Consider the following 57,924-nt stretch of genomic DNA (forward strand, 5'->3'; position numbering starts at 1 on the left):
AATTCAGGTTCTCATGTCAAAAATAATTTTAAATTTGAGAGATTAAAAATAAATTTATATTAAATTTAAAATAAAAAAAAATATTTAAACCTAATATATAATATCAACAGCTAATATAATAGCTTCTAGATTTGTACGTTTCATGCTCATGTAATAAGGGTTGAAGTATTTATAGTACTCCATTTAATAATATTTGTTTGATAATAATAATAATAAGATATTTATGTATGTATAAGAATTAATTAAGACTTATAATCTTCTTTTATATATATAGATAATTATAAAGAACATGTGAATTGTTTAACTTCAAATTTTTATTGTCAAGATACATGAACTCCAGCCTTCCCCATACACGAATTTCGTCCTATGATAACACTGTTTGGAATAGAATAGTTTTTCTCTCTGTGATCTAATGGTTGAGCTATTTTCTATTCAATTATTCCTAAACGGTTTTACACATTTAATCATTTCACAATCTAGTGTAATACAAACCCCCCTCCCTCTCCTCCCTTTACTTTTTCTACCTTAATACTAACTCTTTAACTGTAAGACTTATTCATCGATTTAAATTATCCGATAAATCCAACCATTTTAAACAAATTATTTAAATTTGTTTACATTTCTTCTTCATAAGATTAAATTCTATTCAAATCAAGAAATTCGACCTTTATTTATTCGAAGGATTTGCATTTTTATACATTCGTTAATCGTTAATCTAATAACTGAACTAAATATTTACCAAATTATTTTTTATATATATTTGTTTTATTACTAATTAATAATTACAAATTGTAAAAGTGTAAGACAAAATTTAATTAATTAATTAGTTTATGTTGATCATTTGTTTTATTTTGAACAAATTGATTTATCTCATAGAAGTTAGTTTAAGTTGAATAGTTTGGTTTATATATTGAACAATTTAGTTTATATTAAATAATTTGGTTTTTTTTAGACAATTTCGATAGTTTTGGATTAATATTTGTTTATAAATGTTGGTTTATAGTTATACAAAATATTTATTCCAAATTCCTATGTTACTCTTTTATATATACACTCTTTTAATATCAAATTTATATTTAAATTTCGGAACAAAATTATATATTTTTTATTTTAAAAGGTAAAAATTATATTTTTTTCTCAAGAACTCCAATTAATCTAAATTGAACTAATTTATAATTGATCAGGTTAGTTTTGTTTAGAATAATTGAAATTTTTTTATAAATAAAACCCAAATCAAATTGGTTAATTTGAAATTTATTTGATCCAAAATTCAAATCAAACCAATCTACTAACACTCATGCTTAAAACTAGACAAGAAAAACTCTCAAAATCTTATTCACAACTTTTTCATTTTGCTGGACAAAGAAAACTTCATAAATTAATGAACCAACATTTTTAACAAGGTAGGTTAGAATCCCGCTTTTCCATCAACTTCACCTTTATGTGTGAAGTGTTTAGCTCTCCTCTTGAGGCCATGAAATGTTCCAACACATATATGAGTGAACAGAGACAGAATTTGGGGAGTGTGTGGAGATTCTTCCTTGTCTTGTCTACATCCATTTTCTTTCTTTGTCATTTGGCAACAAATAAATATTGTTTTCTTTACTTTTCTCACTAATAGTTTCTTCTACCATCCTTGTGTTGTCTACATCCATTTTCTTTCTTTGGCATTTGGCAACAAATAAATATTGTTTTCTTTACCTTTCTCTCTAATAGTTTCTTCTACCATCTTTCCTTTTGGATTCTGAACCAAACTAAAAGGATAATAAAAACAAAGTAGAGTTAGTGATGCCAGGCTAAAAGGAAATGGTATCATGAGTATTGTACACCTTTTGTATTACAGGACATAATCATCCATGCAAGTAAGGGTTTTACACCCAACCTTTTCAAGAGTACTCTTTTGAATGTTTCTCGTGTTTTCAGCCGATTGTTTTTAGACCCTTGAATCCCTCCCTTTTCGACTTCCATGGTTCCCACATAACACTTTTTCATTATTAATGTTCTTTTGTCCAATCACAAATCTCACATCGACACCTGTATCATATATCATTGGTCTTTATTCAAAAACATTTTTTTAATCAATTTGGTTGAGCCAATACCTTGATGGACGTTTCAAGAACATTTTGCATTGTAAAATAAACAAAATACTTATATATATTTTAACATCTAGAATATATCACTTTAAGTATACAGTTGTATATTTTAAATTTATTCCTCTAACTTACATATGAAAATACTCTCTCTCCCACTGTAAATGTGTTTACATAGGAAATACATTGAGAAATTTATATATATATATATATATATATATATATATATATATATATATATATATATATATATATGAATGAAAGTGAGAGAAAAGATATTGATTATTACATCTTATAATAGAAAGATAAGATTGCAACACAAGTTATATTTAAGTCACGTGGTTTTTTTTAATATAATCATTTGACTTTAAATCTTCATCTTCCATATATTTACTATATATATAATATAATTTTACTTATTTCATTCAGTTCAAATATAAAAATGGCCTAATGTACCAAAAAATATAAAAATGACTCACATTCATTTAAAAAATAAAATAAATTTGTCATATAGTGATATATGTTATGTAATGACACAATATTTATGCTATATAATGACACAATACTTGTTATTAAAAAATATTTTTACATATATTTTAAATATGATCTATGTTGGTATATTGTTAAAAAAATGCTAGTATAAATTATAATACATAATATATGTTATTAAATCTTATTCAAAATCAACACTAAAATTATATGTTATTATATGTCAATAAATATATATATATATATATATATATGTGTGTGTGTGTATATTATTTAATATCTATATGTTAGAAATTTTATTTCTAATAACTATAGTGGACTACATATATTATTTGTAGTATTTATATTAATTATTTACATTTAGTTAGACTCAATAAAAATGATCTAATTTTAATGAGTCTTTAGACTGACAACAGAAAAAGCTGATATAAGCTCAAATAAGTGAAAATAGATTTGGTCCGTTAGGGGTTAATGAAAATTCTAACAGGTTTAAAATCGTAAAGATGGTCATGGTCCCTAATATGGCAAATCAAAAACACACGGCTCTTTTGTGATAGGGGAAACAACAACAGAATAATCAAGAGTACCCAAAGTACGCAGCGGAAATAATTTCCCTAACTTGCAAAAACTAACGAAGAGCAACAAAACAAATAAATGGCGAAAAATAATCATAAAGAGACACAAATATTTTTAACGTGAGAAAACATTCTTAATGTGAGAAGTAAAAACTCACGGGCACAAGCCAGTCAATCAAGTTTCACTATGATCAAATTAGGGTACAAGAGAGTCTAATCAAATACATAAATAAATGCTTACAACCAACTGATATATTAAAGCAACAAGGCTTTCCAACTGAAAAATAAAAAAGAAGAAATCTTAAAATTAAGCAACTGTACGAAATTGATTTCTCTAACCAAAGACCTACAATCCACAATCCCAACATTCAAAACGAAGATCACCGTGTTAAGAACCTGCTGTCAAATTTCCAGCCCGATCCAACGGTAAACGAAGTGGGGATCACAATTTTACTGAAACTGTCATGTGTGTGGGAACCAAATTTTTTGCTCTATTTCTCTCCGCGACGGCTATGTAATTTTCTCTCTCTCTTATTCTACGCTAAGAGACCCCTCTTCACTTGATTTTTAAGTGAGACAAAATTGGGCTTCTCAATTTTTTGGGCATTTTCTCCACATAAGAAAGGAGACAATGAATACAGGTACTTAATAATGATTCTTAATATTGATTAATGAAAAATTTTATTTAGCTTAAAAAATTTATCCCAACACTATAATGATATTTTTTTTTTGTATATTATTGTATTTAACATTTATAATAGTGATCAAATTTTTCTCATATATACAAGGGATATATCTAATCATAAATGTCTTTTTATATTTGAGAATGAGATAAATAGATATTAATCATTAAATTTAATGATGAACAATTAAGATTAAACACACATAAGTCATTAGATTTAAAAAAAATAAAGTTACTTGTTTTTAAAACTTGACCTAGATCTTAATCATCTATATGTAATTGTATCTATATTTACTTAACTCACTCCCATTAGATGCGTTTTCTAATATAAGTAGATATATCTATAATCTATTCCATGAGTGTGAGAATAAGTATGGAGCATTAAATCTTTTTGATCAAAATGAAAACACACAAACGCCACTTTGTTAAATGGTCACTTGACATTTGATCTTGATTTATGACGGTAGCAATCCTAAACACGTATAGGTGGTCGACCGCCCATACCCTCGTTTTTAGTGGAACACCATAAAAATAAAAATAAAATAAATAATAATAATAATAATTATTATTATTATATTAAATATAATTAAAAAATACAAAATTAAATTATAAAAATTATTGTCAAAATAAACTAATCACCAATAATTAATCAACTGCATAAGTGATATTTTTACTTCTCAACAAAGTGAAAACAATGATGTTAAATATAAAGAGAAATATATGATATATCATTGATTTATTCTCTTATTTTTTCTTGACGTAAACTTTTTTCAATGTTAACATATAGTTATAAATAAGGGTCGATTTGAATTTTTTTTTCTTTATCTATAATAATTTATTTGATTCTCTTTGTAATCGTTTTTCTTCCATTGAAATATCAAAATCAAGCCACAAAAGTTGTTAGTGTATTATAGTTTAATTTGCCTGGTAGAAGCTTAGTGTGTGTATATATATATTAATAGTTTTTATTTATTTATTTATTTTGAAAAGCCAAGTATATGACCATCTTTTTCAAGCATCATCGATCCTGTGTTCAAAATGCTAATTAAAGGCTTTACCCTTTAGCCTTTGATGGATATATCAGTCAAAACTGATATTTGTAATCAGAAGTAGAGAACATTCTCTTTTGAATCATTCAATTAATTGTATATTTTACCACAACGAACAAAATAATCAGCTTTCTCTTTTTCCTTATACTAATCTATATCACTATTTTACTACTTAAGAATCATATTCTGACTGAACCCATGCGACCAACTTTTGCATTGTATTGAAGTCTGCCAAAAATACTTCAATTTTTTTATTGAAAAAGAATCATATAGTCAAATTGCTTCTAAGACACATATTTTGAACTTCTAGAAAATGAAATATATAGACAACATTCACATAATATGGCTAGCTAGTAAAAAACAGATTATATGTCTCTAGTTGACATTGAACTTAAATTCGCAGCATCCATACATTCATCGATCCATCCTCTTATTTTGAGTGTGTTCATTGCATGTCTTGAATCTTGGTTTTTTTTGTTTTGTTTTGTAAAACAGGTATTTAGAGTGTTTAACATTGGGCTAACATTCGGAGAAATCAATTTTGCGGAAGTTAAGGTCATCTTATGGATTATGGAGTCCAAAGAAAAGGTTATCTTAATAAAAATATAAAGCTACCAAAAAACTATCTCTATCTGAAGCTGATCAAGTGGTTGCATTGCATGGTTCAGCAAGTTTTAGATTTTGGGTCTTCAAATAATAAACTAGAAAGAGAGTCTTTTAAGTTTAACTTCCAAATTGGGCTGATGATGGAAGTTAAAGCACTTGGCCCATTATAGAGCTCCAAGTGACGGATACTGATAATTAATAATTTTGGGATGAATAAATAATACAATTTGATTGGCTAATAATTTAGCACTTTAGCTACATCGTAGATATTTCAATTTTAAAGGATATAGTAAGACAAAGAATTACACAAAAAAATTGAACAGAAAGAGCAAGACAAAATTGAATGGGGGGACGGTGAACAAATGACAACGAAAAAAAAAAACGCGATAGAGAGTATGTATCCAATGGTTTATGAAATTAAAAAGGTAACAAAGGAATTATAATTAATGAGATAGTAAATATAAAATGAAAAACAAAGTAGGAGCTTATAAGTTCAAACACTATATGAAGTAATATTTTAAAAAATATATGGTATTAAGATAATTTTTTTTATTAAATAGGCAATAAAGGAGGACCATGTAATATTAAAAAAATTTATTGGATGTTAAAGAATATTTTAATAATATTATATATATATATATAACAGAAATTAACAGAACTTTAATAAAATATTTTTTAAAAATAGAAAAAGTGTTATATATTAAAATCTGTTAAAAAAAATATTGTAATTTTTAATTAAGAAAGACAAATAATGTAATATTGATATTTTTAAGAGAATTAAAGTATAGTTTACTAAACTTTTAAACTAGTCAAATACATTAAAAGAATATTTACTTCACCAAGTGGGTATCTCAAATCTCATATCACGAAGTGAAAAAGAAAAAAAAAATTACTTTAAAAAAAATGAGCATTCAAATTTATTAAATGAAGATAAATAATAAATTGTTAACTAAATATTTACTATCAGTCTATCACACAAAATAAAAAGCGTTAATGTTTACAAACACTTAAGAAAATAATTATTAAATAGAAAGGGAAAATTACTTTGTGGATGTATACATGGACAGAACTAAGAGCTCCTGGCTCTCTCTCAATATATATATCAAATATAAAAAAAAATATTTTAATAATTGCATCTTGCATATTATCTTATAATTGTGTTTGCAATTAATGATAAAATTATTGTAAATAAAATATATACTATTTATGTAGTTTTGGAGGGCTCTTTGTAAATTAAAATTTTTAGTGATTTTTTGAATTCTATTAAACAATTAGAATATTAGATGGTGAATAGACTAATTAATAATTATTTTGATTCAATTTAGTCTGACAAAAATTATAGAAGTTCAAAATCAGGCGTGTTGCAACTCCCTTAATTATCTTTATTCTCTTAATTGGGCTGTCTGATTTTTTTGGCCAATATTTCATTAGCTTTGTGTAATATAGGCTTAGCCATAGTAATATCGTCCCGATACTCGCTGAAGATAAAATTAGGATACTCATTCCTATTTTTGGTGGGATTTGGGTTTCTCCGCCTCGCTCTCACCTTTGCTCCTATCTTTTCTTCTTTTTTTTTTCTCTTTTTTTTAAATAAATATGAACAAGTTATAAAAAAAATAAAATAAAGTAAAATAATACAAATTTTTACATGTAAATATTTATAATTTTAGTTTATATATATAAATAAATTTTTAATTATATTATTAAGCGGGACGAGGACGGGACGGGTATTAACATCTCCGTCCCCGATTTTATCAATCAAGGAAAACTTGATTCCGATAAACACAAATTTTTCCCGTCTAAATCGGGACAGGTTCAGATAGGTACCCACCACGAGAACGGGTTAAGTTGTCATGCCTAAATATAACTGTAATATATGTTCCAAGAATTCCAACACCCATGACCAAGAATGGAACTTGGCAAGGGATTGTGTTTAGGTATGACAATTAAATCTAAATTAACATGTCTTCATTTTACTGGAATAGTTAGAAACATCTTCCCTAACACAATTCTTTTAATATATTTATTATTATTGGTTAGATTTTTTTTAAAACCATCAAATCATGAGAAAAAATTAATAAAAAAAATGTGAAACTTAATAAATTTTATATTTTTAATAAAATTTAACCAATAAAAATGAATATACTTAAAAGAACATGGTAAGAAGTTGGTAGTATTTCTTTTCATTTCATAGAAATGCAACTTGATAGGAAAAATTCGTTTTCATCGAATTTAGATTCAAATTTGAAATAAAAAATAATTAGTTTTAAATAATATAATTTACAATTTAATTATAAATTACAAAATAATTATTTCACACATTTATTTAATAGAAAATTATTTCAATAATTTAATTTATAAAAAAATTAACTATATAAAATATAATCTTATAATTATAAATTTCACAATATTCTCACATAATTTCATTCTATTAATCAATTACAAATCTCACTACATTTTATTACATTTTTTTACCTATTTCTTATCTAATTAATTATGATATATTTTCTTCCAGTCTCTTTGATTCGTTCCTCTTTATTAAGCATAAATTGAAGGAAGAGAGCTTCAGTAAATAACCTAAATCCAGATAATAAAGAAATTTGGGCTAAAGCCCATTCTTTCACATACAAAACAAACACACACATTTGTATCCTTTGTAAGAATCAAATTATATTGGAATTTGGAACTATGTAAAATTACGGCGAATGATAAGTTGATTTTAATTTATTAAAAAAGTTATTTTCATTTATGAAAATAGAATTTAGTACTTATAATAGTCATTTACTTTCCTCAATCAAGCAAACTAAATCTCCTCAATAATTTGAAAGAATTTTATTTTATTTTTTCTTCTAATTTTTTTTATTAGTTGTGTTTTTAAATTTTTTTAACTTAACATACTTAATATCACTTCCTATTAAATGAAATGTCAATTATTAGTATTTGTGATATTATATTAAGGTTTGGGATTTTGAGTTTAATTTATATTTTATAATACTTTTAATTTTTTAAGTTGTCTAAAATAAGTTAAAGAAGAAAAATAATGATTTCACATATTAAAGGAGTAAAAAAAGAGTATTTTATAAATACTAAAAATGAAAATTTTTTATTTTACATAAAAAAATTTAAAATAACAAAAATCAAAATTAAAACTAAAGGATTAAAAGTATTTTAAGTATTTTTACCCCATTAATTATTCACCACTGTCCGTTGCTAATTTCTCAATACAGCTGACACATTGTCGCCAATCGGAAAAACTTGGAAAGTGTTATAATCCAATTAATCTCAGCTATTCATTTATTTTAACATTAATAATAAATATTAAAACAATTATTTACGGATTTAATTATTTGAAAGTATTATTGTTCTTTTTTTTTATTACAATTTTTGAAAGTATATATTATTGTTCTCTACGAAATAATGAATAGAGATAAAACATTTTAAAAATATATTTTAATGGCAAACTATTTTAAAAGTAATTTGACAATAAAATTCTTACAACATTAAATTTGTAATAAAAAAATGAAAAAATAATTTAAAGAGCAAAATTTTGAAATGATTAAAGTAAGAATATATGTGATTTGAAGGATGAATAAAAAGTTAGTTCATTAATAAAAAAATGGAAATCCAAGTTTGATACGCAATTACGACATTTGGTTGCCATCCCAGGCAACAGAAGCAGGTGTCTCGTGGCCGTATTTCATTAATATAAAATTTTGACCATTTTCACTTTCTTCTGCCAACTGCACTCCACATTCACATTGCATCTGGACGCTTACTTTTTTAAGAAAGTGACTTCATTTTTATTTTAATTTTTTATTCCACTTTCTTTAGTGAGCAGGGAAATAATATATATATACATGAAATAAGATAGATTGCAGAGTAAATTACCTGATTTCATAAAATTATATTAAAACTATGCTTTTTTAACGTTACTCCATATATAAGACAGGATCCGAACACCTAATTTTACTTAAGCGTGAATCAATCCTATTATTGAACCACACGTTTGAGATTTAAGGAGTCATAGTATAATATTTCTTGAATAATTAAGGAGATTAATATAATATCTAAAGAGTGTTAATGTGATTTTTAAAATAATTAAAAGTGGTTATTGAAGGTTGAAAAAAAGTAAGTGTCATTTGTGCAATTTCATGCATCAAAACCTCAAGCAGTACCGATATATTTCACTCTAAATTGTATAAATAAAAAAATTACTCTTTTTAAATGAAATAATATTACTCTTTGAGGAAAGGCTTCACAGAGAAACTTATAAAATAGCCCATTTTTAATGTATAGATCGATTTTATACTATCACTTATGCATAATTCACTATATATAATATATCAATATAATTTTAAATTAGTTCATAGTATAAAAAAAAAAAAAAAAACTACAGTCACAATATATATAGAAATTAAACTAAAATTTTATTCACCAAACAATAATTAGTTTAAAGCGAAAATATACATGTGGGCCCCATTGACAAGAGGTAATTACCTATTTAGGGCAGATTAAATGTTTTGAAACGTCAAACCAAACAAGCATACTGTGAACATGACCTATATATAAATTTATTGAATAATTAATTTTTTATTTAATTTAATTTGTTGATGGTGTAAAACTATTATATTATTAATAGTTTATGTTGTCATAATAGATTTTCCTTTAAAATATTTAGTATATTTAATTTGACAAAACATTATCAATCATTTTCATAATACAAGACCTTTTTACCAATTGTACACGTACATTATGCGTAACTAACTTAAATGTTCCGTTGTAAGTTGTCGTGGCAGTCCATTTTGCATGGTCCAACTAATCCATATGTTAATCTTATTAATTAAGTAATGCTCTTAGCAAGATAAGAAAGAATCTGTGGAAAGCGATATGATGAACGAAGCCCGTATATACAAGATCTCTATCGTTGCTTAATTAGCGAAAACACGTGCTCTAAGTTACTAATTTGAAATTAATTAAGAAATAGATTGTTAACACGCGTCACTAAAGAAAAATGAAAATATGAAGGTCTAAGAAATATGAAAAAGATAAGTAATATATACTAACCAAGTAGTATATATATTTGAATTTGATGATTACCATAAATTAAGACATGAATACATTTTGGTTTCCACACAAGACAATAACAGTGACTAAAAGCAAAAACACAAGAATGAAAAGGAATATCGACAGTGATAATTAAACAGAAAAGAATAAGTTTTGTCGATCTGGGATCAAACGATCATAGAAGAAGAGTTGAGAAACATGCATAACCATTAACCACCATCGTCCTTTGACAAATTATTCATTGTCCATCTGTCAACAAAACAAAAGCAATGATTTTCAGTAGTGAGTAGAATTAGGTCCACCACCTCATTGGCATAAAACAAAAAGGAGGTCCACCTTATTACTGAATGGAAAAGCAAAGTAATTAGTGTCCTAACCACACCTCAAATTTGTACGAATGAAATGAAAACACGCAAAAAAATTGTGGCAAGATATGTTCTACTGAGTCTGAGATTGTGAATTTCGTTTTTTGGCTGGTAAAGAATAGAAATAAATCTGTGGTCTGGGAGTGGATAAGGCATATATATATATTGGATACCTTACAAGCCACAGGCGTTGAGATAATTAATTACCAAGAGGAAACACCTCCCAAAATCCCGTCTTACAAAAATAAAATCTTACATAAATAAGAAATTAATAAAACCATGTACTAGGATCTGAATAACAAATTAATAAATATCTGCAGATGCATGACATAAGTAGTAATATATAGTAGTAGTTTAGTTTAATAAATTTGAAGTGAAGGGGTACTTACAAAAGATGATGATCACTTGGTGATAGCATAGACAGCATAGATAATTCCAGGAAGGTAACCAAAAAGGGTAAGCACCAAACAGATCCAGAACTCTACCTGTGTATATATATATATATATATATATGGAGAATTAATGAATAATTACAGACACATAGCTAGAGAGAGGAAAGAAAATAAAAAGGGAAAGTATAATTAAGGCAACAATGAATATATATATATATATATACCTTGCAACCATACTTAAGGAAGACACCAAGAGGAGGGAGGATGATGGCAAGGAGGATGTCGATGCAGGTGGCTGTGCTATCGTCGGCCATGTTCGATCTCTCACAGTACTTATCAAATACAAGAAAGAATTTGCTACTGTTGGGACTGCATAATATGATGACTTTGGGGGTGGGTGAAGACTGCTTATTTATAGGCCTTCAATTCAACATCTAATAATTGAGGTGATTTTCTTCTCTTAACAAAAGACACTTTTCCTTTAACTGCTCTCGCTGCAAATTTATTATGGCTATTAATTATTTAATTTTTATTCAGTTATTTAATGCACCTCCATATTTATACTTCAAACGTTTTAGTGTCAACTCATTCATGCACTTCCTAATGCATTAAAGTATCATTTATTGTTAAATTAATTTTATTTATACAAATAATTATTTTTTCTACGTTTGGATTCTATTGCTCTATATTAGTGTAATTTTTTAAATAAAAAATACATTTTCCAACATCATATTTAAATTAGTATTTTAGTTTTTAAATATTTATTATATATAAGTATTCTATTTAAATATCTAAATTATATTTTTAATTTGTATAAATAAATATTTTTAAATATATAAATTATATTTTGAATTTATGATAAATAATTTATATTATAACATAATTTTTTTATTTATTGATAAATATTTTAAAATATTAAAATTTAATTTATAAATAATTATGATAAATAAAATCAAACTTTATAAAAAGTTAAGAATCTCTAAAAATTACAAAATAAAATGTTCAATTTTAATATATAAGAATTGATATTAGATATATATAAGGGGTAAAATAATGAGATTGAAGATTAAAATTTTTAAATCTTGTATGAATTATTGAAAAATATAATAAATGTAAAGTTTTAATAATGTTAATAAAATAATATTACTTTGAAAGAAAAATATGAACTTAAAAATTATGACACTTTTTATTATTATTTAATGATGATGCATGTATATTTATTTTAACTTTATGTCTCTTACGTACTTTATCTAGAACTCACGTCGTATTTTATTACTATTTTTTAATAAATATTCAATTATGTTATGTCAACATGTTCAATTGACAGATTAGACGAGATAAGTCGGTAGGATGAATCATTTAACATACCCTATCGTTTTTTATATTTATAAATTAGACACATTCAACCCATTTTATTGTCCTATAATTTTTTATTTTATTTTTTACAAATTAGACACACTCAATCCATTTTATCACTTTTGAAGAGTATTTTTTTAAAAGTATTTTTTTTATAAATATTTTAATTTTTTTAATCTCTGTTGATATATATTTTCTCTTTATTTTAATATTATCTAAATAAATTTATTAATAGTTAATAATAATTTTATATCATAATATAAATAATAATAATTATTATAAATAAATAATATAATTAATATTTTAAAATATCTATCATACTTTTTTTGAAAACATCTATTATAATTTTTTATTATGATATAATTTATATATTCAAAAGAACTTATTTATTATAATTTATATTATATAAAATAAATATTTATCATATACATAGTATAACTAAAATAGTAGTATTTAATAATAAAAAAATTAGATTCAAAATATAAAAACATTGCATGATAAAAAAATAATTAGAAAACATTTGATAAATGCTTAATTTTTTTAGCAATCAAAATATTTAATGTTTAAGTATAATAAAAGTTTTGAATTACTGCTTCCATTCCTTTTCAATAGTTATTTAAAAGTTTCGACATAAATCAAGAAATGTATAATAAAAAAATTGTTTTGTATAAAATAATTTTAATATTTTTTATTTTAACTTCTTTTATTTTTATTTCATAATAAATAAAATGTAAATTAAATAAAATTTAAGTAAGATATAAAGATGTAATTGATAAAAATATAATTATTATTGTCTTAAACTTTAAAAATAACATATAATAAAAATAAAATTCTACTTAAATTTAAAAAATAAAAAATAAAGACAGTAATAATTTCTACTATGATGATGATGAAGGTGATAATAAATAATAGTAATGATAATAATAATAATAATTCTATATATATAAAGTCAAACCTCATAATAAATATCTCTTAATATGTTATAAATATAATCGAATACTTAAAGAGTAAATAAACACTTAAATAAATAATCAGGATTAAATTCAACTTAATTGATGAAGACATGTAAGTTATTGTAAACTCTCTCATATTAAATTCAATTTTAATACATAAAAAATACTTAAAATAAATATATGCATGTTTTAGTTCTTTATTATTTTATATAAACTACTACTACTACTACTATTATTATTATTATTATTATTATTATTATTATTATTATTATTATTATTATTATTTACTTTCTTTTACATGTGACTATAAAAAAAATGAGACGTGTTACTAAATATACAAGAATATAATGTCGCTGACTTAAATTAGATTAAAAAATATCACATCATTTAATTTTAAAATTTAAAGAATCAAATTAAACCTTTTAATATTAAAGGAGCCAAACTGGACAATTAAATAAAAAAAATATATCAAAAGAGTAATCTAGACTTAATCTTAATATAAAATTTAAAATACATATAATAATTTATTTATAATGCATACATGCATACATACAATCTATCAAATGAAAGCATTTATTAAATTTTATTTGAATGATCAATATTGAAAAAAAAATAATGCACATGATTGTTTTAAACAGTCACGCGATCGTTAAATAATTTTTATTTTTTAAGCATTTATGTACGATTATACAAATTGAAAGTTGTATCACGTACATATATAATAGATTTTGTATTAAATTTTATTAAATACGTGAGAATTTTTTCTTGTTTAGTACATTTTATTATTTTTTTAGTGAAAAATATATTAATTTAAATCAGTAAATAATATTTAAAAATGTTAAAGAATGACTTAACACTTTTATAATGCTCTATCGCATCGCATGTGTAGCAACAAGCACGCGATTCCCTAACCGCGTGCCACGTAAATTTGCCTAGATTGTGATGATCATTTCATTTCGTTCCAACATGTCACAATCTTTATTTTCGAAACATAATGAAAACAAGGGACATCTAATTAAAAACATGGGATGTTAGCATTTGCAACAGATTCATCTAGGGACAGCTCACGTTTGATTCGTGTGATCAAAAGTTAAAGATCGATCAAATGAAAAGTGAGATACAAGCATGTGACAACTACGTCATTTTTTTTTAAAATCTCCTTTTAGTTAATAGATAAACTTTCTCGTTAATTATTTACTGTTATCTATATTATTCTATAAATAAAATAATCATATTATAAATTAAAATATAAAACTTAAAGAGTAAGACTTTATAACTTTTTAGTATAAATAAAAGGGTGTACTTACTTAGGTTTAGCTATTTCAAATATGAATTTAACAAATATTTTTTTATTCCTATTCATATGTTAGTCTGTGGAAAACATATTTATTTAAGTTAGAAATAATTTATCTAGTATTTTTATTTGTTTTTTAAATAAAAGTCTATGAAATTTACAAGAGAGAAAAATCATTATTTTTTTTTGAAAATGAGATATATATATATATATATATTTTTATTATTGATCGGTCTCTAATGATATTTTTAGTCACAATCATATGTTTAAAATAAAATAGAATCCTAATCTTTGGTTAAATAAAATAAATGTAGAGTAAGTATTTATAAGTAGAAGAAAAGCATTTTGTGGAAGCGTTTTGTTGTCTTGTAATATAGCATCGTAATCATGTCCTTTCTTTACAAGGTATGATGATATTTTATAAGCATGTAATTTTCTCTTTAGGTTTTGTGGTTGAGCTAACCACACATTCCATTGCATGTTAGAAACTGGCCCATCACGTGTGCCAGCCCAGCTACCTCATACTTATATTTTTCTCAGCATGCACCACAATGGTATGGAGTAATCAAGGGAATTGTCCTCACATCACATGTGAACGTGGATTGACCCTTTTTTTTGCTTCTTTTTTTTCTTTTTAGTTTGTTAATACTTTAAGGAATAATCTAAATTCTAAAATATTTTTATAGATATGTTCGGCTGTAGAATTGCAGAGAAAATCGCTTTATGCTTAATTCGATTCCAAGAAAAAAGGCAATACACATGGTTGATATCAGATTATGAAAAACAAAGGCATTCGAATAATTTATGTAATTTATGATATATTATAAGATCTCATAAATATAAATTCAAATTCTTAAAAACTTAATTATTTTATTTCATAAACATGCATTACCTATCTTTCTATCTATCATTGAGAATTTTTTTTAAACACAGTCACGTTACTGGCAATTACAAAAGTCTATATTACTTTACAGATAGCCATAGCTTTTATTATGAAAGCGAACCCAGATTGGGTAATTGGTAATTAACAATGTAACATTTTGAAGGCCCGGCCCAATGTTTTCATTACTGAAGTAAGTAGAAAATACAAAGAGTGGGAAATAGTGATGGAGTGATGATTATTATGAAAGCTGGCTCGTGGCTAATCAAAAGAATGAGCAACAGTAACCAAAACCTCGTCCCAAAACCCGACAAATTATGCAGAGTTCCAAGGGTGAAGTACCTCCTGAAGAACGCCGCAAAATCCAAGAGCCTACGACACGCGACACAAATCCACTCCCAAATCGTAACCACCAACGACGCTTCCGTCAGCAACATCAACAGCCTCCTCTTGGTGTATGCAAAATGCGGCTCCATCGACCACACTCTCCTCTTGTTCGCCACAACCCCTCACGCCTCATCCAACGTCGTCACGTGGACCACGCTCATATCCCAACTCTCCCACTCCAACAACCCCTCACGCGCCCTAGCTTGTTTCAACCGCATGCGAAGCACCACGCTCATATACCCAAACCAGTTCACCTTCTCCGCTATCCTACCCGCCTGCGCACACGCGCCGCTCCTCTCCCACGGCCAACAAATCCACGCCTTGCTCCTCAAACATGGCTTCCAAACCGACACCTTCATAGCCACCGCGTTGGTCGACATGTACGCTAAATGTGGCTCCATGTCGCTGGCGCAGAATGTGTTCGACCAAATGCCCCACAGAAACCTCGTTTCCTGGAACTCCATCATTGTTGGCTTTCTTAAAAACAAGCTCTACGGTTGCGCCATTGGGGTTTTCAAAGAGTTTATTCAAAAAACTTCGCTTTTTCCCGACCAAGTTACTTTCTCGAGCGTGTTGAGTGCTTGTGCCGGGTTGGTTGCGTTAGGGCTTGGGAAGCAGGTGCATGGGAGCGTTGTTAAGCGTGGTTTGGTGGGTTTGGTTTACGTTAAGAACTCGCTCGTGGACATGTATTGTAAGTGTGGGGTGTTTCAAGATGCAACAAAGTTGTTCTGTGATGGTGGAGATAGGGATGTTGTTACGTGGAATGTAATTATCATGGGGTGCGTTCATAGCCAGAACTTTGAACAAGCTTGCAACTTTTTCAAAGATATGATAAGGGAAGGCGTGGAACCGGATGAGACTTCGTACTCCTCTCTTCTTCAAGCTTCTGCAAGTATTGCAGTGTTGGCACAAGGCACCTTGATCCATAGTCGTGTATTTAAAACTGGGCATCTGAAAAACGCTTGTGTTTTGAGCTCTTTGGTGACTATGTATGGCAAATGTGGGAGCTTGTTCGATGCTTATCGTGTTTTTGGAGAGGTTAAGGACCGTAATGTGGTTTGTTGGACGGCTATGATAGCAGTTTGCCATCAACATGGTTGTGGAAATGAGGCCATTGAGTTGTTTGAGGAGATGCTGAGAGAAGGGGTTGTGCCGGAATACATTACTTTTGTTTCCGTGTTGTCGGCTTGCAGCCATACGGGGAAGGTTGATGATGGTTTCAAGTACTTCAATTCCATGGCTAATGTGCATCACATTGAACCTGGGCTTGAGCATTATGCTTGCATGGCTGACCTGCTTGGTAGGGTTGGTCGGTTGGAGGAAGCATGGAGGTTTATTGAATCGATGCCGATCGAGCCTGATTCGTCGGTTTGGGGGGCTTTGCTTGGGGCATGTGGAAAGCATGGGAATGTTGAAATGGGAAGAGAGGTTGCTGAGAAGCTTTTCAAGTTGGAGCCGGATAATCCAGGAAACTATGTGCTGCTTTCAAATATTTATACTCGACACGGGATGTTGGAAGAAGCTGATGAGGTTAGAAGATTGATGGGGATCAATGGGGTGAGGAAAGAGACTGGGTGTAGCTGGATTGATGTTAAGAACAGGACCTTTGTGTTCAATGTGAATGATAGGTCACATTCAAGGACACAAGAGATTTATGAAATGTTGCAGAAGTTGAAGGAGTTGATAAAGAGGAGAGGGTATGTGGCTGAGACCCAGTTTGCAACTAACAGTGTGGAAGGCTCTGAAGAGCAGAGTTTGTGGTGTCACAGTGAGAAATTAGCCCTTGCATTTGGTCTTCTGGTCCTCCCACCTGGCTCCCCGGTGAGGATAAAGAAGAATTTGAGGACCTGTGGTGATTGTCACACTGTTATGAAGTTTGCTTCAGAGATTTTTGAGAGAGAAATTATTGTAAGAGATATCAATAGGTTTCATCGATTCACAAATGGGTCGTGCTCTTGTAGAGATTATTGGTGATTGAATTTGAAACACATGCTATAAAATGAACACTGGTGGAGGCAGCTGCTACTGAGCTCCCTTTTCACTCGTGTCAAGAATCAAGTGGGACCACCACCTTTTTAATTCTTTCCAACTTATTTAGTGGCTACCATGCTACCCGTCTCCTTCAAATTTCCTCGCTTTCTCCTCTGTTTTTCTGCTGTTTCGTCACAACCAAACAGACAATTGATGTTAGATAAGTAATAAAGAGAGACAACATAGATATGTGTATAATAGAAAAGGAAAAGGAAAATATGGAAGTTAAATATTAAAAGAATATAAGAGAAAAAATTGATATAAATTTGTTTACACGGATTACATATCTTTTAGTCATGTAAGCAAAGAATGATGTGTCAGAGCTTTAGAATGATAAATAAATTAAAGGAAGAACGAGTGCAGGAAACTTTCCTTGTGGAACTAATCAAAGAATCTGTGCACACATAAACCCTTTTATTTGCACTAATGCAAGTTTAAAAAAAATACACACGTTCAGCACTCTGGCTATAGCTAGCATGTGCATGAGTGGGTACATAAATTGTTGCAATGGAGAAAGAGAAAGAGAAAGAGAGGGAAGAAATGACAATTGCTGAAGGAACAGTGGGAGAAGTGTCTATGTTTGATGATACAACGATACGTGCTCAAAGAGCTGCAAGGAGTGGAAACTGGAGACAGTTCAAGAAAATCTTGGAGAAAGACACGAAACGTTTGCTTGAGCCTTTTGACTTGTTTGGGAACACTGCCATTCATATTGCAACTCGTTCCAACAATCCACGGCTCCTTCGGGAGTTGTTGGAAGTGCTGAGTGTGAAGGACAGGTGGCATGCGCTGAGGAAGGGGAATTGCGTCAACAACACCCTTCTGCATGAGATCATCTTTTGCACGGCGGTGGAGATGGCGAGTGTTGTATTCAAGTTTGAGAAGGAAGCACCGCCACCAGAGGTAGCAGAGGAAAAGAAAGGGTTGCCACTGGTAGAGATTGTGAATGACTCGGGTGAGACCCCTCTCTTCAGAGCTGCTAAACTAGGCAAGCTTAAGATGCTCAAGTTTCTGGCCAAACATGCTGAGGGTCACATACCAAGGCTTTTTGTTAGATTTGATAACCATTCCATTCTTCACGCTAGCATTCTTGGACAATTCTTTGGTACGAACCTCCATGTCTCAATTCATCCCCCCTCCCTCCCCCCCTCTTTCTATATATATGACACACTAATAAGTAGTTTGTCCAAATAAAAATTGAACGTAATCTTCTTAAATAAAGTCTTATGTTTATGTTTAAGTTTTGTGGATGAAAAAAAATATAATTATGAGTAGGAACTTTATTAAAAGAAGTCACTTAAGTTTGCAACATACCGAAGTTAATGAATACTTCACAAATAATTAAAAGAAAAGTTATGAAAAGAACAAGTGTTTAATTTTTCTTCCCCTTTCTTTTTATACTATAAAATGTCACTGCCACCTTATATACTATATAAGTAGGTAGATAGTTGTTGGTTGTTGCTTTATTTCTTGTGTCCGGATCACAAGAATCAATGAGTATTGAATATTAAGTGTCTCTTTCTGGTACAGATGTCGCTATTTGGTTATTGAATATGGATGAAAAACTAGCTCAACACAAGGATATGAATGGAATGACATGTCTTCAACTTCTATCCAATATGCCGCTTGTATTTCGAAGCCAAGCCCCTTCCATGGGAACAATGAAGAATCTTGTATATTACTGTATGTCTCTCAACATTTCATTTTCCCATATTCACATACATTATGTAATGGTATACAACATGCATTGGTGCATTGATTGAAATCCGACTGACACAGTGCTTCCTGAGAAAGGATATGAAATTCATGATGAGGATGAGGATGAGGATGAGGATGATGATGATGTGGTTGGCTTCAGACAGAGGAGTGATATAGAAAGTGGCCAACAAGACAAGGCCAATGTCCCCAGTTCAGGTAATTCTAGTTTTAGAGAAGAGCTTGTTAATGTGCAGATATAATCACACTCATTCAAACACACCAATCAATTGAGCACATGAAATTCATAATGGTAAATACAAATTCCAAATATATGTCTCTGTTAACTAAACAAAATTTCACAAATTTGCAGTTCTTTCAAGGATCAACTATGCTATTTGGAGAACCCTGGCTAAAGGTGATGACAACTTACATATTTAATTATTAACGAATGTTTTATTCTATTTTTTTTCCTGCCATCTGATTTAACATGGGTAAGGCAAGACACTGTTTCATTCTCAAGGAACAGTTTAATTTCTTACAGAACTAACTAGAGCGTGTCTTATAATTGGTTTCTGTTTGATCAATTTTATACATGATCGTTGCAGAGTTCGATGGGATTGGACGCATTTGGCAAAGAAAGAAGCAGCACAAGTTAGCAGAGCATCTGGCTGAGTTGTTAGTGCAGAGGGACTTCTCTTGGCAGATTTCTTTTCACGAGAACTTTCAACCCTTGATTGTATTGCCAATTCTTTCCTCCAAATCAGACAGGATAAAACACATTCAGCACATGAAGGAGATGCATAAGACCAACAGTGAAATGTTCCGTTCCAGAAGTTACAGACCTATAACCACCGCAACAAGCATTCACTGTTCTAAAAACTACACGCCACTTCTCATGGCAGCTGGCTCAGGAATTGTGGAAATCGTCGAGAAAATTATTGACAAGTATCCGGAGGCCATTTGTCACGTTAGCCAGGACGAGCACAACGTTCTGCACATGGCTGTGAAGCACCGTCAGCTCAAAATCTTTAACATGTTAAAGAAACATTCAGCATTTAAATCACTGATATTTCGGATAACTGCGGAAGGTCGCACTCTCTTGCACCAAGTTTCGAGAATGGAATTTTACGTAGAGCAGCACCTTCCTGGTGTCGCATTCCAACTCCAAGATGAGTTGCGCTGGTACGAGGTAAGCACCCACGTACCTCACCCTAATTAGAAGAAATTTTTATATGATCTCGTATCACTATATATAATCCTAGCCAATTTCTACCAAAAACAGATAATAAAACTCTAACTACTTTGACGCTTGTAAGTGGAGATTGACTCGAACTATACACACATGAGTAGTGTTGTTTTTATCATTTGAACTTAGGCCATGTGCGTACTACTCCAACCCCTCCACTAGGCTGATCCCAATGATTCACACACACGAGTAATATACGATTATGCAATAATTTTTTTATACATGTTACCCTCTTAATTTAAAAAAAAAAACCATCATAGTCTTCCCTAATCCCTGTGTGATACTAGTTGAATGCATGAAAAGCTTTCTAAATATGTGTTACATAAATCAAGTCTCTTAATCCAGTGATTGTAAGTCTTACCTTAAGACATAAGAGGTCGATCTGATGTTTTCCGGATTGATTTTCATCAGTATTAAAATAATACCTGAATAGTAAAAATCATGTTTTGCAAGCATAGATTAGTTCTTGACTTGCCCATTTTAGAATATTGTATGAATCAAAACATAAATATTGATCTAGACTATAAAGTGGTAATAGTGAGACCCTAATGATTTATTTTATTTGTAACTGGCGATGACTATAGATAAGTCTTTTGTGCATGCAATGCAACATTGAAGCTAGAAAAGAAACTAATAGTTGAATTTGTTGTGTTATGAGTATGGGAGCAGCGAGTGAGAAACATTGTTCCTCCTCACTACCTGATGCACTGTGACAAAGACGGGCTAACAGCGGAGGATGTTTTGGAAATGGAGCATGAAAGGGTGGATAAAGGAAACGGCTCAGTCATGTTCAGTCGGTTGGAGAATCACCAGAAATGGGCTTCGTTTTTGTTTTGCTCTGCTGTGTTCTTTCCTGTGGCCATATTCTGGAGGATGCACAAAAATAACTATCACATCCTCATTCACTAGCTAGTAGCTACACTTTACTCTTCATTTATCCAATAAAATCTCACCGCTTTAATTCAGAAAATGATTTAATCCCTATTTTAATTAGACAGTAAATTAATACTTTTTTTTTCTTGATAAGAGGAAAATAAATACTTATTCAAATATATAATTATATAGTGAGTTTGAAATAAGTCGAAGTCAAATATTTTAAATAAAGTCTTACATATTTTTGTAAAAAAGAAAAAGAATACGATTAAAAAATATAATTACTAAAAATAATTAACTAAAATTTCAAATATAATGTAGTTATTAACAAAGGGAATAAATAGAATAAAATTGGAATATAATAACCTAAAAAACTGTAATTATTTAACCCGTACTTCTCCTTTCAGAAGTAATTTTTGAAATAGTGGCTAAATTTGAATGCAGAAAGCGATTTGGCAGGAGGAAAACAATGTGGGGCATCCTTTTATTTGTGGACCATAGATTAGAGGACGTGATGAGTGATGGGTGAAGAATGAAGATGAAGTCTCTGAGGCTCTGAGCAGTGGGATTTCACGTGCCTGAGTGAAATTCACGTGACACATTTTGTTTCATTTCCTAATTCCAAATTCCTATGTTTCACACTCATGTTCAATCCACTTCAGTTGACGTCCCCGTATCAGCACTCCACTTCTAAATTCCAAACCGATTAAAATCTTTTTTTGGGAACTTCAGTTCATCCTATTAGATAAAACAATTCAAACATTCACTACAAATAAACGGTTTCATTAACCAATCAATTTTTATAAAATTGTTAAGTTTGATTTATTTTTTTTAAAAATTGATTCATATATAAATATAAAGTAGATAATCAACTTACATCGAATTGATTTAATTTAAAAAAATTCTATTCATTTTTTAAGAAAATTGAATCAAATTATTTTATAAAAATTAGTTTGATTAACCAAAATATTTTTTGTAAAATAGATTGAATTCAGTTTGAATTTTTTAAAACATTTAATTCATAAATAATCCCTATGAGCATTATCCACACTACCTTTGTCACTTCATCCATTATTTATATTTTTATGTTATAAATGTTTATATATAAGAACTTATATATCATTTTACTTAAAATTTAGAAAATGTCAAATTTAATTCTACAAAGATAATAATGGTAATGATAACAACTATAATAATAATAATGATTTTTTGACATTATCACCATCATAATGGTTATATCAAAAAATCCTTAACAATACAATGCTAGAAGAACTTAACTTGAATATTTGATGAGTATAACCTAATTTCTTAGACCTAATCGTCCGTATATATAATGGTATGATATTACATATATAATTCCTATGTTTCTTATTATGATTTCATAAATCACATTTTATTATGAACTTGTAAATCTTGACGTTTGTAGGCAAGTGAATAAACCCATATTTGAGTCTCCATTCATATAAAATAAATTGAGGCATTCTCTATATATAACGCTCATCATTTTTCCCAGAGATATTTTGGTCAATGAACTCAGTATTTTGTCGAAATGGGTCAGTCAACAAAAGATCAAGAGTCCTTCAGACTCGAGCACTGTGATGCAAATGCTGACTCGACATTTTGCCAAGATGCTTTTCAGGTCAATTAATAGGAAATCATCATGATACATAACCTCCAGATCCAAACACGAGAGTGTAAGGAGTCTATGTTGGATTCACATTTTGATGATGTGATTCGAGCACCACGGTACAATCTCAATGAATTTCTTGCTCACCCTTGCATTAAAACACCTTGGTACTGAAAAAATCCTAGTTGTCTAAGCGAGGACCACACCAAATTTGCCACCTTGATTTCAAGGACTAGGCAACGATGTGACCTTGAATCAAATAATTAATACCGAGATATGGAACACTTTGGGAGTGGGGACAACATGGTATCTATTCAAAATGATACGTGTCAAAAAAGTATCAGTTAAGAAGTCTGATTGGCTATAAAGATTAAAGACCTCAGAACACTCCATTCAATAAAAAACATGCAAAGGCATAAACTGATAAGACGTGCAAATTACTAATTACACCATTGCCATGCCCTCACTGTAATGACAGTGTCAGGTTTCCGTGTTTGGGCTCTCCAAGGTGATTGTGGTTCGCAGTTAACATTGTATTTTTGTCGGATGCAACGCCAACAGTGACTAAAAGTTTATTACTGTATAAGAGTGCTTCTTTACATTATTTCTATTTCATTCATCATGCCCCTTGCATGAGTTATACTACGTGGCTAAAGGAAAACTTGATTCTAAAGAGATGAACAACAACACATGTGGTACAGTTGATCAATCTTCCACGTAAGTGCAATAGCATGTCTTTGTTATTCTCATTTCATTTGATCTTTGTTGTGCTTCTCTGACTATTAACTCTTTTTTTTTTCTTTTTTTTTAAATTTTTATGGCAGACTCAACAATGATTTGTTTGAGCTGGTTTGGGAAAAGGGTCAGATTTCAGTGCAGGGTCAGTCCAGCAGAGCTAGAAAGAACCCAAATTGTAAAAGTTTTCCATCTCACAGTCCAAGGAGGGAAGTAGGATATATTAATGCTAATGCTAATAATGTTACCAATACAAGGATAGGGAAGTATGAGAATTTAGGTGGTGAATTGGATGTAAGTGAAAAAGAGGAAGACATGGTGATGCCTTGGTGGAATTATGGAGTGGATGACTCTTTGCAACATGGATATAATTCTGATTTATTCCATCAACTATCTGGGGTCACCATGAATGGCCTCTCATCCTCAGATAATTTTTCTTTGCTAGATAGAAGAAATAATTGTAACAAGGTATCTAGGGACACTCATAAACACTCTTCATTTGCATCTGTATCCAGGGTAGAAAATATAGCTGAAAACAACACAAAAGGGGAAGACACTCAGATTCCATCTTTCTCAAGTGGTTTTTCCAGCTTAAAGATGGAGAGGCAAGGTTTAACTATGTGTAGCAATAGTTCCACCGTGATGAATTTTTCCCATTTTGCAAAACCCGCTGCTATGGTCAGAGCGAACCTTGAGTACTTGACATCAAGATCAGCAAGTGTTGGAATAAAGAATAGAGGTGCTGCTGCAACTGCAACCAATCCAGATGAACCAAAGAAATTAGGCACACATAGTTATCGTCATCAAGTTATAGAGCCAAAATCTGTTGAACATGATGGTGTTGTTTCTACAAAGTGTGACCCTTCTTGGAAAGATATATCCAAGATTGGTCAAACTTCAAACCTAGTTGTTGGTGAAAGTGAGAATAAAGGAGAAGAAGCTGCTGCAAAAAATGTGGAGCCAACTATAGTCTCTTCCTCTGTTTGTTCTGGCAATGGTGCAGAGAGGGGTTCGGGTGACCCAAATCAAAATTTGAAGCAAAAAAGTAGAGACACTGAGGACTTTGAGTGGCAAAGTGAAGTTAGTATCTTAGAATTAGCCTTTTTTTTAATAGAAGTTTTGTGTTATATTATTTTTCTTATTTCTTTTATAGTGTTTCATTATAAACTTTTTTCTTTTGATTGCAGGATTTAGAGGAAGAATCAGTTGGTGTTAAAAAGGATGTTCCTGCACCACGTGTTGGCTCCAAGAGAAACCGTTCAGCTGAAGTGCATAATCTATCTGAAAGGGTGAGCACGACCATAAGCTGTTTCCGTTTGTGTTGTTTTTAATTAAATTATAACAAATGTTATATCTTAAGTGGATGTTAATTATATTGTTTATGATATATGTGATCATGAATTTTTGGGATTTGTTTATGTAGAGACGAAGAGACAGGATTAATGAAAAGATGCGTACGTTACAAGAACTCATACCAAATTGCAATAAGGTTACCTCTTCTCTCTGTTTATGCTTGGTACAGTCGGAAACTTATTAACGCTATTGTATTTTGAATTTTTAATTATCAATATGGATTTAAGCTTCATTTGGATGTCTTATGGTCTGTTTCATTTGATGGAACTTAGAATGTTATTATCAAATCATTGGTGGAGATTCTTGTAGAGTTGTCCAAAAAGTTATATAATCTTGAAAGCAAGTTTTAAGATTAAGTCTTTTTAAAAAAAAAAATGATGATTTCTCCATCTTCTATGAGTCTATGTTGGTGTTAATGTGTTATTGTACTATGCGTAGGATTAGTGACTAATATTTGAAATAATTGTGGAAATATTTTTTTACAATAACTTGATAAAGGTTATATATATGCGACAAGATAGACATTCAAAATAGTTAAATAAACACCAGCTAGAATTCAAGGATCAAACAGTTTATAGAAAGAAGGGGATCATAATTCATGAAATTTGAAATATTTTAACATACAATCAGCTATAATAATTTTTTAAAAAAATATTTAGTTATTTTAATGGACTGATATTAACTATTAAATAATTAATGATTATTTTAAATAAACATTATTTAACAAGTAAAAATATTTTTAATAAATAAAAAATAATAGACGTTATCCTCTTTAAGATTGAGCTAGCGTTTATGGAGTTTCAATTCCTATCTTAAATATAAAATATTTTAATTGTAGCATAATATAATTGGTTAACGAGAGTATAAAACGTTTATCATTATTAGGGAATCAAAATTAAATTCTATTTTTAGTTGGGTTATTTTATGATATTTGTCTAGAGGATATTTTACTAAGCTCTCACGATTTTACTTTTGATCATTACCTAAAAGACCTCTCTAACATTGAAGTATGTGTGTGCTTTATAAGTTGTTATTTTTTCTTTTATTTTATCGATGTATTGTATCCCGATAATTTTTATATTCGATTTCTTGTTTATTTTGATATTTGTTATTTCATGAGTATTAGGCGGATAAAGCTTCAATGTTGGACGACGCGATCGAGTATCTTACAACACTTCAACTACAACTTCAAGTACTCTTTCTCTCCCCCTCTTCCCCTTTCCATTGATCCTTTGAATGATAATTTTATCAAGACCCATTATTAATTAATTGTTTCGTATCCTTTTTTATTTATATTTTTACATAGATAATGTCAATGGGAAGTGGTTTATGCATGCCTGCAATGATGTTACCTCCGGGAATGCAACACATGTATGGTTCACCACATATGAGCCCTTATTCAGGAATAGGTGTTGGCATGCAAATGAGGTTAGGAATGGGCATGCATGATGGTAACGATGAGTGTTATAGATTTCCAATGATTCAAGGAAATCAACATACACAAGTGTTTGGGCTCCCCATGCCAATGCCACATGCTCCCATCTTTTCCTTTTCAGCAGATCAACCTTTTATGAGCCCATCAACTTTAGGGTTAAATGCATGTGAAACTATGGATCCAATGCCTCAACATGTACAAAACAACAACGCTTGTTCAACGAATCAGGTGTTGCTATAATCATGACAATAAGTTAACCATTTTGGTTTGCCCATTAACCACTTTTGATTTATGTTCAATTCTCAGGGAAAGCTTGAAAACTTTCTTACCCTCAACCACAACTTTACGATACCTCATCATAAAACAAAAAGGAGCAACTAGCGTCTATAATTTTGATGAACCTTCTTACGTGATTATTTATTTGTTGTCAAGAATTGACAATTTTCGACATATCAAAATTTCATGCACAAATTCTAACGTATAAGTTCAGAGGAAATAACAAAGGAAATTAAATCAAATTCAGCGAGTAAACATGACTATTTAATTTGGTCATCTACGTGCTTTACGTAAAAATTAAAATAAAGTAACTAATTATAAAACAAAGATGGCCAGAAAAAAATAATTTAAATGGATAATTAAAATAAAATTTAAAATCGACGACTAATTATAAAAATAACCAAAATAAAGTGTCGAACGTAAATGACCGATTATAAGATAAGAAGCTTAATTTGAAAGCTAATTTAAATTTTAAGCAAGAAATTAAGTAGAAAAACATTAGTTTTTTTTATTTTATTTTTGGGTATCCAACGTCAGAAACATTATTGTAAAAAAATAATTTCTTAAAACCAAGAAAGTTTTTGTTTTTTTTACGCCTAAAAACGAAGAAAGATTAAATAGCCATTTTGGAGGTGTGAATAGTAACTCCCGCCAAGACCTTCCATCCCAAGTGGTACATCTGTATGTATCAGCCCAACTTGACAATGCCCCAAACCAAAGGAATAGGGCTTTACAATTTTCATCTTTCCCCATTACCAACCCAAACTTATAGTCATTAATTGGTTATTAACGGAATTGGTCAATCAATGTTGTTTTTTTTTTTTTTTTTAGTTTCGATTATGATCATAATATAATTTATAAACTCTTTTATAATAGTGAATTTAAGTCTAACTCAATCTTATAAAATTAGTTTGTAAAGTGAGGATTGTTTTCTACTTATATACTGTTTAATTGTCTAATCTCTAGTTGATGTGAGATTTGAATTTTTTCCAATAAATTCCCTCACACTCAGCATTATTAAGCTCAAATCGCTCAAATCTATTGTTCCATGATGGTATCAAAGTTATCCTAAATTCTTAAAAAATGCCATTTATTCTAGATTATTAAAATGAGTCACTTACTATTGATACATGCACCATGGGCATGAGAGAGTATATTGAAAAAAATTCAAGTCCCACGTCGACTAAAGATAAGGTAATTAAAGAGAAAATAAGTGGAGACGAATAATATTCGTCTTACAATTAAATTTTGTAGGATTGAATTAGATTTAAATATACTATTCTAAGATGCTATCAAAGTCATCATAGATCTTTGAAGAAAAAAAAAGCTCGCCTATCCGACTCAAGTTCACTATTCTAAAAAATATTCTGGATCAAAATAACAATTAAATTTTTTTAGTAATTGTCTCACTAAAAATTCTTAAGATACACTCTTTATACATAAACAAATTTATACAACGAAAATACTTTAATCTTAATATTGTACATAATATATTTAATTTCATCACATCCTTCAACTTTCACACTGCAGAATGAGTATGTTGTAGACCCTAACATATAATAATCACTATTTCAGGAAATACTTTTCTGAAATTTTTTGTTAACACTTTATAATGTTAAAAAGATCAGCATGGAACACAAGTGGGAGGAGTGGAGTGTGGAACACAAGCAGGACAAGGGAGTGAGGACGTGATCCGTGCAAAAAGCGATCTTTTAAAAAATAAAATGTTATTTAAGTAATTTCAGAAAAATGAAAAAGGGAAGGGGTAGTGTATTCAGCAAAAGAGGGAGTGTAAATAGTAAAAGTCAAAGAATAATTATCCATTAGAAAGCAGGTGAAATGCGTGACCAAGTGAATTATGTTTTTTAGAGAGTAAATAAGAAGTGACAAATTTCAGTAAGGACTAAAATAAGACCACGTGGATTATGTAGTTTAGGGAGGAAGGGAAAAAGAAATACTTGACTTAGTTTTTAGTGAGATTTTTTTCTTTCAATTACAATTTTTTTCCATCTACAAGATTCATTCACAGAATTTTGTTTAAAGGATTCAAGTTTTACCTAGACTAATAATTTGTTGATATATGAAATGTTTTGTTTTGCATAGTTTAAGCAAAAAAAAACAAAGATAATTTAAATTGTCTTTTTATCTTAATTCATGGATATTTGAGATTTAGACAAGGAAATGAAAATTATAGAAAGAAAGGAATATAAAGATTTAGTTATAATACTTTAAAGTAAATACGCAATTAAAGAAAAAATATTAGGGATTAAAATCACATATTTATAAAATATGAATAAAAAGTATAATTAAGTCTATAATAAAATATAATTTTTAATATTTTTGTTAATTTTTCAATAAAAATTAAAATTCTACATTTTATTTTTAAAGTGTAATCTCTTTCTATTTAATTATATAATATATTTATACTTAATTGCTATTTTTTTTATTTGATTTTGAGGGCGTTTGGAAGGAATTGTAGAAAGCCTATTTGAACTTATAAAAGTGATTTGGCTATTATAATTTAATTTTAATTTATTTCAGTATATTTTATAGTCAAATTTGTAATATGAAGTTTTATGTGGTAAATGCGTTTTAAATAAATGTTTAATTAATAGATTTACCCAAACATATTATCTATTGTCATTATGTAAAATTTATATAGACTGTATGTGAAGTACAGCACAAGTAGTATTGCAAAATATAATTAATTCGACTATCAACAGGCGTGGAGTATCAACATCATCATCTATTTCAGACTAACTATTGAAATCATAATGAATATCTGGTAACTTAAAACCACCGATGATAAAAATTATAATAGATTTAACTTTTTAAGTCATCATCGTAAAAGTTATCTTGGTTATCATACGTGTGAATTTGTGTTTGAGTAGTAACATATAAATGTGAATGAGAGTTTTATATTAAATAGAGTTCATTATGTTATATAATATATAATAAAGATTCATAAATATGATGTTTAAGATATAATATTAAATTTACTTATATAATTTGTTTATGATTTGTTATAAAAATTTCTTAATTATTTAATTTTTTGCGTTTTCAATAATTAATATCAAAGTTGATGATTTAATAAAGTAATTAATTAATGATTAAAGTATATCTTATAGGAGAAAAAAATTTAAAAATTTAAAATCTTAAAATTTTGAATCAAAATATAATATTGAATTCTCTTGTGTAATTTGTTTATTAGGAGTATGAATAACGTGCAAATTCTAATTGACTCAATGAGTTTAAATTATATTTTTTTAGTATTTGAGTTAGATCTGATCCAACCCAATCAAAATTTTATACTATAGGAGTCATGTAATGAGTTTTGCATTTTTGGTTGGTGAGCTGACCTAGTAATAATAATAATAAAAATAAAATAATAATAATAATAATAATAATAGTGTTAAGATAGTCATTTGTTCAGTCCAATATTTACTGTCACTTTTTACTCATTAACGAGTTTTGTGTTTTTTGATTGATACACTATAATAAAATAATATTTATTTTAAATTTTATTTTATATTAATTAATATTAGTTGTTTGAGTTAATAATAATATAATAAATTAACAAATTTATGTTGAAATTTAATTTATCATTACTTACTTTACAGATTGATAATATTATAGATATTAAGTAATTTACACTTATTTTAAAGTATTTAGTTTTTTATAAAATAAATAAATATAATTATATTAAACTAATTAATCAACCTAATTCAATTTATTTATAATAAGATTAAATTAGATTAAATTTAAAAAATATTGCACAAATTCAACTCAACTCAAATTTTAATTGAAACAAAAAAATATCATATTAATCCAATCTCAACCCAGATAAACTTTCTTGATGCAAATAGTAAAGCCCTATTCTTTTGGGGCCATTGTCAAGTTGGGCTGATATATGCAGGTGTACCACTAGGACAGACTATTTTTTTCTAATAATTTGACAGGACGTTATATTTGAATCAACAGAGTCGTGAAATTCCATGTCGCAAATTAATAATGAAATTGAATTATTCAAACAATGGAATATGATAAATTAAGGTTGTAAAATACTAAAAGGCGTACGGATATAGATAAGAATGTAACAAAAAGTCCTGAACACAAGTCAATCTGAAAGGTGGCAATGTGAACAAGAAGATGATGACATTATGCGTAGAATGATACAGAGGCATGTTGTGGACACATAAATTGTGGTTGGCTGAGATGCATTAAGGTGTATTGTAAAGCAACCATGTACTAGGTCCAAGGATGATCGAAATTAGATATTGGTGTGTCTAATGTCTGGCACTAGTTCTCCTGAAACTTTTTTCTTTTTGAGTTTGATTAGACCCTTTAATCAAAATCTGTGGAGTATTTCCCAAGCTCAACACACAACTTCTTAAATCAGATTGATTGAGAAGACTCAAGTCCTACACCAAATGCCTATTAGAATCTCCAATAGTTCAAATACAGGCATAAGCTCTCTCCCAAAATCAAATGTAATCATGTAAATGTGGCAATAAAGTTGACTATCATTTCCCACTACAAAGCAAAAGTGAAAATGTAATTATTCAAGGATGGGGTACAAAGGAACATTTCAACCAGACAAAGCTTTTCATTATTGATGGGGTTAGGGCTTATGTGTCATTAAACAACCCTTCTTATTCAAGCTAATTTCCTCTCTTTATTATTGCTTATTTATTCCTCTCTCACGCTCAACATTTCTTACATCTTTTGCACACAATAAAATAATAACTAATCCCAGTGATTAGTGGGGAATAAGTTCTAGAGTTTAACTTGATAATAATTAATAGTTAGATCTTAATCTTCCATAAATGGAAAGCAACGTCATGAATGAGACACTCATGTTTCTGTCATCATCGCTTGTTGCTTTGACAAGATTAAAGATAACTAAGTTGCTGTTAACTAAAACACATGAAATTTGCATGTGCCTGTGTTTCCAATCACGCTTAATGGGCCAATTTAGCGGGATAATATGGTCTTCTTAGATTGAAACTTTTGTGAACGTTACTAGTTTCAGTTATCCAACAAATCAAAGTGGGAACTGGCTGGCCATGAATTCTATTCCATCATAGTTGTACCATTAATACTCCCAGTAACGGATCCAGAAATTTTAGATAGTGAGGCAAAATTTTACATATAACTTTTAAAAGTATAAATATATATTATAATTGTTTTTTTACAAATTTTTATATCTACGATTATGATTAAGGATGAAAATAAACTAGGTCAGACTAGGTTATATTATAATTTAGTAGGTTTGAACCTAATTTTGTTTAAAAATACATGTTCTAAAGACCTGCTTTATGATAATTTAATACTAATAAAAATATAAAAATAAATATGTTAAATTTTATAAAATCAAGTTTAATTTATTTATGATATAAACATGTTTTTAATATCTAATATAAATTTTGAGATGATAATTTATTTTAACATATTTTATAATAAAAAATTATAAATAGAACATAAATATTTCAATCTTTTCTCTTTTATTTTTTTAATTAATGTATATAATCTTATGATCTTTACTATTTTAATTTTTTTAATCAACGTATACAATAATTAAGTAGAAAGTACAAAAGGTAAATACGTATATTATAAATTTTATTTTATCAAAAATTATTTTTTAAAATATATTACATCATATATGTGAGTATTAATATATATTAATATATATATTATAATTAAACTTTTTAAAAATTTTGATTTATTATTAAAGAATATTTTTTATCACATATGAGAACTAATTTCTTTGAAAAGTTTGATAAATATCAAATAAATAAATATTTCTTCCAAATTTATATTTTATTCATATGATAATTTAAATATATATATTTATTTTATTAAAATATAATTTTTACTTTTTAAAATATATATATTTTAAAATATAAAAAATATGTATGTATAAAATGATAGTGGCCCCCATACTCATACAAGTAGATCCGTCACTGAATACTCCTACTCGTAGGAATTTCCTAATTACTTAACTAAGCAAAAAATGTTACTCTGGATCTTAAGGAACAACCGCATAATCGATTGAAATTTTTGCTCTGCTTAATTTGTAATGATAATAATGCCTTCTGGAGTAATCTCCTTGTTTAGTGGGGCCTAACTCAAGAAAAGACACTTCACTTTAGGCCTATGCTGAATAATATTTGGTGGGAACTTTGACAGAGACTAAATTTTGCAAGGTAAGCTTAACTTGAAAGTGGTTACAACTATTTCTATTTCTACAGTTTCATGTTGCTTATTTTAATCAAATATTTCCCATTAGCAAACTAATTCAATTATACCAAGCAAAGATGGACAAGTATCATGAGATTATGAATTGTAACCGCTGCTCTTTCTTGTCAATTAGTTGTCTGTTGTAGGATTAGATTTGGAAATGCTGGTTTTTAGGATAATGCATTGCAGAGGCATCTCCATTTTTCAAGGGCAAGAGGATTATGTCTCCTTCCATTTCAAATGCCCATTATTATCATCTAAAAAGATCTCTATGAAATTTACTTCACAAACTTCCCATCAATATTATAACTTACAAGCATTTAAGCTTTTCAAATCACACATTTTGCTTTACTTGGATTGCATCATTTACTATCGTTAAAATGATAGTACTAATTGTTATTAAACCACCCTACATGATAAGATAGGCTTTGCAGAACATATCCTAGTTGGTAGCCGTTCTAGAAAATTTTATAAGAAAATTAATAATTTCTAAAACCAAATTATACTTCCACTTTGTGTAGTCAATAAACAATAAGAATACCACAGACATTTTTTCACAAAACCTGTTGCAATCATATCGAGACATGGAAGCAATAGAATACCAATTGAAATGTCATGGTTGCTACCAATTGTTTTGTACTGCTTGTATTTTGGTTAGTGCTTGAAAATTCAAGTCATGAATTTCAATAATACATTAAACTCCATGTTTACTTTAAATTTGTTGGCTATGCTATGCATTTGACTTTTGAATTTGGAAAGTACACTGAAGTATTTTACCCTATGGCTTTCAATATAGGAGGCTATTTATGATTCATTGCTAGAACAGTGTTGATGTACAAGAGGGCTCATAGTAAGGACAAGTATTTTGTTTAGTTTATCTTAGTACAAAAAAAATTAGTTATATACTAAATTTTACATTGTCATTCAACCACAAATCATTATATATAAAAAGTTTGTTGACTTTTACAAATAAATAATTAAAAATTCATACCGAGGATAATTTATGATTGGTTATCGGTGTAAATGTTAATACATAACCATTAAACTTTTTGGATAATAGTAATCAATGATTTCCCAGACAAATTAGAAGAAAATTGCAGACAATTGTTTCTTCTTTTAAAGGAGGGTTATACTTATAGTCCTTTAATCTCTCATTTATGCCACTATGCATTGGACCTAAATAATAAGCTTAACTTTAGGTATGGCCTACCAGGATTAACATCACATATTCCCATTGACGATAATGCCACAAAATTCCTTTCTTATGCAGTCCTCTCTGCTGCAGAATAACTGGGGGACCAGTGACCGCAATTACTAAAATTAGTTCCCATATATATTCAACCATCTCACAGAAATCCCAGCTAAGCAACTTGTGAGACAAATAAACAACAAAGTGTCCAAGTGATTCTGGATTAGATTTGTCTCAACTACTGTCTGCCTTTGATTATCAAAATGCATGGTTTAACATACCTATTGGCTGCCTCTTATTATTACCATCTGTTACTATTGGTCAGTTAAATTTTTAATAAATAAAATGTACAAAAATAAATAAAACAGATTCCGTGAATAGTCCTTCCACACAAGCGTGTTTATTGAACAGTTTTATTCTAACAAGAATTATGGTGCCATCCTAGCCTCTATCCCGGAAGCGAATATTTGCTCCTATAGACTAAACGTTTATTATAACAAAACAAGTTTAATTATTTGTTTATTGTTAAAACAAGACTGCTTCAATTGTCCCAGAAACATAGACATCAATTTTGATTTCACGCAAGAAAAGAAAAAAGAAAAAAGAAAAAAAAAAGACTAGAAAACATTGGTTCAATTATAAAGCTGACCAACTTCATTTTTGTCACTAATTAAATGACCCAATTGATTATTTTGCTGTGAATATCCAAAGGACAACGAAGCCGACACATATTGTAGACGTATGTGGACAGCAAGAGTAATTGAGTGTATAAACTATAAACTATATATAAAGTATGAACATTTTACAATGTTGGAGTTTGACTTAGCGACACAGCTCATATGGGAAATATAAGATAAGCCATGATGAGGTATGGTCGTGGACTATGGAGATTACAATTACAAAGCATCTTCACATTCAGGACTTAATTTATAATTGGATGGCTGAATTAGGACATGGCTTAGGCCGCGGAAGCTCACAATGTCAGAACAAATAGACAGGCAATCGCAGAAAGATATCAAAATTAATATCACTATTATATAAATTTATATTGTTGAGAGGTGAAGGAAGATACCCTTATGGGTTTAGAACGTGTTCATGAGAAAAATGAAGCACTTGAAGACAAAGCACTATTTTGGATGCTTCTGTGCCATGAATAACTTGCAGAGAATATTGTACAATTTGTGCCATCTCAGAAGGACAAAGGAAAAGTTTAATTTATTATGTGTACAATGTCCTATAATTACTTCTATTCCAAGATATGTAATGCAATTGTTTTTTTAATATATATATAAATAAAAAAAGTAGGTCATCCTTTCGATCTATCTCCAATTTACATTACTTTAGACACATGCTGCGACCCTTATTGTTGTTAAGTTTTCCTGTTTTGAAATGATTGAAGCCAATGTCTATGAATTGATTATTTTACTACTTGATGGCCATGTCCTTCTGTTAGCACACAGTAACTAGTCCCTGATTTAACAAACTGGTGCGAGTGTTATCTTCCTTTTTTTTCTATTAACTTTTGGATTTCTCAAGCAGACAAACTATAGAGTGAAAGGTTTAGTTAAGATATTTACCTTTCATACATGCAAGAATTCAATGACATAGTGAGGAATCCTCCATCGATGGCACGAATTACAATGCCATTTTAAATTGACTTTTTCTAGAGAAAGTCAGAAAGCTCATGGGCCTTTTGGACCTCTGTTCCCCTTTTGTGATTTGTCCCTAGAGAGGGGGAAAGCTACCATTAGCCAAAATTGATCAACATCTTTTCCCAAACACAATTTTTTTTTTCTTTTTATCAAAACCACTTGTAACTTTCAGAAAGAAATTTTCTATAGACAAGGTCCAAATTATGAGACTTTACTCAAGAGAAATCAATAATGTATTACTTAAACTGACTACCTTTTTGGTCCATTTTTATTTTATCATTGTCCCACAATCATTTATGCAATAGTTAATTTTGGTCTCCCATTATGTAATATTTTTGAAGTGGCACAAACCCTTTGTTCTAGCGAAATTTTCTCACAATTGCAGCCTGTAATGAGAATTTTGTTCATCTGAATGTGACAATGTAAGTATGGTTACCAGTAATTGGTATAAATATACTAGATACATGACACAGATGCAGACATAGTAACACAGCAAATTTGATGTGTTTACACGTAATGTAAAGGATCTTCCAATAGAAAATACAACCCGTGCTTAAAATATATCCGTCTTTCATAAATATCAATTAATTATCCAAACTTATTTGCTTTAGTATATTTATCACAAATGCAGGCTTGAATAAGCAAAATTAAAGGGACAATTATATTATTGTGATTGTAGCACTTGCATAGAGTTTTTTTGTCTCTATTATTAACTATGGTTATCGTACTCTACCTAGAAAAACGACGGTTTTAGTATCTTTCCACACAAACACAGAATTTTGATAAAGTTCGAATATTGAAATTGAAGAAATCCACATTTAATAAACAGAAACGTAATTTTCAAATTGCAAAAATGATGAATCATTGGGATAGTTGATTGAATTCCAGCAATTTCTATGGGAAGAAATGCGACCTTAACTTGCTCAGATGTCAAAGGTAATTTTGTATTTGTACCCAAATGATGAAACTTTTCCAAACGATAATGATTTTTCAAAAATGATCCCTAAAAGCTAAAAAGAAGAGAGGGTCAGTTTTCTACCAAAGAGTATCTGGTGGAAAAGTTGGACAAGAAAAGGAAAGGGCTATAGAGTTTTCAAAACTTGAAGTACTATCACCAATAGGAACAAAAGAACCTAGAGAAAGTTCTGTTATCGTTAATTTAATGCAGCATGCTTTGTTTGCTTACCTTACCCCTCTAAGCCTTTACTTTTTCACAAGAATTTTTCCCTTCTTAATTCTCGTGGTTTTTTTGTACTTCATATTACTAATCTTGGAGTAGGCTTTGCCTAGGCCAAGCCACTCCTTGAAATTCCATTCAAGGTTCTTCTTTTCTCCTCTCTCTCATCTAAGTCATATGGGAATGGAGACATTTCGTCACACTCCAAAAGTTTCAAACTCACGAGATAACAACTATATGGTCTAAAGCAGTATGGTACATATTACATAACCACCAAGCTCTGTTAAAAGTGAAAACCGTCCTAGCTAGCGTGCTACCAATTACCCACCAAAATTTGGCATATACCTATCTATAGGATTCGATTCACTGTCTTACGAGGAAGATAACTTTTCCTATAAAAATTTCACAACTGTTTTTTCTTTCTTTTAATTCTTATTAACACATTATTTTCTTTGCATAGCTCTTGCATCATTTTTTAACAATAAACTAAAGAACACACATTTTAACCTATTCTGTCTCCATCTTTCCCTCGTTCTATACTTATTTTCAACAAAAAAATTGTAAAATATAACAAATGATTTTAATTTATATATCCCTTTTACACAATTAACCAATGATAAGAATCTCTTTTTAAGATATTTGCTACAAACTTACCGTTCATTACATGACATGTGTTGAAATATGGTATTGAACTCTCCATGGTAACTATGCCTGTACTATTTTCTGGTAAAAGAAAAAGCCTGGCCAGTGGGACATTCACATACATAAGTCAAACCTTATGATCCTCTTTGATGGAATCTTATCCATCGGATTGATGAGAGGAAATGCATCAGGAGCGTTGGCTGAGGTTGTGGGGCCCAAGCAATTATGTGGAATGTCCCGTGAAGAAAGGAGGGGAAGCCAGTTCTGGAAGGTCAGATATAAATTGAAAGCCACACTTGTTATAATAAGGCTCCTTCTATTTATTCGATTCTCTATGCAAGTTGCAATTTTCTTAAGCTCTGACGCACCCCATTAATTCACATCCTGCACTGTCCTTCTTAACATTAATCCACGTAGGTTCTGATTCTGACACAAGACTTTGTTTGCCGCTTTCAACAAACATTTCAAATCGCTTAAGGCATAGTGCACATGGGGAGACACTCTTGCTGCTACAAGCAGAAGCTTCGTAAAGGCCTCTGGTCTCCGGAGGAAGACGAGAAGCTTCTCAATTACATCACCAAACATGGCCATGGATGTTGGAGCTCCGTTCCAAAACTAGCTGGTACTATACTACATGCTTCGCCATCAACCTTTTTTGATAAATTTCTCTACTGAAAATAAAGTCTTTTTTTTTCAATAGAGAAGTTCTGATAAACACGTGTAAACAACTTGTATCCAAACATATCTATATGTCAGAAGTCTTTTTAATTAACCTTTCTTCTCTAAAACTTTTTGTTTGTGTGTGTTGTGTATATTTCAGGTCTTCAGAGGTGTGGCAAGAGCTGCAGATTAAGGTGGATAAATTACCTTAGGCCTGATTTGAAGAGAGGAGCATTCTCACAGCAAGAAGAGAACTCCATAATTGAACTCCATGCAGTCCTTGGCAACAGGTACTATTTTGTTTTCAAAGTTGTTTCTTGTTAGTTTAATTTAGATTTTGCCGTTTAGATTGTCACTAGAAGAATTCTAGCTATTAAGGTGGACCAGGTCTTAAGGCCCGTCGGTGACACACGTTCTTTTTCATCGTTTGATATGTTTTTTTTACAGTAAAAAAAGATTACAATGACAGCAATAGTAACATGTTATGGTTTCATGGTTTTACATGTGTTATGATGGTTATCAGGTGGTCACAGATTGCAGCTCAGTTACCAGGAAGAACTGATAATGAGATAAAGAATCTATGGAATTCTTGTCTGAAGAAGAAGCTTAGGCAAAGAGGCATTGATCCAAACACACACCAACCCCTCTCTGAGGTTGGAAATGACAAGGATAAGGCACTCACAGCTGACAACAAAAGCAACCAGAAAGGCAACAATGAGGTGAGTCTTGTTGAGCCACCAAAGGCAAAGCCAATAATAACAACTACCAATTCTATGGCTTTGGAGAGTTATCCCCTTGAAGTTTCTTCCAGCTCCAAGATCAGCAATGGCAACAACAGCATCAGCACCCCACCTACCCTAGACAGGTTTGGCACCTATCATGAGAACTGCATCACAAGTTCTGACATGATGGGAATGGGATATTTCCCTTTCCAGCACCTGAACTATGGACCAAACATGGGACTCACTACTACCAACACCCCACTTTGCTTCATGCCAAGTTCCACTTCTTCCCAAATCATGTCAGAGCTGAACTCCACCATGCTCCATTCTGTGTTCCCAACACATGTGAAGCAAACTGTTAGCTCAAACAACAACCCTTCTTCCATATCCTCTGATGGTGTTCAGAACTGGGAAGGCAGCACCTTCAGTAACAACAACAATGCAAGCAAAAGCAATGGTAGCAGTAGCTGCAGCATCCAATTACAAAGCAGCTCCAACTTCCTTGATAGCAACACAATAACATGGGGGCTGCAGCAGGCAGAATCTGCCAACAATAATAAAGATGCTCATTCTCATGTTGTACCCTTGCAATCAGAACAAGAAGACATTAAATGGTCTGAGTATCTCAACACCCCTTTTTTTCTTGGAACCACAGTGCAGCATCAAACCACACACTCCATCTACAGTGATGAGGTTAAGCCAGAAACAGGCTTCATAGCAGACGAATCAAGTACTAGTTGGCAACATATACAGCATTTTCAACCTTCGGATATATATACCAAAGATCTGCAGAGATTTTCAATGGCTTGTGGACAAACCCTCTAGCAGCCTCGCCCTGGCAGTGTGTGTACTTAACACGTGGTTAACTCAACCAAAGAGAGGACCAAGATGCCGACATTTCCAATTTGAAATAGGTCAGAAATTTGTCGTGAGTTCTGACCGCAGGTGTGTGCTGTAAATTTTTTCCTTCTATAATTTTCTTTTGATATTGTAAATGTGTCTGATTTATATATATCCCCCAAAAAAAGAAAAAGGAAACTCAGCAATCAGCATTATCTTACAGTATATTTAATATATGTGATTGATTCAAGCTTCTTCTTCTTATCATAAAACACAGAAGCGTTACTGCAGAATAAGGCTTGTTCCAAATCGATGTTCCTTTTTTGTAGCACTATGATGGATCTATATACAATTTCTCACAGTGAGCATTATTCTTTTGAATAAGGATTTTGTTTTGTTCTTATTCTGTGACAGTTACCATTAACGTGATGGAGCGTGCGTGTGTTTGAAATCTAGTATGATATCTTTTGTATGTCAGGAATTTGTTACTACACAGTCAGCTTTTCACTTGATCCTTTTAAGATTGAGAATCCAGTGAGGTTATTTTCTGAGTTGCGGTACCGTTTTTCTTTAATGGGTGTCTATCACTGTCTCATACAGATAAAGAGTGTTTTCACTTTTTGGACAAACCTCAGATCCCTTCGCTTTCACCTTAATGGGTGAAAATAAGAAAATTATGGTTAAACTTCATTTCATTTACGTCTTTGTAATGACCTATTGGTAATAAGAAACTGTTCTCGGTTTTAATTGTCCACCCAACCATTGTAAGAAAAATTCATGCATATTATGGCACCACACCGACAAAAAGTAAAAAGCAAAATGAAAATGAATTCGTGGTTAAGAAACGAGGATGTTTTTGTTTATTTATTTATAATTTATAAATGATATTGTTACATGCTTAATAGTTTACGTACATAAAGTAAGATTTTTACATGATTCACGTATCTTTCAGTTTCACCATCGTTTTTAATTCTATTTTTTCTTCTCTCTTCCATTTGTTCTTTAATTATTAATCTTAATACTAAACGACCTATAAAGTCATCTCCATCCCATGCACCAATCCAGTTTTTTTTTTATTTTAAATTTTATATATTTTAAAATATCACTCACATATATACTTTTTAAAAATTAACTAGCTCACTTCTCAAAGTTAGCATTTGTTAAATATCGGATTCTGTTAAGTGATTTTAGACTCTTAATAAGAAAAAGCTAAATAAAACCCTAAATGAAAATGGTCCATGAAGCTTAATATATGTACAACATACTGTGCCTATTTGTTTCCCTCTAATAATCACGTTTGTTTGACTACAACAAAATAATTTATTCGTAAATTGATCAAAGTTAGAGTAATTTTTATTTTAATGAATGGGATTGTTTAAAAAAAACATTTCATTAAACAAAATTAATTTTAAGTGTGTAAAACTTATAATATATATAGAGAGAGAGGGAGAGAGAGGAGTTATAGGAAGTTAGCAACACTCTTCACAACACACTCTCTAATATTAGTTTAAATTTATTGAAAAATATAAAATTATGAATAAAAGTTATTAAATACAAAATTTTTGCCAATGATAAATGTGTTCAAATGAGTGTTTCCAAAATTTTGAAAGAAAATTAGGAGTCAACTTGTCAACCAAAATATACTAACAAAAATGATGAAATATTCTCTAACACATTCTTTTCAACATATTCTCTCTTATTAGTTGAAAGTTATTGTAAATTAAAAAATTTGTTATTTAAGGAACATTTTTTTTATGATTTTGTAATTTGCAATTTTGACAAATAATAGAGAGTATTTTGCTTACATTCATCATCTATTTTCACACACAAATAAGTATATCTTCAATAGAAAATTGTGGTGTCAACTTGATCAACCTACCAAAAACAACGAAATACTCTTCCTATTCCTTAACACATGCTTATATTTTGAATAGAAAAAATTGTGATTTCAACTTGATTAACCCAACAAAAATGGTGAGATAATCTATTTGTGTGACTCTCACACACACATTGTGAGATACACTTACAAAATGTTGGTATATTTAGCTCACACACTTATTCACCTCAAAAAGTTAATATTGGAGTATTAAGATTAATTTTATTTATGTATTTGGGTGGATTTTAATAGATTAACCTATCAACGGGTCATTTTATGGTGGGTCAACTTGCATGTCCATCTCTAAATAAGGCATGTTATATTTTCTAATTCACTTTTACTAGTTGGTTAGGTATTTGTCAATCCTAAAAAAAATACAAGGAGGAAAATTTTTTGTTTCTAATAAATATTCTCTTATTTAATGATTTTTAAAATTAAATAAATAAAATAATAGATATATTATTATAAATTTAATATTTTATTCATTTGTATAAATATCATATGTTCTTTTAATTTAAAAATAAACTATCTTTTCTTTTAGAACTTTACTTCCAAACGTATTCTTAACAAATTATCGACAAAGTTACTTTTGAATACTCCTTCAATCCAAAAGAATTTACTTTTTTATTAAAAAAAATAATTATCATTTTAAAACTAAAAATCAAAAATCAAAAGTGTCTGGTAAAAAATTCTAAAGCTGTTTTTTTTTTTTTTTTTTTTTACAATTGAAAATTAGATTATAACAAGACACAAATTCATATAAAATTAGAGTTAATCACTACTAACATTGTGGAATATTTCTAGTGGGACTTGTCAAGTTTGCTTGCATCATATATCAATTTTTGAATTATACTTTTTTAAAAATATTTTTTCTTTCAAAGTATTGTTTTCAAATTTTAACATCATATTCAATTTGTTAAACTTTGTTTCGAATTTAATTACACTAAAATCAAATGTAAACTCAGCCTGGCCGATTGATTTGAAAGAATCACGATTATAATTTTTTTTCTTCCTACGGGTGTATGTTGGGGGATGAGAGGTAGAAAAAGGATAGTGTTTTAGATATGCAGCGTACGTGCATGTTTCTTAACCATGGATCAATTAGATATTTATTTTATGTTAATTAATAGTTGGAAAACACTTAAAAATACAGAGTCTCACACTCACACTTTTTATTATTAGTTGAATTTGATTAAGATTCATAGAAATTAGTAAGCCTTGTATTTTATTTATTATTATGATTTTAGTTTTAATTAATAAAAATATTGATTAATATAATGTATTATGGGCCTAGGCCCGTACAGAGAATGGGTCCCTGAGTGAGCATGAGTCTGAAATAGGAAGATGAAAAAGAGAGGTTGGGCTGTTTTTCACAGTGCGTGACAGAAGAAATGAGCCGAGAAAATATAAATGTCTCAAAATGGAAGATAAGCCATCATTCTGTTGGGGATCAAATAACCAATCTGCATCCTTCCTTTCTTTTATCATAAAATCACTCAAACACATTGCATTTTTTTTTCATAAATATTGTCCTATTTATTTTTTCAATTCATTCTTTTAAGTAATGTCACGACTCTTTTTGTTATACACTATAAGAGACAGGTTTTTCAAAATTTAATTTATCTTGTTCTTGACCCTAAAATTTTTATTTGGATAAACTAATATATATTAAATAAAATTTATTTATTAAATTACATATATAAATCATGAATAAGTATGATTATTAAATAAACTTAACCAAGAAATTTTCGCAATTAATGTTATTAAATACCTAATGTCATACGATACTGCCTTAATAGATATTGATTATGACTTAATACTTGAAGCATTAATGGTTGATTAATAAGGAATCAATCAATCTCGATAATCACTTTAAGTTATATGTATAATTATGACAGCTAATTTAAGACAGTGGATAATGTCATATAATGAATGGAGAAATGAGTTTATTAATTAGTGATTAATAAATTATTCTTTATATTCTACGATTATATTTTAAGATTTTTACATAATTATAGATGATAATAATGAATATTTTATTTTTTATACAAATTTATTAAAATAGTCCAATCTCTCAAAAAATATGTTATTTTTAATTGTAGTGATTAAATAATTTATAAAAGAATAAATAAAAAAAATATAATTGATATTATATTAAAAACTAAGAACATTATTTATTTTATAATATTTTTTATTTGTTAAAACCGTAGTTATTGTGAAAATGAGGAAATAATTATTATTAACTATAAACATACAAAGTGACCTGTTGACAGCAATTTGATTGATATATGAAGGAAATATTACATTTCATTAGGGTTATCACAAAAAAAAAATATATATATATATATATATATATATATATAATTTTTTTTATGACGTATTTCAGACTATAACCTTAATTAGTATATTATTTTTAATTATTTTAGTACTATACTATCACAAATTTAAGAATAATTAATAAATAACTTCTCATCACCATATAGTTGTTGGTAAAAAATTATACTAGTAATAGTTAAAGTAATGAATACTTAGTTGTTGTATTTTTTTTTCATAAAAATTTAGATTATGATAAGATATGACTTCTTGTAAAACAAAGTCAATTACCAATTTCTTTGAAGACTTATAGTAGGATTACAAATCACCTATCTATCCTTAGCACAAATATGTAAGGAAAGATATAAAAAATTACAAGAGAAAACATGTTTGATTTCAGATTTTAACTAGTAGAGATGTTAGTACATTTTCTAATAGATCAATCATTAATAAAAATATATATTATTTTGTGAGTGATAAAAGTGATAAAGTCATCAACAAATTGGATATTAAAATAAGGCTATGGCTAGGATGAACCATTTTCTCAATTAGTTTGGGGTGAATCATAATTTTAACCTTAAGATTAATCTCATATTCAAACTATTATGGTGCAACTCTCACACCATTTTTTCTCTCTTTCAAATCAACTCAACTCCTCTACACTCCATAACCATTCTCAGTGTTAGAGTCTTCACTACCGCTATATAGCTCCTCCTACACCATAATCCCTTTTTTCCTGTAACAACCCACTAGCTTGAAACCTTTTTCATGTCAATGTTGTTGTCACTAACATGTTATTGATTAGAAATGTGTCTATAATAGAGCTTATCATGAGATGTATAATGATGGACTCAAATACGGTCCATGCATCCTCCTCTACCGTAGGCCAAGGAAAACCATCCACCTATTGTTGTTCTAAGAAGCATTTTCCTTTGACAACTAAGAGGAGGAGGAGTATGACCATCAATGTATTGCAGGACCGAGGTGGAAAAGGCAAAGGACAAGGTGAGTCACTTTGAATAAGGAGTTTTGATAGATGCAATTGGTGTCAGACCATGTCAAAACAATGACAAGATTTGGCTGTTGGCAGTGACAGATCCAGAAATCTTAGATAATGGAGGCAATAATATTTATTCATATATTTGTAGTATTCTAAAATTTACATATAACTTTTATAAATATAAGGCAATAATATTTATTCATATATTTGTAGTATTCTAAAATTTACATATAACTTTTATAAATATAAATATATATTATAATTATTTTTTACAAATTTTTATATCTACAATTATGATTAAGGATGAAAATAAACTAGGTCAGATAAGGTTATATTATAATTTAGTAGGTTTGGACTTAACCTTCTTTAAAAATTCATGTTCTAAATATGAATTACTTTCTTATCTGTCATAAATATTTTTTAAATGTTTGATTAGAACTACAATTTTAAAGACCTATTTTATAATAATTTAATACTAATAAAAATATAAAAATAAATATGTTAAATTTTATAAAATCAAGTTTAATTTATTTATGATATAAAGATGTTTTTAATATCTAATATAAATTTTGAGATGATAATTTATTTTAAAACATATTTTATAATAAAAATTATAAATAGAACATAAATATTCCAATCTTTCCTATTTTATTTTTTTAATTAATGTATACAATCTTACGATCTTTACTATTTTAATTTTTTTAATCAACATATATAATAATTAAATAAAAATCACAAAAGGTAAACATGTATATTGCAAATTTTATTTTATCAAAAATTAATTTTTTAAATATATTACATCATATATGTGAGCATTAATATATATATATATATATTATAATTAAACTTTTTTAAAAAATTTATTTATTATTAAAGAATATTTTTTTATCACATATGAGAACTAATATCCTTTGAAAGTTTGACAAATATCAAATAAATAAACATCTCTTCCAAATTTATATTTTATACATAATATAATTTAAATATATATTATTAGAATATAATTTTTATTTTTTAAAATATATAATTTTTTAATATAAAAATATATATATATATATATATATATATATATATATATATATATATATATATATATATATATATGTATAAAATGGTAGTGGGGGCAAGTGCCCCTACACTCGTACAAGTGGATCTGTCACTGGCTGTTGGCGAGGAGTAGAAGAAGTTCAAGTTAGGTGTGATGGTTGACGGTGCTCTAACAACAATATACAATGGTCAACGATAACGGATTATCGAGAAGGTAATCATACTATATGAAAGGTGTATTATAAAAATTTTATTCTTAAATTAATCTAACAACTATAAATTGTGGAGCATAGTGGATCACTTGTAAAAGTGGTTCACCTTAAAACCTGTCCTAAAATAAATTAGACAATTATCAACAATTAATTATCAACATATAATGTATTGTCATGGCAACTCATTAGTAAATTTAATATTATAATTGACTTCTCGCTATCATGAATAATTATTTCTCTCCTTGTTTTGTTTAACTAAAAACAAATTTAAGAGACAAATACTATATAATATCATATAATTTAATTATTATATTAATTAAATTTGTATTTTACAATAAATATTAAAAATATAATTTTATTAATTTTAGGGTTTGATGTTATTGAATCCTAATTTATAGTGAGAAAATTTATTTATTGTTATTAGAATATGAGAGTGAAATAAAGGAATCTTATTAAGATTAAAATATATGTTAAAATTGTATTTATAACTTACTCTTCTATCCGTTGTCTTTTAAATGTCTTATAATACATGATGTGAACTTCTTTTTTCTTGAAGAAAAGACAAATCTTCCTCTCTTCAATTGTCCTATTTTTTAAGGTTTAATAGTGATGCACAATTTTTACACGGTCAAATAATAAAAAATTATTACTAATATAAGTTTTGAAATAACTATCATAAAAGTAAAAAAAAATGATTATTTGTAATTAAAATTAAATAACTATAAAAAATTGTTTTATATTATGATTGTATCGTCTTTTTTTGTCAATTTTAAGTGCTCTTCTCTTTTTAGATATTCTTTCATTCAACTCAATTAATTATGCGTTTTCTTTTCTCAAAACGATACTTTGTTTTGTGTTGTTGGCCGCAGCTGGTCCTTTGTTGAATAAAAGGAAACACAACACACACTTCGACAATTGAACGTAATGCCTTTATAGTTTTATGAGCCCTCCTTTCTCACGCATTTCCACCCCAAACAACCTCAAGACTGTTCAACTGTTTCCACATCAAATTTTTTTCTTCAAAATTTGATGTTTGCTTATTCTTACATTACTAGGACAAAATTCTGAAGCTAGGTACAAATTTTAAAGTCATCCCCTTCATTTACTTAACTACTCCAAACACCATTTGCTTTTATTCGCACCCATTGTTGATGTGCACAAGTCTTCTTAGTCTTAAATTATTTTCAAGTTTATTCATTGTTTAATTTGGAGACAATACTACTTCCATGTTTAGAATCTCCAACCATGTGAAACAAATTATTGGTTTTATCTGCTGGGGCCCTACAATCATGAATCATCACCGTATAGGAAATTAGGAACAGAACAAAAATCTCGGGTAGGATAATGGGAAAACAACCCCATCTTTGATCCCACATAATGCATCAATATTTTAGTTAAACAAAGCTCACAAATTTGCTTGGACACACGCGGTTTTGTTAAAAAATTAATAAACCATTTTTTAATTAAAAAATACGGTAAAAATATATTTGTATCAATTGCATTTCAAACACAAACTTTTCATTTTTAATTTCTTAATCATTGTCTTCGAGACAATCTATATAAGGACAAAGTGATTAATAAACAAATGGTTGATTATGATAAAGATGAATAAAATGATATTGATGATGATTGAACTAATAATGAGGGTGTTGGTTATAAAATAACTTTGTCAGAAGATTTGATCCGGGGAACGGATAATATATGCATAGTTTAAAGAAAGAAAATGAAGGCAAATAATCGTAACATTCTATAATGCCTAAGTTTAATGCACCGCACAATAAATTGGAAGGAATGGGTACATACTGCTAAAAAGGAAGCATTGCAGAGGAGTTTGCTAATGTAGCATACTAATTAAATTTGTCGATTTAATCATTGACCACTTCAAGTATAGTTATACTTGCAGTATTATTTTTCTTTTTCCAAAAAGATTCTTATGCTTGTGACTTGTGACTTGTGACAGTGAGATGGAACATAAGGAAGTTTGGGCCAAGCCCAACCCACTGTCGTGCAGTGCGCATCCAATCTAACCCGACTGACCCTAAGAATTAAACTTGGACTCTGGCCTTTGTACATTCTTCAATATCAGTTAGTCGTTGAAGGGGGACATTAAGGAAAGAGGAAATAATTTTTACTTTAATATATTTTAATTAAATTAAAAAATTCTTTATACCATTATTTAATTAGCTAGTTTTATAATACTTTAATTTATTTTTAATTTCCGTGAATTTACTCAACACACGTAAAGATGTTTGAATATAAATTAAGTCTTACATCATTAGAACCAATATATTAGAAATTGGACTGGTCATTAGATCAGTCAGGTTACTGAATCAGTATATTAGAGATAGACTTGGTGAATTACTAATTAAACTGCATGATCAGGTCTTTAATAATTTTTTAAAAAAATATTCATATTATATATATTTCATACTTATAAATTTCAATAACATTCATTCTATGTCTTAAAAGAAGTACTCAAAAAAAATTATAGTCGGTATGATATTGACAGAGCAACAAAATTATAGATAAATTGAATTACATAAACTAATATAATTAAATATATAACTTCAAATTAAAAATTCTTAAATAAATTATTTAAGTGAATTATATAATAATAAAATATATGAAATTGTTGATTACTAAAATTTTAAATAGTCACATTCAATTATTTCATTTTATCTAAAATTATCTATTTTTACATGAAAAAGTATTTTATTATAAAAAAATTAATCAAAAATACCACATATCACAAAAAAATATATCTAATATATATATATATATATATATATATATATATATATATTATTTATCAATTAATATCACAAAATGTGAAATGATGTAATGATCAACAATAACCCAACAAAAATAAAAAGATATAACCCTCCTATAATAAAAATATATCTCTATCAAACAAATTGACAAAAATAACCATGACAACACAAAGATATATTCTAAAAATGTCTTTTTTTTTCATGTAAACAATCATGAATCAAACTCCTATCAACAACATAATTAAGAACACAACTATCTGTTGACTAAGTGTGCCAAACTTTATTGGAACACGTTCTATTTATCCCCAGCTAAAAAGGAAATAAGTGATGACATTTGATTATTGCTACAGTAAAAGGGATTTGCCACGACATTCTCAACATGAAAAGTACTTTGACCAACATTTAGTAATGGTTGTCAGATTAAATTTGCAATTTTCAGCTTCCTTTTTTTCTTTTATTGTTTCCATAACGTAATTTGAATAGCATAATCCTTCACTGATGAGAAGAGCGTGAAAATGAATAAGATGATGGATGAACTTGGCTCATCTGAAAATCAGATGATGGCACGTATTATCACAAGGGTATGGACAATCAATGACCTTAACACCTGCTCGATCGAAATACCAGTCTCCAACAGCTAGAGCAATTGTCTGCAATATAGTCCATGTCTACATATTAGATACATTGACACCTTTAAATTAAATAGCATATATATTTCAAGCACTCTATAAAGTAGCTTATTTAACAAGTGCAACAAAAAATACGTTAGGAAAACAAAGTGCATGCTAACATGTCACACTGAAATCACATTAGTCTTAATTATGAGGCTCACCTTGTTCCTAATAACAGGAGAATTGTCAGCAAACCATGTATCCTGTCTCTCAGTTTGGCAGTGAGAAAAACATGAATTAATAAACAAGCCATTCCGGCTTGATTTTGAGAAGTTTATAATAGCATGCAGCATGTGATTCCTGAACCCTGTATCAAGGAGACAATGAAATGTCTCAATCAACTGAATAATTTATTGAGGACTTCACTCCACTTGTAATTAATGCTTTTTCTCATACATCATTATTACCTTGCAGAAATTGAATTTGTGGTCCAGTACATTTAGCATGGTTTAATCTACACTCATGCCAATAGCCATGGGGATCAGCAGATGGAGGAGCTAAACTAGACTGGATCTGAGGATAAGCAGGAAAATATATTTATTTAGATTAATTTGCAACAACTAATTTAATGATCAATACTGTTAAGACTATTTATCAAAAATGATTTATTACCAGTTGATAAATTGAGACAAGTTACCTGCCATGAATCATAAGCAGCATTAAGAATGAAAAGCGGGGTCCTAACACTGGCAATCAAATTTTGAGGAAAGAAGCACTGAAAAGGGGCAGAAAACAAGTCACTGACAGTTCAATTAAGAGCAAGCAACAATAATGTATCCATTTGCTGCATATTCTGTCAAATGAAAAATGATATTTCTAAATTTTTGTCAGAAGTCAATGATTACCGAGATGGGATCAAGCTGATTAGTACAAATTTGTGGCAGATTCTTCTGTGCTCCCTGCGATGATTAAACAAATATTTATCAGCATGCCTTGAAACTTGTATCATGTAAAATGACAGTTTTCAAACCACACAAACTGTCAGACATGGTCTTAGATGCTGTTTTAATTAAAAATAAAAATGGTTTTCGAAATACAATTTAACTGCTAACAATATGATTTCCTGTTCAGGTTCAGTAAAATCCATGTGAAAGTGGTGCTAGAATTCGATATTAGCTTTTAGTTCTGTTCTTGTTAAACCACGTACTATTAGTGAATTCTCAAGTGAACCATGAAATATGGAAGTGCTTTCATACCTGCAATCCTACGACACCACTGTATAAATTCCTGAGGGTGCGCCCACCAGATACATCAATCCTATAAATCCAAAGGGAACAACAATAGAACACTAATTTAAGAACGAAAATTCTATGATGGTGGAGGGGAATAACAATAAAGCATGAAATACTTCAATTTGCCACTTACGAATCAAGAAACAACCCAGCATCACTGAGACATTTCACTTTGGTGGTCCTTGGAAAGAGACCACGGAATTCATCGCAATGAATAATAGTAGCTAGGCCACCCGCAGAGCATCCCGAAAGAAGAGCCTGAAGCAAAGTTATATGTTCATAAATAGCATTTTTTTATATTTATTTATTTATTTATTTGATACTAGAGCTAGAGCCGATAACTGAAGGTTAATCTACACTTATGAGAAATGATTACTGCTAACCAAATAATACTATATATGTGCATGTACACGAGTGTCTATAACCTGATTGGCAAAACGCATTCCTTTTGACATCAAATCTTCCATTGCAGCTGCCCAAATACGCTGCCCTCTGAATTGCAGTTCTGCAGGCTATTTTGACAAACAATTTATGCAAGTAAATAGAGTGAAATAACCCTCACCCTCAATTGATCATACATATGAATGCTAAGCGAATTTTTGGCAACAAAACAATTTTTGTGTTTCATCTTCTTGCAATCAAAATATCATTCTAGGAACACCAAGATATCAAACTCTACCTCATCTTGACCATCCCCAGCAAATGAGGCACCATCACAGTAACGAAGCTTTACTCTATTCCAATTGAAAAAATCTACAAACATGAGGAACAATAACATGAGCACAACGGCTAATGGCTATAACAAGAAAAAGAAGAAAAAAAAAGAAAAAAGAAGAAGCACAAGTTGAGTGTTCCAGATAGTTCAATTGAATGGAAACCTGGATTTTCTTCAGCCTTATTACTTAATATTCCCGTAAAAGGTATCTCCTTTTCCATGAAATCTGATGACCCACGCCGGGTTTTCTTGCGATAAACACATGTTCTAACATTATTACACCATCCACCACCCTGCCACAGAATTTTCACTTGACCATCACTAAAAACTTTAACAGCACAGAAGGGTAGGAAGTAAGTTGATCAACACAATACTTAAAAAAAAAAAAAAAAAAAAAAAAAAAAAAGGAAAAGAAAATCTCAATGACATTAGGTTATCCTAAAACTTTTATTTCTAAATATTTCCAGCCTTGTCATGTCACAAAAATGGGATTCCAACTACACATTCACAAGAAATGCTTTTCCTGTGTCAAAAGAAAGTTTTATCAACCTTTTGCAGGCATATTTTATTTGTTAAACAAATGTATCACAGAAAATAAAATGAAGCAGAACAACTTAAAAGATAAAGTGTTACCTCTAAATTAATAAGCCAGCAATTTGATCCTGATCCATATCCTCGATGCAAATGATAACCAGGTAATGTTCCATCCAAGCAGACTTCCAAAGCCAAAGAAAGGAATCATATTTAGCCAAATTAAAGGCAAATCATTCTTAATTATGGTTTAAAACTGCGACCCTATGCCAAGTTTTCCATGAATATATTGCAGTTTCATCATGTAGAAACATTCATATTTTAGTTAGTTAATAATTCATTGAGATACAATACACAAGGAATTAATGCAATACAGTAACAGGTGTAAGGATTTAGTACTAGGAGGAAGAACAAAATAGAAAGGGGGTTGACAAATAGGTCAAATTAAATATAACTACCGATAATAACATATTTGCTTTAAATAACATACTAGAGCATAAAAAATCAGAACTAAAAATAACACGAAACTAAATTAAAAAAAAAAGAAAGTGCATTACGAGTAACAATCAAATATTAAAATGAGAAGGTTGCACGAGCAACTATACTTCAACTTGTGTCATAAGATAATTTGCTTATATAAAACAAAATAAAGAAGATGCAGAGGGAGAAAAACAAAGTTGACAGGAAATAACGAAGGTTGCAAATTGCAATGAGATTGTACTATGTACCTGCTCCTTTAGCTGCAGCATTTTGAATTAGGGTGAGTCCTACCAGCAGAAGATTCCCCCCAGTGTAGGACAAGGAAGCTTCACGAGCCTCTAACAGAGACAACTCTGTTTCATTGAAGTGATCTTCATATCCTACCAAGCCATCAACCCAGTTGCAAAAAACAAGTCCTATAGCAATGCCAACCCACAAAACTCTCGCCATGCCAATTCTGATGAAACTTGGTTGACACCACAACACTCTACTTTGTTTGGCTAATGCAAACCCAAATCTGACATTACAAACAAATGAAAAGCCATTTTTATTGACAATGTTTTTATACTCTTAAATTTCGGAGCTAATCATGGAAGAGATACAAGGTGGTAATAATAATAACAATAAGAGATATAAAGAAACTGAAGGAACAAGAGTTGGGAGATTTATACAAAAATACATCAGTGTTTGCCTGGCTTTTCCAAGGTTTTAATTATTGCACGTTTCGAATCTTATAAAGTTTACGATTACTAAATAAACATCTTGTGTACACCGTTCGTGTCACGGACGCTCTTTCTTCTTTTTCGTTTTCTTTTTCTACATTAATTTTGATGCACTCATATTATTTCAATGAAGCTACGTAATCTAAAGTTTATGACAATATGTAAAGAGTTGGTTAATCGTATATATACAAGAGTTAGTTGACTTTTAATAAAATATCAATGTACGTAACTCAATGATATGATGTTATAAACAAATTTTTATACGGATACTAAATAAAAAAATATTGTTTAATTTTTGCACAATATAAATAAACTTGTGTAAATTCAAACTAAATTGATATTGCAAGAGTTAACAATGGTTTTGGTTTTATGCATTGTCGTTTGTGTGAGAAAAGAAAAGAAGCAACCAAATCTAAAAGTGCACACTCTGATTTTACTGAGAGCACGAGACATGGCGGTGAGCGGTAGTTGTATTTATGGACTGTTGGCTTCTTCTTAATTCTCAATAATTGATCAGCGGTTTGCCCTGTCTTATTGTTTACCAACATTTTCTATTTTATTTCAGCCCATGCTCTCTTACTCTTACCTCCGCAAATTGAACATCATGTTTCATAAATAAACAATGATACATTTACTTAACCTTTTATTTTTGTCTTCACTTGCTAAAAATTTTATAAAATTTTAAACTATTGAATTTTTCATTGCCATTTACCTCCAGGAATTTTTATTTCATAAAACACGTCTTAGTTTTTTTTTTAATAAAATAAATAAAAGCCATCTGCACAATATAAGTGGCTCACCCACCCATCTAAAATCCTCTATTCTTTTCTTTATTCGAATTATTGGAATGATAATGCCAAATATTTCTCAATGTTAAATATCTCCAAACCATGCGATATTTAAAATAAAAATTAAAAAAAAAAAACTGGTGATTTGTAACAAAATGGACCTCAAATATCAGGCTAATAAATTATTTAATGGGCTTAGCCAATTTATTTTGATAGCACCTTATTTGGCAAGATATTCCAAACCAAATGGACACTTTTTATTTATTTATTATTATAAGGAGGGGCAACACCGAATGGACGGACACTCGTCACTTTAAAACTACGAAAGAAGGGTCCACTGTCCAGGAATGTTTGCTTGTTACAGTTACAACTAAAATATAGTCTGTATTTACAAAATATATTTTTGGTCATATATAACCAAAAGTTTTTTATTTAATAATTTATAAGTTTATTTTCATTACATTGTTAATATAGTTGAATTAAATTCATAATGTAATAAAGATCTCTTCAAAGTCATTTACGTCTCCGTTGTTTTTACCCTTGTGAATTACCATATATCCATAATTGTCAAAATGATCTTTTTCAATACGCCACATGGTTATGTCAACTTTTTTCTAAAATGATGATTAAAACTCTAGAAAGGTGCCATGTTAACACATGCTCGACACATTAAAAAGTTCCGTTATTGATAAAAAAGGAGAAATGTTCGTAATATATTATTTGTCATTTTTTTAAACATGCATTTTATTATTAATTAAATTTCTTTTGATACCATTAATTAAAATTTATTAAAAATTATAAATTTGTGTATGTCTCATTTCTTAATTAATAATTATATATATATATATGTGTGTATATATATATATATACTTATAGTAGGTTTAGTTTATGAAGAAGTGAAGAGTGCTATTCTAATTAATGATACGAAGGTGTAACTTTAAGTACAATAGAGTATGATAAATAAAATGGTAATGGGTCTGATATGGAAAGTATTTAAAAAAGTCTAATAGTAATTAATGTTTAAAGTATCCACAAAAAAAAAGTGTAATCTATCTATCTCTTATTCTAAGAGGAAGTTATATACTTGTATTTGGGAGTTATCAAAATCTTTAATTCTTTAGAGATAATTTCCAAAAAAAAATTTTTTTGACATGATTACAGTTACTATAAATATCTATAATTTTCAAGGTCAAAATATTTGACCTTTATCTTGACTAAGTTATTAAGCAAATGTCATAAATAATATACATATATGAGATCAAAATAGTTTACTCTAATTGATTTTGGGTTGTGAGCCTCAAGCATATAAATGCAAAGAGGTTTATGTAAATGACTAATTCGATTTGCCTTAATTGACTTTGAACTTGAAGTGTACATATAACAACTTATTGAACTGTTGTTTTAATAGACTTAGAAAGAATTAATATAGAAGAACTTGGGACTTATAATTTGTTTCATTTTAATACTATTTGTTAGTCAATTCTAAGGAGTGTTTCAGAAAATAACCTTCTTGACCTTAAGTAGCTCAAAAAGTTAAAACAACTTTAATGTAATGAAGGAAAAAACCTAATTATTTAACAATTATGGTTCAATTTTATTTTAACATTTCTTTTAAACTTTTTCAATTCCTAAATTTCAACTTATCGAAACAAAACTTTCAAAAATCCAACTTCTGCCAAAGATTAAATATCTATTTACATGCAATATTTTACATTTATATGTATTTAACTATAAGTAAAATAAATATCTGGTATATAAGAAATATCATATTTAATAAAATTAAGTGCTTATTTTATATCTTAAAATAATTTTACATAAAATACCTTTATTTATTATATCACCGTAAACACATAAAATATCACGAATTTGACTATTTGTTAAGCAATATGAAAAGATTAAACACCGATTTTATTTTATTTTTTTTATTAATGAGTCTCAAATTAAATATCACATCTAACCCAAAACATTACAAGTTAGATTTGATATTCATCACCACTTATATCTCACTCTATCTATACCTAATATAAGATTTGTTACTTGCACTTTCACTCTAATATTAAGATCGCATCGCATTCTATGTGACATGAAAAAACCTAGTCCGAAACAATTATGAAATAAGATTTGTGTAGCTTAACTTTATTATTATTTTTGACTTTCACGCACTTTGTATTTTTATATTTAAGAATTTTAAAATAAAATAAAAATTAAAGTTAAGAAACAGGGGTAATTAAGAATTTGAATGATTAAAAATAATTAATTTATTTGAATAGTTATACAAGTGATTAATTTTTAAAATTATTTATTATTATTTAAAATTTAAAGATAAAGTTGTCTAAAGAATGTAAAGAAAAAAAAATGATTATAAATTATGTATTTTCTCTCTCTATATATATAGGGGTTATAATTATACTGATGTAACTCTTACTAAGTATTATACCGTTCAATAACTTTATATTAATTGTAAATTTTATAAATTTAACCGTTAGATTGAAAGTTCATACCATTTTATACATGTATATCAAATTTTGTTAAAATTGAACAACAATTTGAAGGTAATCAAAGTATTCATATCTTAGTACATTTTGAAATGAATATATTATGTCAATTTTGTTTTATAAAAATGAAGTATCAAATTATCTTGGATTAATATAAAATTTTGTATATATGATCTACGAGATATCAATTTTCAATCTAACGGTTAGATTTACAAAGTTCACATTTAATATAAAGTTATTGAGCGATGTAATACTTAGTAAAAATTATATCAGTGTTATTATTGATGAAGATTTTCGCAAACTTATCACTTGGCAAGTGAACCAAGTTTCGAAGTAGTATTTAAAGATCGTCCTCAGGGATTTGCGTGTTTAGTAACTCTCGCTCAAATGATTTAAAAGAGAATGAGTTTAAAAATTCAATTGAGTGAAAACAGATTCAAACAACACAATAAGGCAAATGTAGTAAAGACAATGATTAAGAAACAAGGATTGG

The 57,924-nt window shown here is 29.1% G+C and overlaps 6 protein-coding genes and 1 long non-coding RNA gene across 11 annotated transcripts; 4 read left to right on the plus strand and 3 right to left on the minus strand.

The window, feature by feature from the left end:
* Positions 1-10,526: 10,526 nt before the first annotated feature.
* On the minus strand, positions 10,527-11,723 carry LOC109797551 (hydrophobic protein RCI2B). Its single transcript, XM_020357616.3, has 3 exons — positions 11,537-11,723; positions 11,310-11,405; positions 10,527-10,804 (listed from the first exon to the last, which is right to left on the minus strand). Exons 1-2 carry the CDS (start codon positions 11,624-11,626, stop codon positions 11,322-11,324), a joined length of 174 nt encoding a protein of 57 aa, XP_020213205.1. The 5' UTR covers positions 11,627-11,723; the 3' UTR covers positions 10,527-10,804; positions 11,310-11,321.
* Positions 11,724-16,068: 4,345 nt separating this feature from the next.
* LOC109797249 (putative pentatricopeptide repeat-containing protein At5g52630) lies at positions 16,069-18,156 on the plus strand. The gene has a single exon (XM_020357224.3). The coding sequence runs from the start codon at positions 16,069-16,071 to the stop codon at positions 18,154-18,156; it is 2,088 nt and encodes a 695-aa protein (XP_020212813.2).
* A 245-nt stretch (positions 18,157-18,401) lies between these two features.
* On the plus strand, positions 18,402-23,905 carry LOC109797888 (uncharacterized). Of its 3 annotated transcripts, none has more exons than XM_083077721.1 (6): positions 18,402-19,318; positions 19,744-19,896; positions 19,993-20,127; positions 20,282-20,326; positions 20,517-21,100; positions 22,475-23,905. In XM_083077721.1, exons 1-6 carry the CDS (start codon positions 18,721-18,723, stop codon positions 22,529-22,531), a joined length of 1,572 nt encoding a protein of 523 aa, XP_082933847.1. In that variant the 5' UTR covers positions 18,402-18,720; the 3' UTR covers positions 22,532-23,905. The 3 variants fall into 3 exon arrangements, with proteins under 3 accessions (XP_082933847.1, XP_020213635.2, XP_082933848.1); XM_020358046.3 differs by lacking the exon at positions 22,475-23,905 and adding an exon at positions 21,827-22,127; XM_083077722.1 differs by lacking the exon at positions 22,475-23,905 and adding an exon at positions 21,816-21,969.
* LOC145959158 (uncharacterized) lies at positions 19,743-21,826 on the minus strand. Its single transcript, XR_014434907.1, has 2 exons — positions 21,519-21,826; positions 19,743-21,122 (listed from the first exon to the last, which is right to left on the minus strand). It is a non-coding gene; the product is annotated as an uncharacterized LOC145959158 (long non-coding RNA).
* Positions 23,906-24,083: 178 nt separating the features above from the next.
* LOC109797206 (transcription factor PIF3) lies at positions 24,084-27,466 on the plus strand. Of its 2 annotated transcripts, none has more exons than XM_029271119.2 (6): positions 24,084-24,374; positions 24,482-25,472; positions 25,580-25,681; positions 25,816-25,908; positions 26,872-26,937; positions 27,052-27,466. In XM_029271119.2, exons 1-6 carry the CDS (start codon positions 24,334-24,336, stop codon positions 27,418-27,420), a joined length of 1,662 nt encoding a protein of 553 aa, XP_029126952.1. In that variant the 5' UTR covers positions 24,084-24,333; the 3' UTR covers positions 27,421-27,466. The 2 variants fall into 2 exon arrangements, with proteins under 2 accessions (XP_029126952.1, XP_020212751.1); XM_020357162.3 differs by having other exon boundaries at positions 24,087-24,374; positions 25,816-25,881.
* An 11,189-nt stretch (positions 27,467-38,655) lies between these two features.
* LOC109795691 (transcription factor MYB61) lies at positions 38,656-40,962 on the plus strand. Its single transcript, XM_020355187.2, has 3 exons — positions 38,656-38,978; positions 39,177-39,306; positions 39,540-40,962. The coding sequence occupies exons 1-3, from the start codon at positions 38,846-38,848 to the stop codon at positions 40,561-40,563; spliced, it is 1,287 nt and encodes a 428-aa protein (XP_020210776.1). The 5' UTR covers positions 38,656-38,845; the 3' UTR covers positions 40,564-40,962.
* Positions 40,963-49,941: 8,979 nt separating this feature from the next.
* On the minus strand, positions 49,942-54,275 carry LOC109797802 (pectin acetylesterase 12). Of its 2 annotated transcripts, XM_020357940.3 has the most exons (13): positions 54,098-54,275; positions 53,675-53,943; positions 53,049-53,131; positions 52,579-52,708; positions 52,380-52,453; positions 52,126-52,212; positions 51,834-51,958; positions 51,665-51,725; positions 51,314-51,367; positions 51,106-51,183; positions 50,876-50,981; positions 50,630-50,775; positions 49,942-50,447 (listed from the first exon to the last, which is right to left on the minus strand). In XM_020357940.3, the coding sequence occupies exons 2-13, from the start codon at positions 53,874-53,876 to the stop codon at positions 50,340-50,342; spliced, it is 1,254 nt and encodes a 417-aa protein (XP_020213529.1). In that variant the 5' UTR covers positions 53,877-53,943; positions 54,098-54,275; the 3' UTR covers positions 49,942-50,339. The 2 variants fall into 2 exon arrangements, with proteins under 2 accessions (XP_020213529.1, XP_029126953.1); XM_029271120.2 differs by lacking the exon at positions 54,098-54,275 and having other exon boundaries at positions 53,675-54,082.
* Positions 54,276-57,924: the final 3,649 nt, after the last annotated feature.

Source organism: Cajanus cajan, chromosome 6, assembly GCF_000230855.2.
Source record: "Cajanus cajan strain Asha chromosome 6, NIPB_CcT2T_4, whole genome shotgun sequence".
Lineage (NCBI taxonomy): Eukaryota > Viridiplantae > Streptophyta > Magnoliopsida > Fabales > Fabaceae > Cajanus > Cajanus cajan.

Coding starts and splice junctions, on each gene's coding strand:
- LOC109797249 (XM_020357224.3), top strand. CDS start 16,069: ATGAGCAACAGTAACCAAAACCTCGTCCCAAAACCCGACAAATTATGC.
- LOC109795691 (XM_020355187.2), top strand. CDS start 38,846: ATGGGGAGACACTCTTGCTGCTACAAGCAGAAGCTTCGTAAAGGCCTC. Junction 38,979..39,176: donor CTCCGTTCCAAAACTAGCTG/GTACTATACTAC, acceptor TGTATATTTCAG/GTCTTCAGAGGTGTGGCAAG. Junction 39,307..39,539: donor CATGCAGTCCTTGGCAACAG/GTACTATTTTGT, acceptor GATGGTTATCAG/GTGGTCACAGATTGCAGCTC.
- LOC109797802 (XM_020357940.3), bottom strand. CDS start 53,876: ATGGCGAGAGTTTTGTGGGTTGGCATTGCTATAGGACTTGTTTTTTGC. Junction 51,959..52,125: donor GAATGCGTTTTGCCAATCAG/GTTATAGACACT, acceptor ACTTTGCTTCAG/GCTCTTCTTTCGGGATGCTC. Junction 50,776..50,875: donor ACAAATTCAATTTCTGCAAG/GTAATAATGATG, acceptor TCCTTGATACAG/GGTTCAGGAATCACATGCTG.
- LOC109797206 (XM_029271119.2), top strand. CDS start 24,334: ATGAACAACAACACATGTGGTACAGTTGATCAATCTTCCAC. Junction 24,375..24,481: donor ACAGTTGATCAATCTTCCAC/GTAAGTGCAATA, acceptor TTTTTATGGCAG/ACTCAACAATGATTTGTTTG. Junction 26,938..27,051: donor CACTTCAACTACAACTTCAA/GTACTCTTTCTC, acceptor ATTTTTACATAG/ATAATGTCAATGGGAAGTGG.
- LOC109797888 (XM_020358046.3), top strand. CDS start 18,721: ATGGAGAAAGAGAAAGAGAAAGAGAGGGAAGAAATGACAATTGCTGAA. Junction 19,319..19,743: donor CATTCTTGGACAATTCTTTG/GTACGAACCTCC, acceptor TTTCTGGTACAG/ATGTCGCTATTTGGTTATTG. Junction 21,101..21,826: donor ATGAGTTGCGCTGGTACGAG/GTAAGCACCCAC, acceptor GTATGGGAGCAG/CGAGTGAGAAACATTGTTCC.
- LOC109797551 (XM_020357616.3), bottom strand. CDS start 11,626: ATGGCCGACGATAGCACAGCCACCTGCATCGACATCCTCCTTGCCATC. Junction 11,406..11,536: donor TCCTTAAGTATGGTTGCAAG/GTATATATATAT, acceptor ATATATACACAG/GTAGAGTTCTGGATCTGTTT.